Raw genomic sequence first — 62194 nt, 5'->3', positions numbered from 1 at the left:
CTAAGTATTATGGGGTGGGTTTTCAAATTGTTCTTGGTTTGGGGCAGTGCGTTGCCTTTTCTCCCTCCTCCTCTACCCCCCTTTCATATTTGGGGTGGGCCGGGGAAGAGAGTTCAAGGGGTGCCACCTTGTGGCCAAAGACGGCGAAGGCACGCTCCAGGGTCCGCGGCTGTAGGGATGGACAGCGGATAGTGGGTAGGGGGCTTCGAGATGGAGGGTATACATCTCCTTTTCCTTATCCTTTTCAGGTATGCTACACGTGCTTTCTGAACCCCTTCCTTTTCCTCAGGAATCTTCCTTTCTTCTCCCACGACCGCTTTTCCCTTCTCTCTGTAGCTTTTCTATGCTTTCTCTTCCCTTCCTGCTTCTTGCGGATATAGTCGCTATAAACATTTGATGAAAACTCATTTCCTCCAGGCACCGTCGCCACGACTCCAGCTTGGGATCTGTACAAACACAAGCCATTGTGCAAATGAAGCAGAGAAAAACAAGACCTTTGTGATCTGAATCGTCCAAGTGACCTTGCATACTCTCAGCAGGAATCGCAAGACACCCCTTGGGGTCTGGGTTAAAGCCGCGCGTTCAAACCCGAAGCCGCTGCACCAGGCTCAGGACCTCCAAGCCCTCTACATGGTCTCCATATTTGGGGGATTCTGTGACAACAGTTATTCCTTTCTGCTTGAGAACTTTGACTTTTTATCCCCATCTTTTGTGTAAGACAAAGAAGTAAACAGCTTACAATTGTGCGGGCGGCTCTAGCAGTTTGGTGCTGGCAGGGAAGCCCTGTGTGTGTAACGGGAGCCTCTGAGCCCCAAGTCCAGGTGGGATCCAGCTCTAGCTCCCCATCTCTTCCACTCTGGGAGTCCTCCAGGCCTCCTTTTTCTTAGGACTCTTCCTCCAGATACGTGTGACCCCTGAAGACTGTTAGACCCCAATGCGACCATCCATGGGGCTCCCCCCTCCAGTGTGTATATCATCTTGGAATGCTCTATTAAACATCAATTTGTATTTTCAAATAAGTCTTAAAGATCCACAGTGCAGTGCACTAGCCTGCCTCCAGAATGAACCTGTGTCTTTCACCTCTTGCTAGTCACACCTGTCCCACACTGAACAAAACTGACCTGTAAGTCATTCAAGAGCTGTTGCAGGACTCATGGTGTGTGCCTTTTGAGGCTGAGCCATGGCAATATTGTGGGTTACCCCTTGCTTTCTTGGTCACTCACCCTGGGGGACACTATTGCCATACCATAATAAGACCCAAGCAGCCCTGTGGAGGAGTTTACTCTGCAGGAAACAGCCAACATCAATTGCTAGCAGATCCTCTACCCTGGTCAACCTTTCTGGTGACTACAGACCTTTCTGGTCTTAACTTCAGGAAAGACCCAAACCAGGATCACTCGGCAAGTGATTCCTTATTCCTGACCCATAGACCCACAGAAATGATGGGATGAGGGGAAGCGGCCCGCGGCGGAGGGAGGGGAGGCCGAGTCCTGGAAGCGGAGCTCCGCGCTGGGACTGGTTCCTTCGCAGCCATTTTTTGTCCAACCAAACAGCCGATTGGAGACGGGAGCCAACCAGGGCTGCATTGGAGGTTGAAATCTGATAAAGATTGGACACCCTTTTAGCCAGGTGTTCTGGAGCACCATTGACAACACGGTTCTGCCAGTATTTCACGAGAATGGATGGTGACAGTTCCACAACAGATGCTTCTCAGCTAGGAATTTCTGCAGATTATATTGGAGGAAGTCATTACGTTATACAGCCTCACGATGATACCGAGGATAGCATGAATGATCATGAAGACACAAATGGTTCAAAAGAAAGTTTCAGAGAACAAGATATATATCTTCCAATTGCAAATGTGGCTAGGATAATGAAAAATGCCATACCTCAGACCGGAAAGATTGCAAAAGATGCCAAAGAATGTGTTCAAGAATGTGTGAGCGAGTTCATAAGCTTTATAACGTCAGAGGCGAGTGAAAGATGCCATCAAGAGAAGCAAAAGACAGTCAATGGGGAGGACATTCTCTTCGCCATGTCTACCTTGGGCTTCGACAGCTACGTAGAACCTCTGAAGTTATACCTTCAGAAATTCAGAGAGGCTATGAAAGGAGAGAAGGGAATTGGTGGAGCAGTCACAGCTGCAGACGGACTAAGTGAAGAGCTGACCGAGGAGGCGTTCACTAACCAGTTACCAGCTGGCTTAATAACTGCAGATGGTCAACAACAAAATGTTATGGTTTACACAACATCCTATCAACAGATTTCTGGTGTCCAACAAATTCAGTTTTCATGATGTGAAGAAATGATGGAATGGGAGCATGGAGAAGCAAGAGTGTATGACTCGGGAACAGAGACATCTGAAAGAAGCTTGGTGAAAAGATGTCTCTCTGTATATTAAGTAGCTGTCATGTAGCTTCCGGATGCTTGACTAATTGAGGTGTTAATTCTGACTTGAGAATCTTTTTCATGAATGATTTTAAAGAAAAATTTGGATTTTAAAGGTATTAAAATATTTTTGTTTTGTACAAGAGTTTGTTGCTCTGTATGACGCCTGTATGCATTGTATATTGCAATTTATTACTGTCAGAGATTTGTAGACAGTTTCTTATTTTCATATTGAATCATGTTACTTTTATAATTCAAGTAAGCAGCTGGGTTAATTCATGATGTTTGCCCTTTTAATAAAATATAAGGGTAGAGGTTCATTTTGAATGCAAGTTGCCTTTATTATAGATTTGAGTTTGTCTTGGCTTATATAATACCTTGCATGATAACCTAGCTAGATTTTTTAGCATTTGCTGTATTTATTGAATTTTTTTTTAAAAAACATCCATAGCTTAAGCAGCACCATTTAAAAAAAATGTAATTGAATAATTGTGAATGCAGAAGCAAATATTGTCTACCCTGTTAAACTCGGTGCCCATTAACAGTGTTTACACTGTTCACTGTGCCTGTTAACATAGTTTTAGTTACTGGAGCTTTGTTTACACTAGATTTGTTTCGATTTACATTATTACGAGTATTGTAAATTCATTTCAGTTCAACCTAGTTCTAGCACTACTGAAATGGTGCCCCTTTTGTTTGGTATTTGATTTATTCAAAGCATATCTTCAAGTATTACAGTATCCTCTTCCAGAAGAGTTTTATAGTTTGATGGTAAATATCCTTGTTTTACCTTTTTAATTGAAATGTCAGGTTTCCTATTATGCTTTGGGAACTAAGAAACATTGGCCATCATTGTGTGAATAGACCTTTTGCACGAATGAGTGAGCAGAAATGGAGAAGAGAGTGCGAGTGCGTGCTCTGACCGCCGTGAAGTAGAAGCCACCACCTTCTAGTGTGCCGTCTTGATCTTTGCAATAAACTGCACTTAGATAATGTAACTTTGTATAATTTAGTAGTATGTACTTGGGTTCTTCTTTTTTAAAGTCAGGATTTGTATTTTTTCATCTGTTCTTTTTGGTGATTATTAACCTGAGGGATTTTTAAATTTTAGTAGCAAAAATGGCTGTTGTACAGTATGCCTAGAAGAAAGCTTGAGTGGGTGTCATATCTGCAGGTCACTCAGATGTATGGGGTAAAAGCAGCTTCCCAGATACAGCCTGAGCAGAAACATTCATTTAGCCAGAAGGAGCCTTTGGAATTACAGGTGGGCACCTGAGGTTAGTAAGTCCCTCACCTCCTACCCCTGTTTAAAAAATAATCCTTATTATAGAAAATTCAAATAGGAAAAAAAGGGAGAGGAGGAGTAAAGCAGAACCAACAATCATCTTACTGTGTTGAAATAACCAATGTTAATATTTTGATAAATATAATTTGTCCTTTTACTTTGCTAAATATGTATATTTTTATAAAAATGGGCTCATATTGTGCATACTGTTTTGTAAACCTGCTTTTTTCACTTAACAATATATTGTGAACATGTTTCCCAGGTTAAAAAAAAAAAAGAAATGATGGGATGATTTGTTTTAAGCCCCTACTTTTGACGGCAATTTGTTACTAAATAATAGTTAACTAATAGTTAATAAATGCCTATTATACTAAAGCCTCAAGAATTTCTGTAGGAAAAAAAACAAAAGCACTTTCCTAATGTCTTGACTATGCAACTACTCTTTTCAGATAACACCTATTGATGTCTCTATTTTGATAGTCACTGCACTCAGGAAAAAAAAGATTGGGGAGATAAAAAAAAATGCTCCAATAGCCAGGTGTAGTAGCTCATGCATATAATCCCAGTACTTGGGAGGCTGAGAGAGGCAGATCGCAGGTTCCTGGCCAGCCTCAACAATTTAGTGAGGCCCTGTTTCAAAATAAAATGTAAAATAGGGCTGGGGTATAGTTCAGAGATAAAATGCCCCTGGATTCAATCCCTGGTACTGAAAAACAAACAAACAAACAAAAAAACCCTCCAACCTGTCTAAGTCTTCTCTCTCTATAATATTCCTCTCAAAAGATGGAAACTCCACTGCAACCAGATGATGAGAAAGAAGGAAGGACCATCTTTAAAAATCAACTGGGCTAATAAAGAATGGAGGACCAAGGGGGGACTGGTCAGGAAAGAAAAGGAATATGAAATAGTACACTGGGGTGGAAAGAATGTTTGTGAGCTAGGTGTGGTGGCACAAACTTGTAAGCCCAGCATTTGGGAGGCTGAGACAGGAGGATCCAGGTTTTTAGCCAGCCTCAGCTACTTAGTGAGGCCCTCTGCAACTCAGTGAGGCCCTGTTTCAAAATATCGAATAAAACATAGGGCTGGGGCATAGCTTGAAAGTAGAATGTCCCTGGGTTCCATCCCCAGTATTACAAGAAGGAAAGAAGAAAGAAAGAAAGAAAAAAAGAAAGAAAGAAAGAAAGAAAGAAAGAAAGAGAAAAGGAAAGACAGAAAAGAAAGAAAATTTATGGAATTGGCAGGGAATAGGAAACAGCTTGAATGTGAGAGGCAGGAGGCATTGGGAAGGCATTAAGCATGTCCTCTCTCCTCCTCGTTCCTCCAGGGCCCTCTTAAGTTAAGGTCTGAGTGATAGAGGAACATCTTGAGAGTTTCATAAGAAAAATAACACAAGAATTTAGCCTGGAGCCAGGCGTAGAGTACAGACTTGGAATCCCAGTAACTTGGAAGCTGAGATAGGATAACAGGCTCAGGGACAGTTTCAGCAAGTAGTGATGCTCTCATCAATCTAGAAGACCCTGTTTAAAAATAAAAAATTTGTTAGGGGGTTGGGGTGTAGCTTAGAGGCAGAAGGCCCCTATGTTCAATTCTTAGTGCCACAAAAAAGAAGAAGGAGAAAGAGAATGGGAAGGAGAAGAAGGACAAAAAGATGATGTCATCCTGGGAGGGAAGCAGGAGGTATCCCTGACAAAGCTTTTCAAAGTTAGACACACCATTATCAGGGACAGGGCAGGCACAAATTCCAAAGAGGGAGGATATTCCATATAGAGTGAATTTATAGGGAAGGGAAGAAGCAGTGTCCCAGGAGGACAAGGTATGGTCCTTTAGAGGGCAGAGAGATAGTTGGAGTGATTTGTGTATTTGAGTATATTAGCTGATTCTGTCCTCCAAGAGTCTAGAAAGAAGTCTATTGGTACAGGCTGACCATCTCTAGAACTTAAAATGGCTCTATTATTTTCTCTTTCTACCTCAGAGAAACCCATTCCAGGCTGCCTCTTGTATTTAGAAGAGTTTATGCCAGCCTTGCTCACCATAAGGAAGTGCCCCCAGATATTCCCATGAAGTGAATTTGATGCTGAGTTCCAGAAATATAGTTATTCTCTGGAAAGACTGAAATAGACAAAATGCCCATAGTCTTTAACAATGATAAATGGAAACCCTCGTTTGATCCCCCACACAGCAGCCCAGTAGAGAAGGTAACATTATCAGGTCTCCCACACTGGCAACAACTTTTTGCCTTTGGTCATTGGGATGTGACAGCCTCAAACTGTCCATACACATGTATGGAAATGGAAGAGGTGAGTTTGTTGGAAAAGTCTCTAGTGGGCTCCCGGTAGCATTTCCCAGGTTAATTTCAGAGTTCAGAGACATCCACATATCAAGAGTCCTTGTCCAAATATGACCTCCTCTTAAGATCAGTGCTCAATATTCTGATAGCACTGGGAGTATCACTGGTTCCCAATTCCTTCCAAAAATCCCAGCATGCTGAAAGAGATTGGTAGGCCTTCCCAAGGTCTAGAGAAGTGGATCTGTGCAGTTTGGAAGGCATTCCTATGCCCTTCAAATGAAGTTAGTGGAAGAACAATGTACATGGTAATGTCTAGGCTCTGGACAGATACTTCTGGGGTTGAAGAAGTACAGGAGAAAAATCAATATGCATGGGAAAGCAAAGGAAGAAAGAATTTCACGGGGAAAGAAGTGGTCAACAGTGCCAGGTGCTGAGGAAGTCAGGAGGCTAAGCCTGGAGGAAACCCCATTGAAAGATATGAGTGTCACTTAGACACAGAATAGCACTACGGGGGAGAAGTGTGAGCGATGCTGGGCTGCACTGGGTTGTTAGCAAGGGGAAAACTCTTTCAAGGAGAAAGGGGGGTGAAAGGGTAACCGGTGAATGTTCAATGCTTTCATTGCCAGAATCCCAAGATACTAAGGATGTCAGCAATGTCATGTCCTTGCCTTTGGAAAGACTGCAGAGCTTGTCTTGCTAGACTGATCACGCCAAAGATTTAGTCCATCTAAGTGCCATTTGTCTGGATTCTTGGTGAAGGTTCTGGAAAAGACTCCATAGTAAAAAAACTATCTCAGTAAGTGTGAGAAGTTTTTTTCTTGGACATAATTGCCACAATATGAGCAATTCTGATACTGTCCATTAAATTTTGTGTCAATCAAGAAGGTTCACTGTTTGTAGGTTCTGGGAGGTTTCACTAGTCCCAGGGACCACCATCTGTAAAAAGTCAAAGGATATTCCCAGAAACAGTTTATTATCTGGAATGACAAAGTTTCTAAAGAATCTCAGTCAGCTGAGTGATGACTTTTGGTGATAGAAAAAAACCTCAAAACAAAAAAACAAAGATACTAATAATATAGTTAAGCCCAGATGCATAACCACAGTCCAGGGAAAGATGCCTTGGTGATATCCCAGGCCAGTCCATCCATAGCTTCAGCCCAGAGAAGCCAAAGTCTTGTTGAACACAGTGTACCATTAATACTCCACCCAAAGCTCAGCCAATTCTAATTTAAGAAAAATTCAGTCCCTTATATCCCTAGATTCAGTTAAGGGCAATCAAAAGCCCCAGCCCCAAAGCCCTGTTGACAATCATTCCAATGCAGAGATAAAACCCATTCAATATGGGCCCTGACCCAACTCTGACTAATCCAGAGCCCTAAAAAAATGAGCTAATTTCATATATCAGTCAATACCAGCCCAGAGACAGAGCCTGTTTAATTTGGTTCATAACCCATCTCAGCTAAGGCCACACACCATCCCAGGGCACCCTAATCCACAGCCAAGCCTTCTGAAGAATACATTCTTTTGAGGACCAGTCAAGAGAATAATCCATGATTTATATAGCACATCCTAAAAAGTCCATTTCAGATCCTTAAAGGGACCCACGGTTTTGCAGTTCATTTCGTCTAGAGCAGAGACAAGGCTGATCCAACTCAAAACTCAGGTAAAGATTGAAATGGACCATAAAATCCAGGGTCCTGACAAGCCCAGAGATGATAAAAGACCAGGGGAAGGCTTTATTTGACAAGTCAAAGCCAGCACAAAGCTAAACCCAAGACCATTCAGCCTAGTTCTGCCAGGTCTGCTAATGCTGGCATATTTAAGAGTAGGGTCTTACTAAGAGACTCTAGATCAATTTACAACCAGATAATACCAGGAAAAAAAAACCTGTCCAGACTCCTCAAGTCCATGACCTCTTTGATCCTTTTTCTCATGGTCGCCATCCAAGTCACAAGCCTGAGGGACTAGTGGTCCTCAGAGCGTGTGAGCACAGGTGCGTGGCGGGGGTACTGGGAGGGTGGAGCAAAGAGGCTTACTCACTGTGGAATGATTGATGGAGACTTTTTAAGGTACAATTATCTGTAGACTATTTGAAACGGTTGCATAGGTTTAAGAGACACAGATGAAGTCTTACAGCAGCCAAGATCTTTTCCCTTCCTTGCCTCTGACCTTTTTCTTCTATAATGAGATCCACCTGAATATATAGAATTAATGGTAGTTCATATGATTATTTGAGCACTAGGCAGGACAGCACATTAATTAATTGAATAATCTCACATTAGGCTATTTTGGGCAAAGCACAGTTCTGCCAGTACTAGTTGGCTGACTGTGAACATGACTTGATCTGTCTACATCACAGCTTCTCATCTGCAACACAGAGGTTAAGAATATCCCCAACTCATTGTATTGCTGGGCAGTTTAATGAGATAATATAGGTCAAGTTGTGTGGCCAGTTTTTATTGCTATTGGGAGAGTCTGGGAAACTGTCCTTAAATTTATCCTAGGGGTAAGGACAAATTTAGAAGAACCACTTGTAGTGCCTTTGATTGTTCTACTACCAGTGAACCCAAACTGTTTCTGTAAATGAATATTCATATTATCAACTTTGAAAACAAGAGAAGGATGAAGTTTCGGCTCATTTAGGAACTACTGGGAGTTGGTGGTTTCCTAGGATGCAGGCACAAAACAAATAGAAAACACCAGCTGAGACTGTCAATCATCAATTGGCAGCAATGCTGTTTCTATTAGCCAAGAATGCTAGATAGATAAACTATAATGAAATGTCTGAGTACATTGTAATGGTCAGTGATGTTTCTTTCTGTGATTGTTTTTGGTGTGGTACTGGGAATTAAACCCAGGGGCATTCTACCATTAAGCTTTATGCCCAACCCTTTTAGCTTATACATTTACATCTATTTGCAGCCAGTATCTTGCAAAATTCCCCAGGCTTGCCTTGAAGTTGTAATTCTCCTGTCTCAGCTTCCCAAGTACCCCACAAGTTTACGTGTGTGCACCACTGTGCCTGGATCTGCAATTGCTTTTTAAGAAATATGAATCCACAGGGAATAGCATACCATTTCTCCTCAGTATCTCATCAATTTATTAAAAATAATCTTCAGATATCTACTATATGGCAGTCCCTGTACTTACACTGAAAACACACAAATGAATATAACTTGGACCTTAGCAGAGGTTAGTTGGGAGTTGGAAATGCATAATCAGATCAGATATTGGTACAAACTATGGTTAGCCTACCTTTGAGAGGACATACAACATGTCCCTTTTGCCCCACTATGGCAATTTCAAGAGAAGTAGGTCTGACACAATAGAATCCTCGGTGGTACCTTGGTGGACCATAGATAACCAGCATGATTTGTCCTAGGAGGAAAATGAATTAAGACATGACACATGTCTCTTCCTACTAGTAATAAAACACCCCTTCACTAAGAAGATCCAAGAGCAGTCATGAAGGAGCCTAGGACAATGAGACCAAGACCTGTATTGCTTGAACAGCCTCCAGCCTGGGCATAAGGGATTCCCAGGACCCAAGTTCATGCTTCTAACCCATTGGGACACATCAGGGCACAGAAAGGATTGGGGGAAGAGCTGGAGCTAGTGACAAGATGTGCATTTATCTGGCAAGTGTACTTCTGAGCAATGACTCCTTCAGTAGCTGCCGGGGAACAGTCAGAACAGGGGCATATTTTCAGGCTGAGCTAAGCGTGTGCTTAAGATGGTTGTCTACATAGGCTCATCCTGGAACATCACATATAAAAGCATTTGTCCTTCCTGTGGCAAAAATATCAGTGAGGAAATGAGATATCACTAATGTAAAAGGGTTTGTCATCTCAGGTTAAAAGGGAGGGAATACCTATGGAATTATTACAGATCTAAGAGCCAAGAAAGAAGAACTAAGGACCCATACTCAGACAGCTTTCCTCTAGAGACCACATTTGCTCAGAGGCAGAGGGAAAGCCTTGGGTGGCAGATAAAGAGGTTCTATAATGTGTTCTCTAGACAGAAAACAATAAAACAGAAATATGGAGAACATTTATTACAAATTTCCAAAGTAATGGAATCTGCTTAAAACATGGTTCTTAAGGATTCGCTTATTTCAGGAACTGTGGGAAAGAGAAAAATAAGGCAAGAAAAGCATCTAAATCCAGCAAATAGCAATGCTCTATATGTATAGAGTATTCTATACATACAATAGGAAGTTTTTAGAATGTTTTTTCACATGTTGATAGTTCCACATAAATTATGTTCTTCCAACACAGAATCAAGACATGCCCTAGTCTTTATTGCTGCTAGAATTAAAGATATAAACCCTAGTACTATTAGGGGTGATAGATCCACTCCTCAACCCAGGAACTCAATCAGGATCGGCAGGGTCCTTGGCTAATGTGACAGAAATGTATTCCAACCATGCCAGTCAGACACATATAGACTTATTTAGGAAAGTAGGAAATACACATTTGAGAGAGAATGTGGGTCATCTTAAGAGTGATAGAGAGGTTTGGGGAGTGCAGGGCTCTCTTCTTACAGGGCACTTCTTTGAGGGTTGGGCTAGAAGAGGTGAGGATGCTCTCAGTCTGGTAGTCCCAAGGCAGTTTCTGGTGATCTGGTCATGTGTAGGGCCTCCAGGTTGATTGAGGTCTTTATTATCTGATTAACAGATAAGCTGGAGAGTGTCCTAGATTATATATTTTTCAAGATATTGTATTTGTCTTGGTAACAACATACAGGGCAATTATAGTTTCTTCTTAGTTAACTGTAGAATCTATAGATTTCCCAGGAATTTCCTAAAGACAAGCTTGGGAAAGAAAACTGGTTTTGGGAGCAAAGGTTGAGGCACTTTAGCACTAGATTCTTATATTAAAATTATATTTTGCTTTTCCTTTCTGTTTTTGTCTGTCTCCTTTCTATCTATGTATTTTTTGTATGCTACATTAGTACTCTATGAATCTTTAGTTGGGTGACTTTCTCCCACTCTGTGATGACTTTTTATATTTTTTCTTTAAAATTTCTATCATTTTATCTCTTACTCTTAATTGATGTTTCTGATTTATATTTAATTGAAAAATCATAATCAGAGGACACATATGAATGTTATATTCAGAAACAATACCTAGGCTGAAGAGCTTTGGAGGTCATGATCATATGAGATGAATCTATGGACATGTGTCTAAATAGCACCTTGGGCTAAAGGAAGACAGGGATAAGAAATGAGGGCCCAGACTGTAGCTCAGCATTTGACAGAGGAAGAGGAACCAAAAGGGAAAATAAGCTGGGCACATGGTGGTACCCTGTCATTCCAGATGCTTGAGGTACTGGTGTGTGCCAGCCTAGGCAACCTAACAAGACCATGTCTCAAAGTAAAGAGGGGGAGGGAGAGTGAAAGAGAGGCAGATATAAAGCATTTAGAGAAGGAATAGTCACAGATACTAATTTGGGTAGAGAGATGAATAAGAACTAAAAGCTGTTCATTAGATTTAGCAGCTAGGAGTTCTTTGGTGATCTTCATGAAAGGAGCTTGGTGGAAATGTGGGAGGAGAATCCATACTGTGGTGGGCAGGAAAGGTGTAGGCAGCCTCAGGTAAGAATGGTAGATAGAACCTATCTAATAGAACCTCCCAGAGTCTCACTAAAGCCAAAGTATGGAAAGTAGAAATAAAACCCTGGATAACAGGAAAGGGAGGAAAAGAGAACAACCTCTAAAAATCTAAAAGCTGGAAAGCTGCATCTGGGCAGGTAGTGGGAAAAGCCATGATACACACATCCTAATCTGTGCTGCAGACTCTCTGGCATGAAGGGTTAGCATGGGGCTAGCGTGAGAAAGGAGATCGGAGAGCTGCTTAAAAGCAATGAGATTTCCGCTAATATGCCCAAACTAGGGAATCCAGAGGATATCAGTGGTACTCCAGATAATGGAGGGGAAATACCAGCAAAGCTTGAATGGAAAGATAGAGGAGGAGGAAGGCTGAACTTGATTAATGAGGGTCCACATCTGAATATATGTAAAATTATGAATATGGCATGGTTACCCGGGACAATCATTGTTTTATTGCTGGGAGGAGGGAAGGGAAAACAGGGGCGGGAAGGGCGGGAGGGGGGAGAGGGCATTAAGTATAGTTTAAATGTATACCATTTATGTTCAATAAAAAATTAAAAAAAACTACCTGCCCGAAAAACAAACAAACAAACAAAAAGGAATGAGATTTGACTTGCATTTCCCTGATTACCAATGACCTTGGACATTTTTTCATAGATTTGTTTGCCATCTGTACTTCTTCTTTTCAGTTCAATAGCCCATATTTTGATTGAGTTATTTTTAAGTATTAAGTATTTTGAGTTCTTTATGTATCCTAGATACTAGTCCTTTATAGGAGGAGTAGCTAGCAAGGATTTTCTTCCATTCTGTAGGCTATCTCTTTAGCCTCTAGATTGTCTTCTTTGCTGTGCAGCATTTTAATTTTCCATTACATTTTTTGATTCATGCTTTTATTTCATGAGTTTTGGGGGGCTGTTATTGAGGAAGTCTTCACCAGTATCTATATGTCAGAGAGTTGGTCCTATGTTTTTTTCTTGTAATTGCAAAGTTTCTCATCTAATTTCTAGGTCTTTAATACATCTTAAGTTGTCTTTTCTGTGGAGTGAAAAATAGGGGTATAATTTCATTCTTCAGCCAGTTTTCCCAACAACATTTGTTGAAAAGTCTGTTCCTCAGCATATATATTTTGGCAACTTTGTAAAAAATTGACTGGCTGTAAGTGTGAGGATTTATCTCTGCATCTTCTTATTCTGCTCCATTGGCTTAGGTGTCCATCTAAGAGCTACAGTTAGAGTGACAACCATCAAGAATACAAACAATAATAAATCCTGTCAAGAATGTGGAAAAATGCTTGCAGCACCAGGCACCAGAGAGGAGGGGGATTCAGAACGGAGCTCAGAGCCACAGAGGAGATACGCCGGTCTCACGGCTGAGGACGCAGCAGCAGTGCCTTACTGCCGGCGGCAGCGGTGATCTCACCGGACAGCACCAGACCAACGCACTCAACAGCCCACCAGGCTCCAGAGAGGAGCGGTGGACAGCGAGCCGAGGGGAACCGCTGCGGATCAGCCGGGAGGAATTCAGCAGATTTTTCGGCACAGGGAGCATCTAAAGCTCCCAGAGGCTGGGCTCAGCACACGCTGCAGGGACTCAGAGCGGAGCTCAAAACCAGAGAAGAAATATGCCAGCCTCACAGCCGAGGGCATGGCAGCAGCACCATATTGCCACCAGCGGCAGCAGCAGCGAATTCACGGAGTCCACTACAGCTCCATCTGCATACTCAACAACAGTGAGTCAAATTGCAGGCCCTGGAGGAGAAATCCCAGTACTGTACTCCCAGGGACTTGACCCAGTGGGGGACGGGCGGTGGCAGAGATATCACACCATAGGAGAACGCCCAACCTGGCACCGCCCATGGTCTAAAGCATCCTCGATTGACTCCCTGGGTCTGAAACTCTATGATACAACCCAGTAAAGGAGTAGTGGGGACTGAGATACCACAGACTCGAGATTCAGAGCACCTTAAGTGAAGTTGTAGTGACCCAAGGGAAGAACCCAGAGAAGGCACAAACTTCTGAAATCATGGGAAAGAGGAATAACAATGGAGCAATGAATGCCCACAAACCCACAACATTAGAACCTGATAAAACAGAAATTCAGAGATTTCTAGAAGATCAAATCAGGAAAATAACTGTAGAAATAATAGAGGTGTTTCGAAAAGAATTCAGAGAGAGTAAAAAAGAGATAAAGGATGCAATTAATAAAGTAAAGGCCTCAATTCAAAGTACAAACAACCGACTAGACCACATGGAGAATAGAATCTTGATCTTAGAAGAAGATCATTCAAAAAATGAACGCATAGTTTCTAATTTAGAAAAAAAAATCCAACAGCAGGAATCTGACATTGAAGAAATATGGGCCCATTTTAAGAGAGCTAACCTAAGAATAATTGGAATAACAGAGGGAAAAGAAGGTGAAACCAAAGGGATCAACAATCTCTTCAAAGAAATAATAGCAGAAAATTTTCCAAACATAGAGAAAGAGGTCGATACACAGGTCCAGGAAACTTATAGAACTCCATTTAGACAGGATCGGAGAAGAGGTTCCCCACGCCACCTAATTGTCAAATTGACCAATGTGGAAGCCAAGCAGAGAATCTTAAAGGCAATTAAAAAAAAGGGCCAAGTGACATTCAGAGGCAAACCAATTAGAATCACTCCAGACTTCCCAAACCAAGTCATGAGAGCCAGAAGGGCTTGAAGTAACATATTCCAAACTCTGAAAGAAAACAACTTCCAGCCAAAAATTTCCTACTCAGCAAAACTTTCTATCAAATTAGATGGGGAAATAAGAAACTTCCACGACAAACAGAAACTGAAGGAATTTATGTCTTCAAAACCAGTACTAGAGAAAATACTCAAAGAGATTAACTACAAAGAAGAAATAGGTAACACACACCAGAACCAGAGAAACAAGATTTTCCATCCAACAGACAACTAAGATTGGTTATCTGTGGAGATTCATTATTTATGTTAGTCTTTTACCTATCTCTAAATTGTATTGTTTGCTTTTATTGTTGCTAATTTTTAGGATTTCTAGTTGGAATACTAATATACCTTCAGATATAGCATTTGGAAATATTTTATCCCATTCTATCAGTAACTTTTAACTCTGTTTACATTTTCTTTGGATATACAATATGTTTTTATTTTTTAGGGAGTTTGTTTACCCTTTTGTTGCCTGTGCCATTGAAATCATATCCAAGAAATCACTGCCAATTTCAATGTTGTGAGGTTTTATGACCCAGATTTTCTTCTAAAAGTTTATAGTCTTAAGATTTATATTTAGGTCTTTTATATATTTTGAGTTAATATTTGTATATGGTGTTAGGTAAGGGTCCAATTTTATTCTTTTTCATGTAATTATTATTTTTCAACAATATTAAGTTAAAAGATAATTATTTCCTCCACCAAATGTTCGTGGAAACCTTGTCAAAAATAACTTGACCATATATGGAAGAATTTATTTCTAGGCTTTTTATTTTACTCCACTAATTTATATGTCTGCCTTTATAGCAGTACTACACTGTTTCAATTATTGTAGCTTTATATGGTTTGAAATCAGAAAATATACATCTTCTAGCTTTGTTCTTTTTCGAGATCGTTTTGGGTATCTAGAGTCCATATTCCATATTCGGATAGATTTTTTTTGTGAATAATAAATAAAAAATAAATATATGATAGTTTCACCTTAAAAAAGAAAAAGAAATATTCTCTGGTAAGAAAGAAAGCAAAAAGAAATATTGAAATGTTATCTTTAAGTCATCAAAAGCTTGGTATCAGACAAATGAAACTGTTATGTGAGATTATCAACGTTAATATTGGATAAATTGCTATAATACTAGATGTCAACCACTAAGCCAAGCATGGGAAGGAGGGATGGGGAGGGAAAGGGGTGGGGATCGGATAGGGGCTAACTGGGCAATGTGTGCATGTATGTCTACAAAAGTATTATTTTTATCCCATTATGATGTATGAATACAGTGCACCAATAAAAAAATTTAAAAAATGTGGAAAAATAGGAACTCCTAACCACTGTGGGTGGGATTATAAATTAGTACAACCACTTTGGAGATCAGTATGGAGGTTCCTCAAAAGACTAGGAATGGAACCACTACATGACCCGTGTATCTTACTCCTCAGTACTTTCCCAAAAGAACTAAATTCACAATACTATAATGATACAGGTGTACTCATGCTTATAGCAACAGAATTCATTATAGCCACGTTATGGAACCAACCTGGTGTCCACCAACAGATAAATGGATAAAGAAAATATGACATATACACACAATGGAATTTTTAAAACTTTTTTTTTTTGCAGTAATGAGTATTAAACCCAGGGCCATTCTAACTCAGAGCTACACCCCCAGCCCCAATTTTTTATTCTGTATTTTGAAATAGGGTCTCACTAAGTTGCAGAGGGCCTCACTAAGTAGCTGAAGCTGGCTAAAAACCTGTGATCCTCCTGTCTCACCCTCCCAAGTACTGGGATTACAAGCGTGCCACCACCACGCCTGGCCACACACGGGAATTTTACTCAGCCATTAAGAAGAACAAAATCGTGTAATTTGCAGGAAAGGGGATGGAAGTAGAGACCATTATGCTAAGTGAGATCAGCCGGTCTCAGAAAGTCAAATGTCATACATGGGAACTAGAGGGAAAATAGGAAACAAAAGGGACTTTACATAAATGAGGAGAGAGACCAGTAGAAGAGTGGAAGGAGGTGTGGGGAGGGAGGGGCATGGGGATGGGATTCTGTTAAGGATTGAGGAAGGAAACAGTTTAAATAATGTTATGGCCATATATGAAGGTATCACTACTAATCTCAGTATTATGTACAGGGAGGGAGGAGAAATATACGGAGTGATGTGTGCATGTGTGAATACATCACTCTGAACCATACTATGATGTAGAGATATAGGGCACCAGTAAAAATGTTTCTAAAAAACAGAGTCCTAGATGCCCTCTGGAGAGTCATTCTTCCTCTACCTTAACAGAAGGTTGGAATATTACTCTCTGAAGAGCATAAAAAGGAGGTTTCCTGGACTGGGCGTACCAGGCATAGCTGAGACTGCCAGTATCTTACTGAAAATAAGGGGGCTATGGGCCTGGAGGAAGGGATGTTGCTCAGACTTTGGGCTCTTGTTTTCTTACTGAGCTCCCAGAGTGCTGGAAATCAGGTCTTTACCATCCAGCTGGAAAGGAGACTAAAATGTTTTTTTATTGGGAATTTGCTAACCTAAGAAGAAAATCCTGAAGATAATGACGTCAACTTCTCTTAAAAACTTACAACCCAATCGCTCTGCAGTGAAGTGTAAAGAAGACAAGATCAGTCTCAAGCTCAGAGTCTCCGATCAAGTTTTCAGTCTCTCTAAAACATAGGTAGATAAACAGAATTGCCATACATTCACAGGGATGCTGTGTTACAAAAGATGGAGACAAAAGCACATATACAGATAAAAACATTTGGGAAAACCTCCCAAAACATTGAAAAAGTTTTTATATCTGCAACACATAGGCACAGATAAAAACTTTCTCAACAAGACCCCAAAGGCACAAGAAACTAAAAGACAGAGCAGTGTGTGGGATTGCATTAAACTGAAGAGCTTCTGTACAGCAAAGGAAACAATCAAGAACCTCAACCAAGAGCCAAAATAATGGGAGAAGATTTTTGCCAACGATTCCTCTGATAGAGGACTAATATCTAGAATATACAGAGAACTCAAGAAACTCAGCACTAAGAAAACAAATAATCCAATCAACAATGGACAAGTGAACTAAATAGACACTTCACGAAAGAAGAAATTCAAATGGCCAATAAATACATGAAAAAATGCTCAACATCATTGGCAATCAGAGAGATGCAAATCAAAACTACCCTGAGATTTCACCTAACTCCAACTAGAATGGCAATCATTCAAAATGCAAACAACAACAAATGCTGGAGAGGATGTGGAGAAGTGGGAACTCTAATACATTGTTGGTGGAATTGTAAATTAGTTCAACCACTTTGGAAAACAGTATAGAGGATCCTCAGAAGAATGGGAATGATCCAGCAATACCACTTCTGGGTATCTACCCAAAAGAAAGGAAACCAAACTACCAAACTAATGCATGCATATCTATGTTCCTAGCTGCACAACTCACCATTGACAAACTGTGAAACCAGCCAAGATGTTCATCAACAAATGAATGGATTACAAAACTGTGGGATATGTACACAATGGAATTTTACTCAGCTGTAAAGAAAAACACAATTACTTCATTTACTGGGAAATGGATGGAACTGGAGGACATTATGCTAAGTGATATTAGTCATAAAAAATAAGAAATCAAATGCTTTCCATAATATGTGAAAGCTAGGGAGAAAATGGGTCATAGGAAGAACTCTAGACAAATAAAGAGATACTATAGATAAGCAAATAAGGCAACCTAACTGAGAGGATGGGAGGGGGAAGAGGGAAATTCTCTAATGTTCATGATGTACATTAACAAACATATCAAAGTCAATCACTAAGCCAAACATGAGAAGGAGGGAGGGAGAGGAAATGGGGTGGGAATTGGGTAAGGGCCAATTGGGTGATGTGTGCATGTATGTCTCCACAATCTTGTACCCCATTAAGATGTATGACTACAATGCACTAATAAAAAATTAAAAAAGAGTCTACAAAAACCCCTCTCAAAACATTGAAAAAATGTACAGAATAAAGAGTAATCCATAAACATTGAAGACAACACCAAAATCATATATAAGAATCTTTGAAGTAAAACCATATATACGTATATGATACTTGCCTTTAATATTTATAAACTATCCTGAATTTATTTTACACATACATATGCATGCACACAAAACCTGATAGTTATAATTAAAATGTAAAATAATGCTCAACATTAGGAGAATGATTTTAAAAGTTTTGAGTCATGAACAAAATGGCATATTATGCATCCATTATAAATCAAGTATCTGAAGACTGAAGCATGATGAAGTATTCATGATATATTATTACACAGAGAAGACATGCAGGTTATGAAGGCAACTATGAAATATGTGCTTGTAGATAAGGGCCAAAAAGTAAAATTTACAACTCAAAATTGTGTTCAAAAACAAAAACAAAAAGAGCAGGTAGAAGGGGAGACAATGAATGCAGTTAGAAAGTTCTGTGAAGATGTACAGTGAGCGGGAGCCAGGTAGAGTTGGAAGTGGGGGAAAAGACACAAGGTTAAAGGAGGCTTTCAGTTTTCCTTGTTTATGTGACTTTTTTCAAGGTGGGAGATGTTTATATAGGTATCCATGATTGAGAAAGAAACCAAGGAAATACAGAGGCTGACAATGAGAGGGAGAGAGATTGAAATGGTGCAGAGTGAGACAGGCAGAGCAGACAGGAGTCCGCCGGACTCAGAGCTCAAAGCAGAGGTGTTCAGTTTAGTTTTCAGGTAGCTAGCCACAGATGGGTAGAGAGTGCTTATTTTTGAATGCTGCTGAGATTTCATGGTCGTTTGCAAGAGTTGCCTAATATCATGGGTAACATTAGCTTCATTTACCCACACCCTGAGGTTCTGAGCAGTTCATTGTCAAGGGACCAGATTTTGAATCCGGCTCTGTTTAATAACCTCCCCCAGCCCCAAAGCTCAGCAGGTGTAGCTGAGCTTCTATACTGCTCCGACGTGTGCAGGTCTAGGGGGCACTTGTTTTAGGGACGTAAGTGGGAAGGCCCCTTTTCTGTATTTCCCTCCTCAGAAGTTCTTAGAGATTGCTAAGAATTTTGAGCTTGGCGTGTGTGGATTGGAAGGGAGGTCACTGTGATGAATTTCACTGTTTCCTGAGCAATTCCCACGGAAAAGATGAAAAACTGAGAAGGGAGGGCCAATTTACTTTCCTCAAGCATGAAAGACAACATTGTTGAGTTAATGGCCGTGTATGGTCAACTAAAGACCTCAAAGGCCCGATTTGGGCGTTGGTCTTCGTGTGTGCGCATGCGCTCACTCCCTGAAGCCCTGACATTTGATACAATGAACAGAGAACTTCGCCTTCATCTAAGGCTTAGCTTTCGATATTGATGCAGATTAAATTTCTGTCTTCCATAACCCATCTTGCTCTTCCTATGAGTGATATTATCTGAATAAACATGGGAGAAGAAACCGTGGCCTCATAAAAAGCCAAACAAAGCTCGTTCCTGGCCCTTCAGCATTCACTAGCTACAACGTTCTGAGCGAATCCCTCTGCCTTGCCAAGGCTCAGGTTCCAAATGGCACCAATTTGGGAGGCTTGATGGAGAAGCACACACCATCACCCAGCAGGTGGTGGATAATCAAATGCATGTGTTTCTGAAATCTAGAGAGATGGTTTTTAATTTTCTGACTTTTGTCATTGCAATCACATTAATAATATAAATATTCTCATGAAATGAGTTAGAGAATACTCCTGGTTGTTTCTTTTCCCTGTACATTTGAATAGCTTGTGTGAAATTAGAAAATAAGGGTATCTTTAATTTTGTTAAACCTCCTGTAAAAATCATGATGGAGCTGGGCGTGGTGGTGCACCCTTATAATCTCAGCATCGAACGATTTTTGTGAACACCGATAAGCTCACATCAACTACTCAGAACAGTCACTAACACAGAGTAAGGTCTCAAGTGAAATTTATCCAACATTATTATCATTGCTTTTTTTTTTTTTTTTTTGGTGGTACTGAGGTTCCTGGAAGCCCTTCTACCTCCAAGTTACACTCCCATACCTATTTTATACTTTTTATTTTTGGAAACAGGGTCTTAGCCAGAGTGGCTGACTTCAAACCTGCGCCATCCTCCTGTCTCCGCCTCCCAAGCACGGGGATTACAAATAGTGCGCCACCACGCCCGGCATTATCACTGCTTTTTATAAATAACATACGTTCAACTTCATAAATTATTAGAGAATTAGAAATTCAAATAACTTTATTTTTGTGGCACTGAAAATGAACCCAGAGGCCTTCTACCTACAGGGTACGCTCCCAGATCTATTTCATATTTTATTTGGAAACGGGGTCTCACTAAGTTGCCGAGAGCCTCACTAAGTAGCTGAGGCTGGCTTCGAATTTGCACAGTACTCTTGTCTCAGCCTCCCGAGTACTGGGATTACAAGTTTGCACTACCACGCACCACCTCAAATAGCATTATGAAATTAAAGCAAAGTAAAACTAAGATATCAGAAAAGTCTCCAATTATTTGAAATTCTTCTAAATAATCCATGGGTTATATCCCAGGGAAATTAGAAAATATTTTTAGTCGAATGGAAGTAAAAGTATAACATAAAATTTGTACAATCCAGCTTAAGCAGTGTTTAAAGAAAAAATAGCATTCATTGAATACTTATTTTGGGGAAAGAGGGCCTTTAATAAATGATCTCAGCATCTACCTTAAGAAAGTTGAAAAAATTAAGTCCAAATCAAGCACAACAAAGAAATAACAACAGGCAGAAACCAATGGAATCGAAAATAGAAATATAAGAATAAACTAATGAAACACACCAATGATTTATTTAAATTATCAGTCAAATTGATCAATCTCTATCCAAACTGTTTTAGAAAATAAAAGAGAGAAAAATAAATTGTTTATATCAGCAATAAAAGGACATCACTACTCACCTGACACCCATTAAAAAGATAATAAGGAAATACTACATATTTACATCTACAAATTTAAAAACCAAGATGAAATGGCCAAACTTTTCCTGAAAATATTAAAAAGAACTTGAATAAATAGTCTTAAGAAAGGAGAGAGAAGAGAACCATATATATATATATATATATATATATATATATATATATGTATATATATGTATATATATATGTATGTATATATGTATATATATGTATATATATACATATATACATACATATATATATATATATATATATATATATATATATATATATAATTTAGGGCCAGAGAAAGCGCCAGGCGTGGTGGCACATGCTTGTAATCCCTGCGCTTGGGAGGCAGAGACAGGAGGATCATGCAGGTTTGAAGCCAGCCTCGCTGGCTTAAGAGACCCTGTTTCCAAATAAAAATATAAAACAGGTCTGGGAGTGTAGCCCGGAGGTAGAAGGGTTTCTAGGAACCCCAGGACCACCAAAAAATTTAAAAAAATTAAAAAAAAAGCCAGAGAAAGCAAAAAAGAAAGAAGAAACACAGAAATGAAAACAGTTTAGTGAACAGAAAAGTTATAGAAACGGTAGATAATGAATTCAATTAGATCAATACCCACTTTGAGTATGAATATAGTAAATACACCAAGACTAGCAAAGAGATGGTCAGAGTGAATTAAAAAAGAAACACTCCTCACCCATATGTTGTCCATAATAAACTCATTTTAATTATAAAGACATAGGCTACAAGTGGAGGGGGAACATGGAGAGATAGCACCACTCGGTGCTAATCAAAAGGTATATAAAGCATCTGTATTAATTTCAGATGAAGCTGACTTCAGATTAAGCAAAATTATCAGCTGTTAGCATAATTTGCCTGATTGTAAAAGAAACAATTCTCCCAGAAGGTATATAAATTCTTAAGATTTATGTACTTAACAACAGAGTGTCACAATATGTGAGACAAAAACTAGTAGAATTAGAATATTTCTATACCTCCCAACCAATTTGCTTGTGAATCTAAAAATGCTCTAAAAATCAATCTGTTTTTTTTAAAAAAATTGATGGAATTACAAAGAGAAATAGACATGCCCACCCTTGTACCTAGAGACTTCAATATTTCTCTGGCAGTCATTGATCATTGATTAAGTAGGCAGAAGAAAAACAGATCTACCAAGCTTTGGTCTTCAGTGTACTGTATCTATTAGGTATATTTGATAGCCGTGTCTTGAAAGCAAATAGACTTCAGGCCAAGTCACTTTCATTCCTGCTCTAACAGGCTGATTTTCTGTAATTTCTATTTGGATAGCATTTTATTTTATTTTATTTTATTTTATTTTATTTTATTTTTTTGGAAGTAATTTTTCTTTTAATATACATTTTTAAACAGTTTCTTCTCTTACCATCTTGCTTTCTTTTAAATTGCATTTTTACATAAAACATACAGGCTTCATGTCTGAATTTAAACTAGCATTACATAAAAGGTAAAGATAAGCAATATTATAAAGAGCAAGAAGAATTAATTATAATTTTGGAGAATAAGGAAAAAAGTCACATTGATCAAGAAAAGAAGAATAAAAATCATCATAGAGTTATGATTTATGGGTAGAATTCTGTTCTTGGAGAGTGGGGTATATTTTCCAAAACAATCTCTGATAATGGATGTGAAAAGCAGAAGTATTGAAAATTAATGGAGTCAATGCTAGTATGCTCCTAATACCTATTCAGTTGTAATTTGGAAAAATAGTTTTAAAAAGGTATATTTGAGTCTTTGTTCAATGTGGCCTGCTTTATGTCCAGGACTATACCATCCGCTTAAGCTCCCTGTATTTTCTTTTTCTTTTTCTTTTTTAACAATTTTTTTATTGAACATAAATAGTATACATTTACACTATATTTGGTGCCCTCTCCCCCCCGCCCCCGTTTTCCCTTCCCCCCTCCCACCAATGGTTGTCCAGGTTAACCATGTCTTATTCATAATTTTACACATGTTCAGGTGTAGACCCTCATTAATCAAGATCAGCCTTCCTCCTCTCCTATCTTACCATCCAAACTTAGCTAGCATTTCCCCTTCAATATCTGGAGTCCCACTGGTATCCTTTGTGTTTCCTAGTTTGGGCATATTAGAGGAAACATATGTATCTTCTCCTTCTGTGCTTGGCTAATCTCACTTAACATAATGTTCTCCAGGGCTTTCCATCTTCTTGCAAATGATATAATTTTGTTCTTCTTTATGGCTGAATAGAATTCCATTGTGTGTATTTCCCACAGTTTTGCTATCCATTCATCTGTTGATGGAGATCTGGGTTGGTTCCATATTTTGGCTATTACAAATTGTGCTGCTATGAACATAGGTATGTATATGTTCCTGTAGTTCTCTGAATTCAACCCCTTTGGAAAGATACCCAGGAGTGGTATAGCTGGATCATATGGTGGATCTATTCCCACCTTTTTTAGGAATCTCCACACAGATCTCCATAGTGGTTGAACTAGTTTGCATTCCCACCAACAGTGTAAAAGAGTTCCTCTTTCCCCACATCCTCGCCAGCATTTGTTGTTGTTTGATTTCTTTATGCTTGCTACTCTGACTGGGGTTAGATGGAATCTCAGTGTAGTTTTGATTTGCATCTCCCTGATGGCTAGTGATGAAGAACATCTTTTCATGTATCTATTAGCCCTTTGTATCTCTTCTTTTGTGAATCCCAGAAAAACAAGGCTGGTTCAACATATTCAAATCAATACATGTTATTCACCACATAAATAGAACCAAGAACAAAAACCACATCATCATAGCAATAGATGCTGAAAAAGCATTCGACAAAATCCAACACCCATTTATGTTAAAAACACTGCAAAAAATTGGGATAGAAGGAAAGTACTTCAACATCATCAAGGCAATATACTGCAAACCCAAAGCCAACATTATATTGAATGGGGAAAAACTACAAGAATTTCCGCTACAGTCAGGAACAAGACAAGGATGCCCACTATCACCACTCCTTTTCAATATAGTCCTTGAGACTCTTGCTGCAGCAATAAGACAAGAGAAGGAAATCAAAGGAATTCACATAGGAAGAGAGGAATTAAAATTATCCGTATTCGCAGATGACATGATCCTTTATCTGGAAGACCCAAAGAACTCAACCAAAAGACTTCTGGAGCTGATTGACAAATTCAGCAAAGTCGCAGGTTACAAAATCAACCTAAAGAAATCAGTGGCCTTTCTTTATGCCAACAACGAATCCACAATGAAAGAAACAAAAACAACAATTCCATTCACTATAACCTCAAAATCAATAAAATACCTAGGAATAAACCTAACCCAAGATGTAAAAGACCTCTACAACAAAAACTATAAAACATTAAAGAAAGAAATTGAAGAAGACCTTGGAAGATGGAAAGATCTCCCGTGCTCATGGATAGGCAGAATAAATATCATCAAAATGGCCATTCTGCCAAAACTGATCTATAGGTTCAATGCAATTCCCATTAAAATACCAGTGACATTCTTCAGAGACCTAGAAAAATCAATCATGAACTTCATATGGAGAAAGAAAAGACCTAGAATAGCCAAAGCAATTCTCAATAACAAGAAACACGCAGGAGGCATTACAACCCCAGACTTCAAACTATACTATAGAGCAATAGTAGTAAAAACAGCATGGTACTGGCACAATAACAGATATACTGACCAGTGGATTAGAATAGGAAATACATAAACAAACCCACACATCTTTAGTCAATTAATCTTTGACAAAGGGGCCAAACACATACGCTGGAGAAAAGACAGCCTTTTCAACAAGTGGTGCTGGGAGAACTGGCTAACCATTTGTAAAAAGATGAATCTAAACCCCTATATCTCACCAAACACAGGAATCAACTCAAGATGGATCAAAGACTTAGAAATTAGACCTGAGACTGTGAAGTTAGTAGAGGAGAGCATAGGTTCAACACTACAACATATTGGCACAGGCAGTAACTTTCTCAACAAAACCTCCAAAGCTTAGGAAATTAAAGCAAGAATAAACAAGTGGGATAACATCAAACTAAAAAGTTTCTTCTCATCAAAGGAAACTATCAATAACCTAAAGAGGAAGCCTACAGAATGGGAAAGGATCTTTACCAGCCACCATTCTGATAGGGGGCTAATATCCAGAGTATACAAAGAGTTCAAAAGACTCTACACTAGCAAAACAAACAACCCAATCAAGAAATGGGCAAATGAACTAAATAGACACTTGGATGGCATTTTAAACCGTGAGTCAGTCAAGCTCGGTATGCCAGCCCTCCTCAACTCTGGCTCCTCAGCCATCCTCTCCTGCCCTGCACAATTGCTCTCCATAGTTTAAATTCTACCTTTTAAAAGGAACTTAAAAAAACACTGTAAAGGCTTTTTATTTAAACTGGTCATAAAAATAATGCACAGGAAATTGTATAAAACATGGAAATTCTTAAAGAACAATTGACACCATGCAGAACTACCCGCTTAACTTTTTAGCTTATATTTTTAAATTTTTTTTAAGATTTCTTTGATTCATTTGTTATTTAGATGTGAGTTGTTTAGCCTCCAAATATCTTTGGCTCTTTTAGTTACCTTTCAGTTATTGATTTTTTTTTTTTGTGGTACTGGGGTTCCTGGAAGCCTTTCTACCTCTGGGCTACACTCCCAGACCTATTTTATACTTTATGTTTGGAAACAGGGTCTCCTAAGCCAGCGCGCGCGGCTGGCTTCGAACCTGCGCGATCCTCCTGTCTCTGCCTCCCAAGCGCGGGGATTACAAGCGTGCGCCACCACGCCCGGCTTCAGTTATTGATTTTTAATTTAATTCCATTGTGGCCTGAGAGTATATTTTGTATGATTTCTTTTTTTTTAATTTTCTTTTTTTCTTTTCTTTTTTTTTTTTTTTTTGCTGGTCTGGGGGTGGCACCCAGGGGCATTCGACCTCCGAGCTACACCCCCTGCCCTATTTTTTATTCTTTATTTTGAAACTGGGTATCACTGAGGTGCAGAGGGCCTCACTAAGTAGCTGAGACTGTCCGCGAAGCGTGATCCTCCAGTCTCTCAGCCTCCCGAATGCTGGGATTACAAGCGTGTGCCACCACGCCTGGCTTTTTAAAAATGTCTAAGGTACATTTTATGGCCCAGACTATGGTCTACCTTGCTGAATGTTTCATAAAAACTTGAGAAAATGTGGAAACCATTTTCATAGAAACCATGTTGAATGAAGTATTTTACAAATGTCAATTATCCTCAATTTATTGATGGTGCTGTTCAGATTAATTATATCCTTGCTAATTTTCTGCCTACTTAATCAATGATCAATGACTGCCAGAGAAATACTGAAGTCTCTAGGTACAAGGGTGAAGAGAGGGTGGCTGAGGAGTCAGAGTTGAGGAGGCTGGCATACCGAGCTTGACTGACTCATGGTTTAAAATGCCATTCAAACAGAAATTACAGAAAAATCAGCCTGTTAGAGCAGGAATGAAAATGGCTTGGCCTGAAGTCTATTTGCTTTCGAGACACGGCTATCAAATACACCTAATAGATACAGTACACTGAAGACCAAAGCCTGGTAGATCTGTTTATCCATGATGTAGTTCATAATAGAGGAGGCCGCACAGGAAAGATGCAAGATGTCTAAAGAGAGGATAGAGGCTCGGATCCAGTGCCACTGCCGAAGGGACGGAAGAAAGAAAAGGGACAAGAGGCTGATGGGAGGGTAGAGGGGCAGCTGAAGCTAAAGTTTGACAAAGGCACATCACAGATATTAAGGCAGGAGATTTTTTTTTCAGTCCTGAGGGTGGAACCCAGGGGCATTCTACCTCCAAGCTACACCCTAAACCCTAGCCTTATTTTTTATTCTTTATTTTGAAACAGGGTTTCACTAAGTTGTGGAGCGCCTCACTAAGTCGCTGGGGCTGGCTTTGAACCTGTGATCCTTCTGTCTCAGCCTCCCAAGTACTGGGATTGCAAGTATGCGCTACCACGCCTGGCAGGAGAGAATTCTTCTAAATAACAGAAGACAGAATGAAAGAGCAGAGTGAAGTGAGATGAGCAGAGATGGACCAGCGCGTCAGGGATCCAGGGCTGGGCTCCTGCCCTGCTCACTCTCCGTGAGCCCCACCTTTCAAGTTTCCCTTCAGTTATCCTGAAGCCAAAGCACCGTGAGCTGAGCTCGGGTGGTGGGTGAGGAAGTGGAATCGGGAAAGGTATGGTTCTTTTTAAGAGATGTAAAGACAAAGTGAAGTAGAAAGTCTCCCCTATGGAGGAATGTAGAATTAAGGGAAGGATTTTATGTTTGTGTCTGCTTTGTTTTGTTAGTACTGTGGATATTTGACCACACACACCAAAAGGAAGGAACAAATCAACAGGAAGAGACTGAAGTTTGACAGGGTGGATGGCTATTGGATGGAGGAAGGTATAAATCTGAGATGAAGATGTTGGTCTTAGAAACAGTTTATTAAGAACATTCCTGAGCCTGGCATGGTGGCACATGCTTACAACCCCAGTACTTGGGAGGTTGAGGCAGGAGGACAGCGGGTTGAAAACAGCCTCAGATACTTTGTGAGATCCTCTGCAACTTAGTGAGACCCTGTTTCAAAATAAAGAATAAAAACAGACCTAGGGGTGTAGCTTGGAGGTAGAGTGTCCCTAGGTTAAATTCCCAGTACCACACACACACAAAAAAAAAGAAAGAAAGAAAGAAAGAAAGAAAGAAAGAAAGAAAGAAAGAAAGAAAGAAAGAAAGAAGAATGTTCTTTAAGATTGGGACAGCTTCAGATTGGGGTGAGACAGGAATTGTAGGATGGAGGGAGGGCAGTTCCGACCCCTGTGACCTACTGTTTTCTTGATGTAATGGTCACGTAGGTTAAGGGGAAGAATATGACAGAGGATTGGATAGATTAGCAAAGTTTTGAGCCGTCACTGAAAGAAAGAGGGACGAAGACGTGGTAAGGAAGCTAAATTTACTAGTACCACTACAGGTCCATGAGGAAATAATTTTGTGTTTAAGTTCTTTTCTGTTTTAACTCCCACTCAAGTAGAGAGAAGGGGCTTTCTGGGAAATGGTCTGGCCTCTCCTAGATTGGAGAAAAGCAGCAAACATTAAAGAACCTATTTTGTATATGATTTTCCCTAATCAAGTGGCAGGAAATATGTGAGATATGAGGGGTCTAAGTCGTACGACAAGAAACTCTCAGCCGAATAGAGACCCAGGAGGGCATTGCATCATCTGTTATACACGCTTGATCTATTTTAAGGTGAGTCGTGAAATTCCCAACCAAAAAGGATATTTACATTCCTAAAACAGATGCTTGTTTCTATGCCTCCCTTTTTGTGGACCCCATCTTCCTTTATGAAGAACTATGGAGAATTTGAAGTCATGTCGATTATAGAAAAGTTAAAGCAAGATTGCTTTTTTAGAGAAACACCCACGGCTACAAACTAAAATATTAATTTACTGGGAGGAGTTCCAGGATAATAGAGCAGATGGGTGTGGACAAGGGAAAGCAGCCCTGAGCCAGCAGGGAAATGCTGGGTCAAAGAGGAAGGGCAGGTGCAGGTGGCTACCAGAGAAGATTAAACCCCTCTACTCTCTCCAGCTTAGTGTGCAGCAAACTGTGGGTTCTTGATAAGTTAAATAAATCTAAATCCCAGTTAGCTTCCTCTCTCTCTCTCTCTCTCTCTCTCTCTCTCTCTCTCTCTCTCTCTCTCTCTCTCTCTCTCTCTCTCTCTGTCTTTGTGACTGTCATATTGTATGACCATAAACTTGAATCTAAGCATGTTAGTGATATCATCTATAAGGACGTGTCCCTGTAGCCGCCAAACCTCCAGATCCCACCATTTGTCTCTGGCACTTCTGTTAGGTTGGAGTGTCCATCCCTTGCTCCCTAGGTGGCCTTGTCAGTCTGTCTCGTAGAGCTCAGCCAATGGCCATGTGCTTACAAAGCCTCTGGAGCTCACATCCTTGGGCCTCTGCTTCCATGGTTCATCTTGAAAGGCCACAAAGCATAAAGGAAAGAGCACAGGCTCGTGCTTACGTGAATTCATCATTCCGCTCTCAGCTGCCACCTGACCCTGGGCAGTTACCGAGCCTCTCCAAACCATGCCCTCTCCTTTGCTCATTTTAGTCTCATGCAACATGTCTGTGCCCTCCCATCGGGGCCCCTTGTATACTTTTTGAAGCCCAGTGAAAAATGGGAAAGTGAAACCCCTTGTCCAAAGAGCAGGAAAAAAATAAAAACTTTTTTCTTTCATCCATTTGCCCTCTCTTTCTCTCAACCTGTGATGAGGTTTTTGACTTGTTGATTAATGCCGTGCTTCCTTGCTCATGAAAAAACTGTAGTGAGTGCACATCCCCAGAGGCCTCGTCGGTGGCTCTCCAGCCTCCAACTTAGCACGTGGATGTGTTTTTCTAGCCTTGAACCTTCCTGCACCACAACATGGGCGAACTGCTCACTTGACCATAAAGCCAACAATATGACATATAAAGTCTTGACCATACAGCCTTTTATATGATATATGTGTAGTCTGTGTGTGTGTGTGTGTGTGTGTGTGTGTGTGTGTGTGATTTACTGGAAATTGAATTCAGGGGCATTCAACCTTCAGGCTATGCCCTCAGCGCTTTTTATTTATTTATATTATTTGTTTTGTTTTTAATACAGGGTCTCACATATCCCATACAACTTGTGCTTAAATGGGGTGAAACATTAACTATAGTGTGATAAATTGCTGGTGGGGGATACTGGCAGCTCTATTCATTTTTTCATGTAAAACAAGGTCTTGTTAGGTTGCTGAGAGTCTCCCTACATTGCTGAGGCTGGTCTCAAACATGCGAACCTCCTATATCAGCATCCCAAGTACTAGGATTACAGGTGTGTGCTACAATGCCCAGCTGATGAGTTGTTATTAATTAATTGATTTTAATATGAGAAAATGAGTACAGGGTTGGAGGCCCAGTGACCCTAAGGAAATGTTTCCTGGCCTAGAGTTTTCTTCATGAAAAGAATTTATTTTTTCTTTTGGTTTTTGTTTTCAAATATAGTAAAACCTCTGAAGGGAAAATAGATTCCAGAACCACTCCCAATGGATATGTTTTATTAAGCATTTCCAGGAACTGAAGAATGGGAGTGTTGTAGAAAGAAAGCAGAGCTAAATAATGCCCCAAGCTAGGATTCCCTTGGGGCACCTCTGGGATCCGACGTCTTCCCCCGAGGATGTGTTCTTCCAGAAGGGAAAAGACTACTCACATGTGCATACGTTTTATTTGAGATGTAGAAAAGAAAAACGATTCTGGTCAGAAAACTTAATGATTCACAAAACCATCTTTCAGTGGACTTAAGGCAAGTCCTTTCTGGCTCCTTCTGCAGCGATAGCCGCGGAGGGCAGTGCAGTGTGGGCTGCGGAACCTCCGGGATCTGTTCTAGCCCTTTGATTCTAACCACTTGGGATGGATTCTCATCTTTCAGTGAGCAGGTCAGCACTTTCCAGGCATGACTGGGAGATTGAGTGAATACACTTTAATTCTAAGTGCTTTTACACCCTTGTCAATAAACTACTGAGAAGGAAATAGTGATATTATCCCTGCATGAGCCCTGAGGTCATTATAAAAAAGCAACATTTTTATTATCACTTTATGATTTCAATTCCTATTCCTTTCAATATAGGCATATTTTCTCCAAATTCTTTTCAGAACAGAAGTTCTTAACCAATATTTGATTAAGGAATGAATCCACAGATGTAGATTCACCTCCATCCCCTTTAATTTTTTATTTTGAAACAGGATCTTGCTATTACTAAGTTGATGAGGATGGCCCAAAGCTTGCCACCCTCTTGGGATTACTGCGATCCTGTTGGGATTACAGGTGTGCACCAGCACACTCAGCTCAAAACGAAGGCATTGATCAACATTCTCTTCATAAATACTTTCATATACTTTACAAAAATGATGAAATGACTCAGGAGACCTTCCTTTGGCAAGATTTTTCCAAAGCCCGCTCACAACACTCTAACGTTCAAGGTAACAACTAATCTGAAGCCTAATATGTCATTGCTTTTCTCTGAGGGGATCCCAAGGACTTGGCAAGTGTAACTGGACAGACTTACACAAGCAGCAATAGAAAGGCACAGTTATATATATTCTGGAAGGGAATAGTCCCAGAGGAAACAGCAAAAATAAAATTCTCAGTGACGCCATAAGAAAGAACTCCCTCAACTTGGCTGTAGTTGGAAAAGAATTTCTCTCCTATACAAAAAAAACTATGTAATAAGTTTGGATTTTCTGGAATGAGAAGCTTCTAGAAATAATTATTAAAATGCTATTTTATGTGTGTTTATTACTGACTTCTAGATATGTCATATGGAGGATTTGGCACAAGTAAGGATACCATTCCCACAAATGCTGGGGCTGTGGTCACTGGAGCTATTAGTGGAGTCCTAGATATCAGCAGGTAAACCAAGACAGAAGGGGCAGAAGTTTGCCCGGAGGAGATATGTGTTCTGACTTCACGGCGGACCACCTGACCTGGATCAGCATAAGAACCATCAAAAATATGCACAGGTTGAAGGCAAAAAGACCAAAATGGAAGCTCAACACAAAGGGCTTTACACACTCAAACAAATAAATTACAGTGTAAGGACTAATGGGCTAAAGCCATATCAGAAAAAACATGATTGGTAAGGGTTTCATAGGTGTTAACCAGTGCTCTCTCAGTCCCGAAGCAGGTCTATACTGCAGAGAACCTAGAGTAAGAATAATTAAGGATGGCAATGTCTTGCAGGTGATCATTCCCTTCCACTCAGAGAGAAAAAAAAAGAATGAAATGCAAAAAAATAAAAAAAAAATCTAAGCCGGGCATGGTGGTGCAGGCTTGTAATCCCAGTGCTTGGGAGTCTGGGGCAGGAGGATCATGCAGTTTCAAAACCAGCCTCAGCTACTTAGTGAGTCTCTCAGCAACTTAGTGAGATCCTGTTTCCAAATAAAATTTAAAATAGCTCTGGGAGTAGAGCGCAGTAGAAGGCCCCTGGGTTCCATCCCCAGTACCCCCCCCCACACACACACAAAGTCTGATTTCCATGGGCAAACTAAACCTCCCTCCTGGCCCATGGTATGAGCATATTGTACATGGAATTCATCACATTTGCTCCAAAAGGAGTTTTCACTCAGCTCCACATACAGGGTGTGGAATAAAATAAATCCTTGGGTGTGTGTGCACTATGAGATAGAGTTATGATGGGGTTTGTTGGGGCATGGCCCGGCACTAACCTCTGCAGTGAGCCAGACACTATTTACCTCTTGACTGGCTTGCACAGTCTAACCCTGGGGCCCTGGGGCTGTGCTGTGACCCAAGACAGACTCCATGTGCCACCACCACTAATGCAAGCGCAGCACCAAACCCCAGAGAGGGATAAATAGAAATGTATATACTTTGCATTCTCTAGCTTGATCACCATCTTTATGCCATTCAAAAATTGTAAAGAGAACTGGTAAGCATCATATTTGTATCAGAAAGCCAGGCGCGGTGGCGCACACTTGTAATCTCAACATTTGGGAGGCTGAGACAGGAGCATTGCAGGTTTGCAGCCAGCCTCAGTTACTTAGTGAGACACTCCACAACTTACTGAGACTGTTTCAAAAACAAAGAAAAAATAGGGGTAGGAGTGTAGTTTGGAGGTAAAGTACCCTGGACTCTATCCCCAGTACCCCCCCCCCCACACACACAGTTTGTATCATCATATTCCAGGTCCTATGGAGGTGACAAAACAAAACAAAACAAAAACAACAACAACAACAACAAAACACACACACACACAAGCAGTGACAGATCCTGTCTTTCTCCCAAGAGGGGAAATCATTCATAGAAAACATAGTTCTCTGGGGAAAAAGGAGAAAGAAATGCTCATGCTTTATTAAGACTTTTGATTTTTAGATGACCCAAGATTGAGGTAAAGTTTGACCCCACTCCCCAGCTCCCTCACCCACATGCCAAAGTCAAAGGAAGATGTTCTTCTGATATTTGGGGCTAATAAAATTACCATATTGTATAAAGGAGGAATGTCTTCTTTTTCCCATAAAAAATCTAAAGCCTGAAGGGGAAAAAAAACTCACTGAAGGAAGACTGACTCCAGGGATTCTGGCTTTTAGTTCCAAATAGAACTTTCCTGATAGATTTTTCAAATTCAAGGTACATCCTCAGAGGTAGAAATACTGTTTTCTACAGAAGTTGCCTTGGGTGATATTAAAAGGTGTTAATAAAAGAAAAAAAGAAAGAAAAGAAAAGAACACAACCAAATTCTGTAGTCAAGTTTAGGAAAATCTGGATGTAACAGCATGCATAGATTCCTCCTCTACATATTTCTTAGCACATTTTATATATGAATGTGAATTGCTCATTTCTAACACAGAAACCCTTAACTAACCCTATCTATATCTATCTATCTATTATCTATCTATCTATCTATCTTATCTATCTATCTATCATCGATCTCTATCTACCATCTCTATCTATCTATCATCTATCTATCTCTCATCTGTTATGGAGCATCTAGCACACCAGCATCCCACAGATCCAATATAAAATATGTCAACCTGGAGCCCTTGGATTGACATGTAAACTGTGTGCTAGGCCCTTCCCAGGTGTACCCACATGACCACCGAAGGCTGCGTCTAAAGGCAGAGCCAATGAGATTCACTCTGATCTTTCAGTGACATGACAGTTACTAAAATACATGAAGACCTCCTCACACGTGTCTGCCCCTACCCCAATTTATTAATCTTTTACAGCTAAAGGTGAGTTTGAAGGGATTAGGGAGTACATCCCAAACACAAGCATATCTTTACTGTAGTTGTCCTCATCTACTGCTAGCAACATTTTGGAAGGTGTTGACAGTGAGCCTAGCCTTAGAGCCATGCAACCCCTTCTCATCATTCTAATCCATGCACAGGGCAGACAGCTGTGGGCACAAGAAGGTTTCCAAAGGGGAAGTTTGTAGGTCAGTAATTGATGAGATACAGTTTTCTTCTTCAGCAGATTTGATTCATCAGCTTTAGGTTGTAAGAGAAAGCAGAGGAAATTAAACTTCAATCCACCTCCAAGACTGTTTGGAGCATTTACTTTGCTGCCCACATGACAGTTTCTACTCCTTCTTTCTGATGAAAACATTTTTTATTATTTTAATGTAATTCCCAACATTTAAGTAGTTTAGAGCCAAATAAAGAGACATAGGGTGTTTGTATGGTCTTTATTTTTAACCTCAAGAGAGAAAAAAAAAAGAAATTTTTCATCTGGGAAATGGGGAAAAAGTGATAGAGTTAATGATATTTGAACATTTGAAAAATGAACAGAGCCAGGTGTGGTGACACACACTTGTAAGCCCAGAACTTGGGAGCCTGAGACAGGAGCATTGCAGGTTTGTGGCCAGCCTCAGCTACTTAGTGAGGCCCTCTGCAACCTAATGAGACCCTGTTTCAAAATAAAGAATAAAAAGCAGGATTGGAAGCCAGCTGTAGTGGTGCATACTTGTAATCCCAGCATTTGGGAGGCTGAGACAGGAGGGTCATGGTTCAAGGACAGCCTCAGCTACTGAGTGAGGTGCTTTGCAACTCAGTGAGATCCTATTTCAAAATAAATAATAAGAAAAAGGCAGAGGGTATAGCTTAGAGATAAAATGGGTTCACCCCCAGTACTAAAAAAAAAAAAAGATGAACAGAAATATGACAGATAGAGAAAGGCCGAGGTGGTGGTACTGTGGGATAAGAAGAGCACTTACAAAAGCACTGAGACAGGAAACATCTTGAATAGTTCAGGAATGTGGGAGATCTGGCATAAAGGGCATGGTATAAAGGGCAGAAATAGCAGGGGAACCTGGAAACCTATATAAAGGATCCTGGTTGCCATCACAACTAGTTTGAACTTTATGTTGAGGGCTACAGATGAACATTTCTAAGCATGGTAGAGTCATGCTTATTTGTACAATGAAAAGACAGTCTTAAAGGAAGTGGGGCAAATTATTTGAAATATAAGAGACCCTTGAGTAGAGTAGACATTTACACATATGGAGTGAGCATCCAGTGAGGGCAGCCATGTTCGAGACGGAGCTGAGAGGCACTTCTGAGATGTAACCACAAGGTTCAGCAACTAACTAGATGTGAAGGGTGGGAAGAAAGTACTGCCAACAGCTCCTGAGTTATATATGGTACCAGAGATATGATCCCATCACTGAGAGATCTCAGCAATGCAGAAACAGGATGAATCCAGAAAAATAGCTCAGAAAATATGTTTAGCCTAAGAAAATACATTATAATGGGGTCAGGTAAGGCAAGGAGGAGAAATTATTTCCATGTTCCTATAGAAGCTGCTATCTGAAAGACCAGGTATAGGCATAGGTTTTCATCCGTGGGCTTATTTGGTTTTAGAGATTATTCCTGAATTTGAGCAATCTCTGTGTTTACAACCCACGCCCATGGCCCTGATTGGAAATAGGGCAGAAATTATCATAAAATATATTGGGCAGGATGATGGATGAGTCACTTCATGTCAAAGTGCCTTTCCAATCAGCAGCTACATAGAGAAGCTTCCTGGTACCCGAGGTCATGGTGTAGATACAGGAAAGGAAGAGAGATAAGTCTCTGGCTCCACCCAGCACACCTATTTTGAGTAGAGCCCATCAAGTACAAATAGGGGAAACCTGCTCTTCCCAGTCCAGGCCTGACTGCTCCATTGCCTCGCACTGGTGAAGACATGAAGCCCACTGTAAGTGAAGTTTTGTCCTTTTGAACTTATTTCCATATAATTGCCTGTTGATAATCTGAACTAAAAGAGTCTGCTTCTCCTGGAAATAAGAACAGCAATAAGTTTCTATGATGAAAAACTTTGGGGAAAAAGGTTTTCTTTCCTTTTCATGGACTCATGGCATTTATAAGTATTTCTGTAGAGAAGGATAATTATATATAATTAGACAGATATCTAGGCATGTTATACCAAGATATCCTTAATAAAATTAGTTTCCAAGTCACCTGATTCAGGTTTCTAGCCAGGGCTGGCAGTTCCTAAGCCCTGAAAGTGCCTGATTCTTCCTTTTCTTGAATTCTTCCTCTTACCAAAATTCCTGAGCATGTTCAGGCCAGATAAAAGCTTATTCTCAAAGAAATAGGTAGACTTAAGTGTCCCATTATTTGCCATGAAATTAATCTCTATATAAGAAAGCTGTACCTTGGGTCTTCTGTCAATGGCTGTTTCTTTGGGAAAACATTTGAAGCATGAAACTGCTGCTACATCTCACCTGTAGCTGCAGACAAAAGCCTGAGAGTGTAGAGGTGAATCTCAAATTTCTGCTAAAGAGATTTTTGGTTCTGAGTTGCTTTGAGATGAAAGGGTCTAGAATTGTATGAATATTTTCAACAGACTCTGCTTAATAATGGAGTTTCTAATGGTAAATAATTGTCTAGATATACTTTTCAGTGCAGTAGGACTTCGAATAGAGGGAGGATCCCATTTCTGGGTCAAAAAGTCTGATTTCTGGAGGGGGGAAGAAGGAAGTTCTCTAAAGCACATGATGTACTTAAATAAACATATAGATGTAAACAAATAACCAAGCATAAAAAGAAAGAATGGGGAGGGAATGGAGTGGGGATTGGGTAGGGGCTAACTGGGCAATGGGTGTATGTATATCTACATGTTTTTTTTATCCCATTATGATGTATGAATACAATGAACCAATAAAAAAATAAATATCAACATTGTAAGTGGTAAAAAAAAATCTGACTTCTCGCCTAGTTCTACCATAAACACCACTTATGACTTTATCCAAGTCCTTCAGCTTGGTTTTCTCTTCTGTAAAAGATTACATTGTACTATGTATTCTCTAAAATTTCTCCTACTTCTGACTTTTTAGAAGACTAATTTTAACTCTTTAATAACAAGAAAAATGATAGAAACTTCTGTAACTAACATGAAAAAGAACAAAAGAGTAGTTTATCTTTCTCAGGTTAAATAGGCAAATTAATTCGTATCTTATTGAGGTGTGATATTTTTTCAGAAATCGTAACCAATTTCATACCATTATGCTGTTTATTTTAAATTTTAGTATTCATCTACTTTACACAAGGTCTATGCCAAAAATTTAAAACTATGCATCATATTATTTCATTACCTACAATTTTATATTATTACTAAAACTTTCTGTGGCTAAACAAAAGGTAAAAAATAGAGCTCACAAAGCTGGGTGTAGTGGTGCACACTTGTAATCCCAGCATTTGGGAGACTGAGACCAGAGGATCATGAATAGTGGACAGCCTCAGCTACTTAGTGAGGCCCTTTGCAACTAAGTAAGGCCCTGTTTCAAATTAAACAATAAAAAATAGGACAGGGGGTGTAGCTTGGAGGTCGAATGCCCCTGGGTTCCATCCCCAGACCCGAAAAAAAAAATTGAGCCCACGAAGTTCATTGGTAAGATTAGTAGGTATCTTTTATGAGCTTGGATAGAAGGAAAGAGAACAGAGCATCATTTTGCCAGGTCACAGAGGTCTTTTTTATTTGTGATTTCAGATAATCTTCATTGGGCTTCTTGGACTCTTTGTAGCTTCTGGTTTTGCTGACTATGTAAGTCTCATTTCTTAAAAAATGTGTTATCAAAATGCATTTGTAAAGACATATGGTATTCAATCATTCTTAATTTTTTATAAACTTAAGAACATCAACGTCAATGATTCTTGCAACACAGCTGGCAGTGGGCAGCAGAGAGTGAGTGTCAACAATGCCCATAACGTGGCCAATGTGGACAACAACAATGGCTGGAACTCCTGGAATTCCATCTGGGATTATGGAAATGTAGGTAACCAGCATGCAGTTCCCATTCCTCAAAACTATTATGTATTTTTTGGCAATAACAGCAATAATGATGATGATGATGATGATGATGATGATGATGATGATGATTATATGTCAGCTAACCATAAAGAAATTAAAAATAAACTTTAACTAGAAGCAAAATATGTTATAATAGTTATAAGTAAAGGTGCCTGTTTTGTTCACCCACTTTTACTCTCTCAATATAACTATTAATAATAAGTGTTGCATAATCAGCTAAGATTCAAGCCAATAAGCAGTTATTGGGAATATGTTCAAAGAATTGCAGGTATATGACAAATATAATCATCCTCTGGTCTGACCTGCAGATGCCCTCAATAATGACAAAAGACCAGTATGATATCACCACTGGTAAAACATGGCCTATCTTCTTCTGTCTTCAGTTTCCTTCTAAAAAGACATAAATTGACATTTTACCTGTAACTCAAAAGGAACAAAGGAATGTAAATGACAATATTAATTGATAAGAGATGGGGGGAAGCACTTGGCACTAGTTAGGAGACCTGACCCTCCAATTACCAGCTCTGTATTTACAAACTACTTTTAAAAGGCAAACTCTAGCCAGGCTTTGTGGCACAAGCTTATAATCCCAATACTTGGGAGGCTGAGACAGGAGGATCACAGGTTCAAGGACAGCCTCAGCAACTTAGTGAGACTCTCATATCAAAAATACAAAAAACAAAAAACAAAAAACTGGGCTGGACGTATAGGTTGGAGGTAGAATGCCCCTGCATTTAATTCTCAGTATAAAACCAACCAACCAACCAACCAACCAACCAACCAACCAACCAACCAAACAATAAAAGAGCCTGTGTTAGCAATGATGTTAAGAGATAGGTAACTCCAGACCCAGGCCTCTAGCCCCAGCTCATTGCAACCTTGGGGTTCCATTTCCATCTGCTGGTGGAACTGACTTCTGATGAGAAAGCTCCTTGGAGAACACGCACCACACTACCCACTATCGACCTCTTTAACAGGGCTTCGCTGCAACCAGACTCTTTGTCAAGAAGTCATGCATCGTGCACAAAATGAACAAGGATGTCATGCCCTCCATTCAAGCCCTTGATGCACTGGTCAAGGAGAAGAAGGTAAGATAAAAGACTTCTTGTTTTTGGTAGGACTAGGTCTTATTAACACTAGTAAATAAAGCGAGTCACAGCCACTCCCTGCTGACCGCCGTATGTAGTAGTGTAGAGCACAAAGGGGGGAGAATAATTGGTCATTGAGAGAAGGCAACTTGCACCACATCAAATACTGTGGCTCACACTTACCTCTGCAGGGCTGAGAAGAGCATCTGGTAACTTTGTTAGAGAAGGAAAGCTCTGGTCACATCAATGCAAACCCTCAGGTCTTCTCTTAGGACATTTTCCTACAAGACTTTGATAGGGTATTCAGTTTTAGCAAATAAAAATAAAACATACCTAGTTAAGTAAATTTCAGATAATGGATAATTTTTAGTATATCTTATATAATATTTGGGATACATATACTAAAAATTGGAATTCTTACTTATCTTAAATTTAATAGTAACCAGGTATCCTATGCTTAATCTGGAAACCAATGTTGAGGTAGATAGAAAGGGGGAATCTGTGGGTCTTTCTTTTTAAATGTTTGCCTGCATTTATATTTCTACACCTGATAAATAGATACCCTCATTGACAAGGTAGAGAAAACAAATGTACTACATTCTCAGAAGTTGAATATCACATAGCCCAATCCAAGAATCTAAGATGACCAAATAAGTCCAAGTTTCAGAACAAGTTGAGCCTCAGAATTCTGTTTTTGTGACAAACTGAGATTTCAACCCAGCTAACTCCCCTGGACATGTAGACATGCTGAGACCTGCAACGCTAGACCTGGCTCTTCCTCATCTTGGTTATGAAAATACTGCAGCCAAACAATACCTTGTCATCTCAGAAAACCACTGGCTTTGGCACTTATTCTTTCTCTTTCTCCGCATTCAGCTTCAGGGCAAAGGACCGGGGGGACCACCTCCCAAGGGCCTGATGTATTCAGTTAACCCTGAACAAGTTGATGACCTGAGCCAGTTTGGAAAAAACATTGCTGGCATGTGCCAGGGGATGCCGACATACCTGGCTGATGAGGTTCAAGGTGAGTATCTGCCCCACTGTACACTTCAAGCTGGTCCCGGCATCACCATCAGTCTCTCGCAAGCATGTCCACAGAGGCACCGGTCACATGGGGAATAGTCATGGAGACTCTTCTGGTGCTTCCTTTGCACCAGACACTGCGCTCTGTGCTTTAATGTGCTAAGTCATTTGCTCCTCACCGTGATCGCGTATCACGGGTTCAATTGTTAGGCCCGCTTTATGGATGAAGAATCTAAGGTGTAGAGGGCATGCAAAGCCCTTGCTTGGTTCAGTCGTAAGCATTTTGGCTCTAGATTCTGTGCTCTTAAAACTTTAGAGAGTACTGCCTTTTAGGGGTAAGTCTAGGAAAACCTCCAATCATATTCAAAAGAATATATGAATGGCTAAATGAAAGGGGAATGCCAATAGAATCTATTGACTCTCTAGAGCTCAAACAATAACTTCTGAACATTAAAAAGATACCAGGGAACCTAGCCCAACAACAACTCTCCAGATCTCTGAACTGAGTGGCTTTATCTTGATAGATAGGCAGGTAGGTAGATAGATGCAAACAGATAGATTAGATAGATCTTAAAATTAGAACATAGCTTGGTAATTGTGTGACACTCCCCACCATAGAGTCTGTGACTAGTAATTGATGTAAACTTCTTTTTAGCAGGAGAAAACCTTCCCCTTTCCTTAGAAAAGTGCCACAGTGCTAATATTCTCGGGATTCTGAAAATTTCCTTGTGTGGAAGTAGAGTGGAGAACTGAAAAAAATTAAAGCCACTATGGAGTTTGTCATCAGAATATGCTATGTAGAAAAATTGGGTTCTTTGTGCAGATATATGAATGTATCACTTTGGATATTTACTATAAGGTATAATTATACTGCACCAATAAAATTCTCAAGAAAGAAAGAAGAATATGGTTTTGAATGATTTGTATCATGTCCTTCTGAAAATGTTTCTGCTGGTAATGTTTGGTTTCTTTAAGGCTCACTATTTAGTGCTGAATTCAGTTTCTACTAACATTCTTTGGTTTCTATGTAGAATACACCAGATTATGAGTGCAGTGTGGGGGCGGAAAGTTGTTGGAGAGCATTAGACCCAACTGTAAGCCGACATTCAAGACCTGGCCCCTATAAAGAACCCCTTTAGAGACTTCATATACTGCTAACCGCAGCCCTGGGAATGGCTCCAAGACCATCCTGCTGCTCTGAAGGCTGTTGTATTGGTGGTGTGCAAAGTAATGTTTCAGATCAGCAAGGACAGAAATCCAGTCAAAGTAGCCCACCCCAGAAAGAGAGGCTTAATTAAAGGAATTTAGGAGGATCTAAAGTAATCCAAGGTCAAGATAAAGAGGAGCTGCATATCAAAAACATTGAAAGCTGGGAACTCTTTTGACTCCAAGACCTAGGACTACAGTAACATAGGCATACTCATGTTCATAGCAGCACAGTTCAAAATAGCCAAAATATGGAACCATCCTCGGTGTTCATCAGTAGATGAATGAATTGCAAAATTATGGGAAATACACACAGTAGAATTCTAATCATCAATGAAGAACAAAATCATGTCATTCACAAGAAGATGGAAAGACCTGGGGAACATTATGTTAAGTGAGATTAGCCAAGCACAGAAAGAGAAGAGACATTTTTTCTGCTATGTGCAAAATAGGAAGTAATTGGGATGCCAGAGAGACTCCAGATAATGGAGGAAAAACCTCATTGGAGCCAGGGAGGAGGTCTAAAGCCTGGAGAGGAGGAAGACTGAGGTTTATTAATGGAAGTACTGCCATCAACTATGTGTATACATGTGAATATACCAATGTCAATCTGGGTACTCTTCATTGGGAGGGAGGAAAGTGAAGAGGTGGGGGAGTACCATGTGCTGTGTGCACGCATGTCATTGTCTACATGACTTACATTATGATGTGAGGCTATAATGCACTAATAAAAGCACAAACAACTGTGAAAAAATTTAACTCATTGGCATCATAAAAGATACATTTTTCGGACCTCAATTTAATTCATATAGAGTAAATATTCCAACCAAAACAAAATAAATTCATTAGTGTTGAAATTAGGTAATAGGGATAAAATTGAGAGACATTGTACCTCCGAGCTACACTCCTAATCCTATTTTTTTAGTCTTTTTTATTTTTGAAACAGGATCTCACTTAGTTGCGAAGGGCCTCACTAAGTAGCTGAGGCTGTCTGCGAACCGCGATCCTCCTGTCTCAGCCTTCTGAATGCTGGGATTACAAGGGTGTGCCACCACACCTGGCAGTAACATACTTTTATTAAGCAACATAAGAACATAAGAGATAAAGAAAAATCCTGATTAAAAGTAGAATACATTTATAATTGTGAAATAATGAAGGCACTGCATATAATATAAAACCTTATATGTAGCATCTATACCAATGTGTAGTGGACATCAACACCTCACTAGCCAGGCGTGGTGGCGTACGCTTGTAATCCCTGTGCTTGGTAGGCAGAGACAGGAGGATCGCACAGTTTCAAAGCCAGCCGCGCTGGCTTAAGAGACCCTGTTTCCAAAAATAAAAAAGTATAAAATAGGTCTGGGAATGTAGCCCAGAGGTAGAAGGGCTTCCAGGAACCCCAGTACCACCAAAAATAAACAAATAAATGAATAAATAAATAAATAAATAAACCCCTCACTAAGTTGCTGAGAGCCTCACTAAGTAGCTGATGCTGGCTTTGAACCTGTGTGATCTTCCTGCCTCAGCCTCCCAAGCACGGAGATTCGAAGCGTGCACCACCACGCCAGGTGACCTTCAGCTTTTTAAATGAGGAGAAAATATATCCTAAACAAGCAAAAAAAAGGATATTTTATTAAAAATATAAGAAAAAATTAAATGGAAAACAAATGTACAATGGTAAGGTTCAACAAAGTCAAAATCTGTTTATTTGAAAAAGCATAAAGTTGACAAATCTTATGTCAACTAACTAAAAATAAAGTGAGCAATAATAAGAATAATAAAGTAGACTAAGCTACATGTGGATGCCATATACAGTAAGATATTAATAAGATGACAACTTTATTTCAATATATGTGAAAGAGTAGGTCAACTCAATTTATTTTTTATTTTATTTTTTATTGATGCACTATAGTCTCACATCATAATGTGGATCATGTTGACTTGGTGCCCTCCCCCCTCCCTGCTTCCCCTTTTCCCTCCCTCCCCATACTGAGTGTCCAGGTTAACAATGTTATATTCACATGTATACGCATATTTGAATGTAGCTTTTCCATTAATAAGCCTCGGCCTTCTTCCTCCCCTACCCTTCCCTCTGGCTTCACTGAGGTTTCCCCTCCATTATCTGGAGTCCCTCTGGTATCCTCAATACTCCTTAGCTTGAGCATATTAGAGAAAACATATGTCCCTTCTCTTTCTGTGCTTGGCTAATGTCACTTAACATAATGTTCTCCAGGTCTTTCCATCTTCTTGTGAATGACATGATTTTATTATTTATTGCTGAGTAGAACTCCATTATATGTATTTCCCATAATTTAGCAATCCATTCATCTGTTGATGAACACTTAGTTTGGTCCCATATTTTGGCTATTGCGAATTGTGCTGCTTTGAACATGAGTATGCATATATTACTGTAGTTCTCTGGTTTAAACCCCTTTGGAAAGATACCTAGGAGTGGTATAGCTGGATCCTATAGTGGGTCCATTCCCAGTTTTCTAAGGACTCTCCACACTGATCTCCATAGCAGGTGTACTAGTTCGCAATCCCAACAACAGTGTAGAAGAGTTCTTATTTCCCCACATCCTTGCCAAGGTTTATTGTTATTTGACTTATAATTGCCATCCTGATTGGGGTTAGATGGAATCTCAGTGTAGTTTTGCTTTGCATCTCCCTGATTGCTAACGATGTTGAACATTTTGACAGGTATCTGTTGGCCATTTATATCTCTTCTTTTGCAAAGTGTCTATTCAATTCAGCTTCCCATTTCTTGATTGAGTTATTTGTTTGTTTATTGTAAAGTTTTTAAAGTTCTTTGTATATTCTAGATATTAGATCTCTATCACAGGAAACAGGGTTTCTTAAGCCAGTGAGGCTAGCTTTGAACCTGTGCGATCCTCCTGTCTCTGCCTCCCAAGCACGGGGATTACAAGCGTGCGCCACCACGCCCGGCTTCCTGCATGATTCCTATTGCTGAGAATTGCTTTGACTCTTTTGGGTCTTTTGTTTTTCCACATAAAATTTATGACTGATTTTCCTAGGTCTATGATAAATGACACTGGTATTTTGAGAGAGGTTTGCATTGATCGGTTTTGGTAGAATGGCCATTTTGATGGTATTTATTCTACCTATCCAAGAGCAAGGGAGATCTTTCCATCTTCCAAGGTCTTTATCAATTTCTTTCTTTAGTGTTTTATTACTAAGTTAAGATCTTTTAAGAATTGGTTTATACCTCACATGTGAGCTGTATAATTGTCCTCTACATGTGTAAAAAGAATTTGTATCCTATAGCATTCTGTGTATGTACATTAAAATAAGCTTATTAATTATGCTTAATTTTTTATATTCTTTTTTTAAATTAATTTATTTTTTAAATTGGTGCATTGTAGTCATATATCAATCACATTGGAGTATAAGACTTGAGAGGATATACAAGCACACATCATCCAATTAGCCCTCCTCCAGCCCCCATCCCATTCCCTCCCCCTCCCTCCATCCCACACTTCTTTGGTGATTTACTTTGATACATTTGTTTATGTACCTCCTGCGTTTTATTTTATTTTATTTTATTTTTATTTTTATTTTTTTGGTGGTACTGGGGTTCCTGGAAGCCCTTCTACCTCTGGGCTACACTCCAAGACCTATTTTTACATTTTTTTATTTGGAAACAGGGTCTCCTAAGCCAGCGCGCGTGGCTGGCTTCGAACCTGCGCGATCCTCCTGTCTCTGCCTCCCAAGCGCGGGGATTACAAGCGTGCGCCACCACGCCCGGCTTACCTCCTGCGTTTTAAAGAGGCTCCGTCCTCCAGTATTACATACCCTCTGATTGGTCACATTAGTTGCTTCACTATAGGGCCCTTTCTATAGCTCAACCTCTTCCTGTTGCCCTTTTCCTCCTAGTTATTGCTGATTAAGAGAAGCGTCTGATTTATATTTTCTGCGATATTTCTCTGTGCATGCTGCGTTGCAAGTACCAATCCCACTCTTGATGGTCCCAGTAGTGGTCTGGCTACTCAGTGGACTGATCCAGACCTCGCTGGCTCAAGCAGCGGCCTTGCCTCAAGGGAGGCCCCAGTTCTGGTCTCGCTGGCCCCTGAACCAGTCTAACCCCTAAGCTGGCTTTGGTCCCGGCCTTGGAGGCCGCAGGAGTGAACTTGCTTCATGCCAGGCTCTGATGCTGGCCATTGGCCCCGGCACCGGTCTAACCCCTTGGCAGGATTCCAATCCCGGCCTCGCTGGCTCCAGCACCGGCCTAACCCCTCGGCAGGCTCCAATGCCGGCCTCGTTGGCCCCAGCACCAGCCTAACCCCTCGGCAGGCTCCAATCCCGGCCTCGGAGGCCCCAGCACCGGCCTAACCCCTCGGCAGGCTCTTATCCTGGCCTCGAGGCCCCAGTACCGGCCTTGCCTCACGGCAGGCTCCTATGCTGGCCTCACTGGCCCCAGCAGCGGCCTAACCCCTCGGCAGGCTCCGATCCCGGCCTCGGAGGCCCCAGCACTGGTCATGCCTCACGGCAGGCTCCGATGCCGTCCTCGCTGGCCCCAGCACCGGCCTAACCCCTCGGCAGGCTCTTATCCTGGCCTCAGAGGCCCCAGTACCGGCCTTGCCTCAAGGCAGGCTCCGATGCTGGCCTCGCTGGCCCCAGCACCGGCCTAACCCCTTGGCAGGCTCCGATCCCGGATTTGGAGGCCCCAGCACTGGTCATGCATCAAGGCAGGCTCCGATGCCAGCCTCGCTGGCCCCAGCACCGGCCTAACCCCTCGGCAGACTCTTATCCTGGCCTCGGAGACCCCAGCACTGGTCATGCCTCACGGCAGGCTCCGATGCCGGCCTCGCTGGCCCCAGCACCAGCCTAACCCCTCGGCAGGCTCTTATCCTGGCCTCGAGGCCCCAGTACCGGCCTTGCCTCAACGCAGGCTCTGATGCCGGCCTCACTGGCCCCAGCAGCAGCCTAACCCCTCGGCAGGCTCCGATCCCGGCCTCGGAGGCCCCAGCACTGGTCATGCCTCACGGCAGGCTCCGATGCCATCCTCGCTGGCCCCAGCACCAGCCTAACCCCTCGGCAGGCTCTTATCCTGGCCTCGGAGGCCCCAGTACCGGCCTTGCCTCACCGCAGGCTCTGATGCCGGCCTTGCTGGCCCCAGCACCGGCCTAACCCCTCGGCAGGCTCTTATCCTGGCCTAGGAGGCCCCAGTACCGGCCTTGCCTCACGGCAGGCTCCGATGCCGGCCTCACTGGCCCCAGCTCCGGCTTAACCCCTCGGCAAGCTCTTATCCTGGCCTCGAGGCCCCAGTACCGGCCTTGCCTCAAGGCAGGCTCCGATGCCGGCCTCACTGGCCCCAGCACCAGCCTAACCCCTCGGCAGGCTCCAATCCCGGCCTCGGAGGCCCCAGCACTGGTCATGCCTCACGGCAGGCTCTGATGCCGGCCTCACTGGCTCCAGCACCGCCCTAACCCCTCGGCAGGCTCTTATCCTGGCCTCGGAGGCCCCAGTACCAGCCTTGCCTCAAAGCAGGCTCCAATGCCGGCCTCACTGGCCCCAGCACCGGCCTAACCCCTTGGCAGGCTCCGATCCCGTTCTCGGAGGCCCCAGCACTGGTCATGCCTCAAGGCAGGCTCCGATGCCGGCCTCACCGGCCCCAGCACTGGCCTAACCCCTCGGCAGGCTCTTATCCTGACCTCGAGGCCCCAGTACCGGCCTTGCCTCATGGCAGGCTCTGATGCCAGCCTCGCTGCCCCCAGCACTGGCCTAACCCCTCAGCAGGCTCCAGTCCCGTCCTCGGGGGTCCCAACACTGGCCTTGCCTCACGGCAGGCTCCGATGCCGGCCTCGCTGATCCCAGCATCGGCCTAACCCCTCAGCAAGTTCCGGACCCGACCTCGGAGGCCCTAGCACAAGCCTTGCCTCATGGCAGGCTCCAATGCCGGCCTCGCTGGCCCCAGCATCGGTCTAACCCCTCTGCAGGTTCCAATCCCGGCCACGGAGGCCTCAGTAGTTGGCCTTGCCTCACAGCAAGCTCTGATGTCGGCCACTGGCCCCGGCGCCCGCCTAACCCCTCAGCAGGTTCCGATCACTGTCTCTGTGGTTATTATTTCAAAGGTTCCAGTTGTAATATATCAGATCTCTGCCTCCCCCGAATATTGGCCACTGGCATTGCCACTGCCTCCACTGTTTCAAATCCTTCCCAGGCTCTTTTTCCACTCTGAATGTTGTCCAGTGTTCCTAAGCATGCGTGATGGTAGCATTCGACATTTGGTGTAATTTCTCCAAAAAAATAAAGTTGGTAAGATCCGGTTTCTGCTTCGCCTGAATACAAGTCTCCACCACCATCACGGAGAACTCTTTCAACACCGCATTTCTCTTTGGTCTCTGCTAAACTCTCTCCTTATATGTGATGTCTGAGATTCTTAACAATATAGAGAAATAGCAGTCCTCTTTCACGGCGAATTTTTCCATAAGTTCCAGTGCATTTAGATAAGTTTTGTCTGCATCTCCAGTGTCCTGGCATCCATAATGGCTTTCTTACCTCCTCTCCGATATTTTTCTTTATCTTTTTCTGTTCTGGGCCCGGTTTCTCCAGGGGTCTGGCGTGCTATGTGCAGTTCGGCCTAGGGCCCAGAGTCCCGCGACCCGGGCCCCATCTGGCGTGCCCGCCCGCGACCCCCGCCCAGAACCCAGCGTCTTACTGGGCCCGGTTTCTCCAGGGGTCTGGCGTGCTACGCGCAGTTCAGCCAGGAGCCCAGGGTCCCGCGACCCGGGCCCCGGCTTTTGTGCGCCCGTGCGACCCCCGCCCAGAACCCAGCGTCTTACTGGGCCCGGTTTCTCCAGGGGCCTGGCGTGCTACTCGCAGTTCGGCCTGGGGCCCAGAGTCCCGCGACCCGGGCCCCATCTGCCGTGCCCCCCCCCCCGCGACCCCCGCCCAGAACCCAGCGTCTTACTGGGCCTGGTTTCTCCAGGGGTCTCTAATTTTTTATATTCTTAACTGCTTCCTATATAAGTTATAGAAGGATATATGTTAAAATCTCAACTTAAATTGTGAAGGTAATTTTCCTTGCAATTCTTATATTGTTCCTTCATATATTTTGTTAGGTGTATAAAATCTAGAATTTTTATATTTTCTCTATGAATTTAATTTTTATCCTGAAATAATTACTAATTTTTACATAAAACATGGGATTCACTAGTTCCAAAAAGTTGGGTACATAACATTATACACAGTTTATGAATCACAGTTCTATTTCTTTTTCACGTATGGCAAGGGAAATTATAAGTCTATGACCCTTGAAAGATTTATATTTCATGGCTTCAGAAAATTTTAGAAACACCACTAACCTGGGTGAGTACGTTTCATGTGAATAGAAATTAAACTACATCAGGATGAAGAAAATTATAACTTCACATTAAGAACCAATAAATACTGGTATTTTTCCCAACCACTGGGAATCAACTTTTTAGTTTTGTTTGCTGGGGTTATACAGGGATAACTTACCTACAGACAGGGGAATGGATTTCTCTTAAGGCATCAAGGGTTTAAAAATGTATGTTTGGAACAACTTTTAAAAATGAACTATGCTTTCACAACGTTTGGAATCTTGTATTCTCTGAGGCCTTTCTCCCCTGCTGGAGACCCATGTACTGTGTAGGAACCATGTGAATTCACGCTCCATACCATCAGTGAATGAAGGGCATGGGCCTTTGAGCCAAACAGAGGCAAGAAAAAATAGAATTGGGATTCAACATTAGGCATTATCCCTTGAACTAGAAAGAGATGAGAACATGGAGGATGCAGCTGAGACTTTGATTTAGCTGTCCTCTACTGTGAGCAAGAAACAGAAATCTGCAAGATGGCAAAAAGAAGGAAGTAGAATTTAGAAACACAGGACGAGAGAGAGAGAGAGAGAGAGAGAGAGAGAGAGAGAGAGAGAGAGAGAGAGAGAGAGAGAGAGAGAGAGAGAAAGAAATAGTCCTGGGTCAAAAAAGTTCTCAGTTTCAATGTTTTTGATATCCAGCCCCTTACCTTGACTTTGAAATCTTGTATTCTCTGAGATCTTTCTTCCCTGCTGAAGACTTTAGATACTTCTATATCCTTTAATTAAACCTCTCTTTCTGGGGTGGGCTACTTTGACTGGATTTCTGTCCTTGCTGATCTGAAACATTACTTTGCACACCATCAATACAGCAGCCTTCAGAGCAGCAGGATGGTCCTGGAGCCATTCCCAGGGCTGCGGTTAGCAGTATATGAAGCCTCTAAAGGGGTTCTTTATAGGGGCCAGGTCTTGAATGTTGGCTTACAGTTGGGTCTAATGCTCTTCAACAACTTTCCACCCCCACACTGCACTCATAATCTGGTGTATTCTACATAGAAACCAAAGAATGTTAGTAGAAACTGAATTCAGCACTAAATAGTGAGCCTTAAGGAAACCAAACATTACCAGCAGAACCATTTTCAGAAGGACATGATAAAAATCATTCGGACTCACATCTTTCTTTTTTCTTTATTTTTTGAGAATTTTATTGGTGCAGTATAATTATACCTTATAGTAAACATTCAAAGCAATACATTCATATATGCACACAAAGAACCCAATTTTTCTACATAGCATACTCTGATGACAAACTCCATAGTGGCTTTAGTTTTTTTCAGTACTCCACTCTACTTCCACAAAAGGAAATGTTCAGAATCCAGAGTATATTAGCACTGTAGCACTTTTCTGAGAAAAGGGGAAGGTTTTCTCCTGATAAAAAGAAAAGTTTACATCAATTACTAGTCACAGACTCTATGGTCGGGGAGTGTCACACAATTGCCAAGCTATGTTCTAATTTTAAGATCTATCTAATCTATCTGTTTGCATCTATCTACCTACCTGCCTATCTATCAAGATAAAGCCACTCAGTTCAGAGATCTGGAGAGCTTGTTGTTGGGCTAGATTCACTGGTATAAGGTTTTTTTTTTTTAATGTTCAGAAGTTATTGTTTGAGCTCTAGAGAGTCAGTAGATTCTATTGGCATTCCCCCTTCATTTAGCCATTCATACATTCTTTTGAATATGATTGGAGGTTTTCCTAGACTTACCCCTAAAAGGCAGTACTCTCTAAAGTTTTAAGAGCACAGAATCTAGAGCCAAAATGCTTGCGACTGAAGCAAGCAAGGGCTTTGCATCCCCTCTACACCTTAGATTCTTCATCCATAAAACGGGCCTAACAATTGAACCCGTGATATGTGATCACGGTGAGGAGCAAACAACCTAGCACATTAAAGCACAGAGCACAGTGTCTAGCACAAAGGAAGCACCAGAAGGGTCTCCATGACTATTCCCCATGTGACCAGTGCCTCTGTGGACATGCTTGCGAGAGACTGATGGTGATGCCGGGACCAGCTTGGAGTGTACAGTGGGGCAGATACTCACCTTGAACCTCATCAGCCAGGTATGTCGGCATCCCCTGGCACATGCCAGCAATGTTTTTTCCAAACTGGCTCAGGTCATCAACTTGTTCAGGGTTAATTGAATACATCAGGCCCTTGGGAGGTGGTCCCCCTGGTCCTTTGCCCTGAAGCTGAATGCGGAGAAAGAGAAAGAATAAGTGCCAAAGCCAGTGGTTTGTCGAAATGTAGGTGCAGAAGGCTGATAGGAATAGAAATGCAGGCAAACAACTAAGAAAAAAGACTCACAGATTCCCCCTTTTCTTCTACCTTAATTATGGTTGCCAGATAAAATGTAGGATCCCTAGTTACTTTTAAATTTCAGATACAGATGGACAGATGGAACTGGAGGACATTATGCTAAGTGAGATTAGTCAGTCATAAAAAATAAGAAATCAAATGCTGTCCCTAATATGTGAAAGCCAAGGAGAAATGGGTCATAGGAGGAACTCTAGATGTAAAGGGAAATCTTATAGAGGAGCAAACAAGACAACCTAAATGAGGGGATGGGAGGGGGGAAGAAGGGAATTTTCTAAAACACACAATGTACTTAAACATATCGAAGTCAACCACTAAGCCAAGCAAGGGGAGGAGGGACAGGGAGGGAATGGGGTAGGAATTGGGTAGGGGTTAAATCAGTGATGTGTACATGTCTGTACACACAAGTTTTTTTTACCTCAATATGATGTATGAATATAATGCACCAATAAAAATTTTTAAAAATTTCAGATACACAAGAAATCAATTTTTGGTACATGTATTTCAAATATTATATAAGACATAGTTATACTGAAAATTATTCATTATATGAAATTTTCTTAACTAGGTAGCTTTTATTTTTATTTGCTAAATCTGAATACCCTAATCAAGTCTTGTAGGAGAATGTCCTGTCCTGAGGGCTTGCATTGATGTGACCAGAGCTTTCCTTCTCTAACAGTTACCAGATGCTCTTCTCAGCCCTGCAGAGGTAAGTGTGAGCCACAGTATTTGATGTGGTGCAAGATGCCTTCTCTCAATGAGCAATTATTCTCCCCCCTTTGTGCTCTACACTACTACATACGGCGGTCAGCAGGGAGTGGCCGTGACCCGCTTTATTTACTAGTGTTAATAAGACCTAGTCCTACCAAAAATAAGAAGACTTTTATCTTACCTTCTTTTCCTTGACCAGTGCATCAAGGGCTTGAATGGAGGGCATGACATCCTTGTTCATTTTGTGCACGATGCATGACTTCTTGACAAAGAGTCTGGTTGCAGCGAAGCCCTGTTAAAGAGGTCGATAGTGGGTAGTGAGGTGCGTGTTCTCCAAGGAGCTTTCTCATCAGAAGTCAGTTCCACCAGCGGATGGAAATGGAACCCCAAGGTTGCAATGAGCTGGGGCTAGAGGCCTGGGTCTGGAGTTACCTATCATTTAACATCTATTGCTAACATTTGTAAGGATGGACCACAGGCTTTTTTATTGTTTGTTTGTTTGGTTGGTTGGTTTTGTACTGAGGATTAAATGCAGGGGCATTCTACCTCCAACCTATACGCCCAGCCCTTTTTTTTTTTAATACGGTGTCTCACTAAGTTGCTGAGGCTGTCCTTGAACCTGTGATCCTCCTGTCTCAGCCTCCCAAGTATTGGGATTATAGGCTTGTGCCACAAAGCCTGGCTAGAGTCTGCCTTTTAAAAGTAGTTTGTAAATACAGAGCTGGTAATTGGAGGGTCAGGTCTCCTAACTAGTGTCAAGTGCCCCCCCATCTTTTATCAATTAATATTGTCATTTACATTCCTTTGTTCCTTTTGAGTTACAGGTAAAATGTCAATTTCTGTCTTTTTAGAAGGAACTGAAGACAAAATATCATACTGGTATTTCATCATTATTGAGGGCATCTGCAGGTCAGACCAACAGATGATTATATTTGTCATATACCTGCAATTTTTTGAACATATTCCCAATAACTGCTTATTGGGTTGAATTTTAACTGATTATGCAACACTTATTAGTAATAGTTATATTGAGAGAGTAAAAGTGGGTGAACAAAACAGGCACCTTGACTTATAACTATTATAACATATTTTGCTTCTAATTAGAATTTATTTTTAACTTCTTATAGCTATCTGACATGTAATCATCATCATCATTATTATTATTGTTTGCTATAATAGACATAATAGTTTTGAGGAATGGGAACTGCATGCTGGTTACCTACATTTTCATAATCCCAGATGGAATTCCAGGAGTCCCAGCCATTGTTGTTGTCCACATTGGCCACCTTATGGGCGTTGTTGACACTCACTGTCTGCTGTCCGCTGCCAGCTGTGTTGCCAGAATCATTGACGTTGATGTTCTTAAGTTTATAAGAAATTAAGAATGATTTAATACCATATGTCTTTGCAAATGCATTTTGATAACACATTTTTAAGAAATGAGACTTACATAGTCAGCAAAACCAGAAGCTACGAAGAGTCCAAGAAGCCCAATGAAGATCATCTGAAATCACAAATAGGCCCCGGTGACATGGCAAAATGATGCTCTGTTCTCTTTCTTTCTATCCAAGCTCATAAAAGATACCTACTAATTTCACCAATGAGTTGAATGAGCTCTATTTTGTTTTTTATTCATTTATTATTTTTTTGGGTACTAGCGATGGAACCCAGGGGCATTAGACCTCCAAGAGACACCCCCAATACTATTTTATTCTTTATTTTGAAACAAGGTCTCACTAAGTTTCCGAGGGCTTTGCTGAGTAGCTGAGGCTGGTTGTGAACCTGCAATCCTCCTGTCTCAGCCTCCCAAGTACTGGGATTACAAGCATGCATCACCATGCCAGGCTCTCTAATCTTTACCTTTTGTTTAGCCACAGAAAGTTTTAATAATAATATAAAATTGTAGGTAATGAAATAGTATAATGCATAGTTTTAGTATTTTGGATGTAGACCTTGTGCAAAAGTAGATGAATACTAAAATTTAAAATAACAGCATAATGGTATGAAACTGGTTATGATTCCTGAAAAAAGATCACACCTGAATAAATACAAGTTAATTTGCCTGTCTGACCTGAGATAGTTGAACTACTCTTTTGTTATTTTTCATGTTAGTTAAAAAAAGTTTTTATCATTTTCTTGTTCAGATTGAGTTAAAAATTAGCCTTCTAAAAAGTCAGAAGTAGGAGAAGTTTTAGGGAATACTTAGTACATTGTCATCTTTTCACAGATGAGAAAACTGAGCTGAAGGACTTGGCTAAAGTCCTACGTTGTGCTCATGGTAGAACTAGGTGAGAAATCAGATCTTTTGACCCAGATCTGGGACCCTCCCTCTATTCTAATCCCTGCTGCACTGAAGAGTATTTATATCTAGACAATTATTTTACACTAGAAATTGCATTATTAAGCAGAGTCTGTTGCACGGTATATTGAAACATGAAAATATTCATCTGATTTTAGCCCCTTGGCATCTCATTCTAAGAAACTCAGGACTGCTAATCTCTTTAGCAGAAATTTGAGATCTGCTTCTACACTCTCAGGCTTTTGTCTGCAGCTACAGGTGAGATCTAGCAGCAGCTTCATGCTTCAAATGTTTTTTCAAAGAAACAGGCATTGTCAGAAGACCCAAGGTACAGCTTTTATATAGAGAGATTAATTTCATGGCAAATAATGGGACACTTAAGTCTAACCCATTTCTTTGAGAATAAGCTTTTATCTGGCCTGAACATGCTCAGAGGAAGAATCCAAGGAAAGGAAGAATCAGGCACTTTCAGGGCTTAGGAACTGCCAGCCCTGGCTAGAAACCTGAATCAGGTGACTTGGAAACTAATTTTATTAAGGATATATTGGTATAACATGCCTAGGTATCTGTCTAATTATATATAATTATCCTCCTCTACAGAAATGCTTATAAATGCCATGAGTCCATGAAAAGGAAAGAAAACCTTTTTTTTCCCAAAGTTTTTCATCATAGAAACTTATTGCTGTTCTTATTTCTAGGAGAAGCAGACTCTTTTAGTTCAGATTATCAACAGGCAATTATTTGGTAATAAGTTCAAAAGGACAAAACTTCACTTACAGTGGACTTCATGTCTTCACCAGTGCGAGGCAATGGAGCAGTCAGGCCTGGACTGGGAAGAGCAGGTTTCCTCTATTTGTACTTGATGGGCTCTACTCAAAATAGGTGTGCTGGGTGGAGCCAGAGACTTATCTCTCTTCCTTTCCTGTATCTGCACCATGACCTCGGGTACCAGGAAGCTTCTCTATGTAGCTGCTGATTGGAAAGGCACTTTGACATGAAGTGACTCATCCATCATCCTGCCCAATATATTTTATGATAATTTCTGGTCCAATCAGGGCCATGGGCGTGGGTTGTAAACACAGAGATTGCTCAAATTCAGGAATAATCGCTAAAACCAAATAAGCCCACAGATGAAAACCTATGCCTATACCTGGTCTTTCAGATAGCAGCTTCTATAGGAATGTGGAAATAATTTCTCCTCCTTGCCTTACCTGACCCCATTATAATGAATTTTCTTGGGCTAAACATATTTTCTGAGCTATTTTTCTGGATTCATCCTGTTTTCTGCATTGCTGAGATCTCTCAATGATGGTACCATATTTTTGGTACCAAAAACTCAGGGGCTGTTGGCAGTACTTTCTTCCCCCTACCCCCCTCGATCCTGTTAGTTGCCGAACCTTGTGGTTACATCTCAGAAGTGCCTCTCAGCTCTGCCTTGGACACACCTGCCCTCCCTGGACTCTCCATCTGTGTAAATGTCTACTCAAGGGTCTCTTTTATTTCAAAGCATTTTCCCTGCTTCCCCTAAGATTTTCTTTCTAAAGCACATTATATAAATAAACATGACTCTACCATGTTTAGAAATGTTCATCGGTAGCCCTCAACTAAAGTTCAAACCAATTGTGATGGCAACTGGGATCCTATAAGGTTTTCAGCTTCCCTCGCCATTTCTGCCCTTTATACCATGCCCTTTAAGTCAAATCTCCCACATTTCTGAACTATTCAAGACATTTCCTGCCTCAGTGCCTTTGCAAGTGCTTTTCTTATCCCAGTGTATCACCACCTTGCCTTTCTCTATCTGGTATATTTCTGTTCATCTTTTTCTTTTTTTGAGGTCCTGTAGATTGAACGCAGGAACATTCTACCTCTGAGCTATACCAAGCAACCTTTTTTGTTTTTTTCAGTGCTAGAGGTGGAACCCAGGTCACTCTACCTCTGAGAAACACCCCCAGATCTATATTTTATTTTTACTTTGAAATAGGGTCTCACTGAGTTGCAGAGGACCTCACTAAGTAGCTGAGGCTGTCCTCCAACCATGTTCCTCCTGTCTCAGCCTCCCAAATACTGGTATAACAAGCGTGCACCACCATGCCCAGCTTCCAAGCCTGTTTTTTCTTCTTTATTTTGAACCAGGGTCTCACTAAGTTGCAGAGGGCCTCACTAAGTAGTTGAGGCCAGCCACAAACCTGCAATGCTCCTGACTCAGCCTCCCAAGTTCTAGGCTGACAAGCATGCACCACCACGCCGGCGCTCTGTTCATCTTTCATATGTTCATATTTCTCTACCTCTATCACTTCTTCCCCATTTCACAGATGAAAACTTTCTTTTCTTTTGACATTATAAACAAAGAACAAACACCTTATGTCTTTTTATTTGCCTCTAGAATATTTAAATGTCAGGAATTACATTAAAATAATAAAAAATGTTTTCATCAGAAAGAGGGAGTAGAAACTGTCACTTGAGATGCTAAGTAAATGCTCAAAACAGTCTTGGAGGTTGATTGAAGTTTAATTTCTTTCTTTCTCTTCCTTCCTCTCTTTCTCTTCTTTCTTTCTTTCTTTCTTTCTTTCTTTCTTTCTTTCTTTCTTTCTTTCTTTCTTTCCAGGTCTGAGATGAAATCCATGGGCATTCGACCTTCGAGCTACACCCCCCTGCCCTATTTTTTATTTTTAATTTTAAAACAGGGTCTCACTGAGTTGCAAAGGGCCTCACTAAATAGCTGAGGCTGTCCGTGAACCATGATCCTCCAGTCTCAGCCTCCTGATTGGTGGGATTACAAGCGTGCACCACCATGCCCGGGTGAAGTTTAATTTCACCTGCTTTCTCTTACAACCTAAAGTTGATGAATCAAATTTGCTGAAGAGGAAGCCTGTATCTCATTAATTACTGACCTACAACCTTCCTGTTTGGAAACCTCCTTGTTCCCATAGTTGTCTGCCCTATGTGTGGATTAGAGCCAGGTGAGGGGTTGCATGGCTCTAAGGCTTGGCTCACTGTCATCACCTTCCAAAATGTTGCTAGCAGTGGATGAGGACAACTATAGTAAAGGTATGCTTGTGTTTTGAATGCACCCACTAATCCCTTTCAAACTCACCGTTAGCTACAAAAGATTAATAAATTGGGGCAGGGGCAGACACGTGTGAAGAGGTCTTCATGTATTTTAGTAACTGTCATATCACTGAAAGATCAGAGTGAATCTTATTGGCTCTCCTTTAGACCCAGCCTTTGGTGGTCCTATGGATATAACTGGGAAGGACCTAGCACACAGTTTACATGTCAATCCAAGGGCTCCAGGTTGACATATTCTATATTGGATCTGTGGGATGCTGGTGTGCTAGATGCTCTGTAACAGATAAGAGATAGATAGATGATAGATAGATAGATAGATAGATAGATAGATATTGATAGGGTTAGTTCAGGGTTTCTTTGTTAGAAACGAGCAATTCACATTCACATATAAAATGTTCTACGAAATATGTTGTGGAGAAATCTATGCATGTTGTTACATCCAGATTTTCCTAAACTTGACTACAGAATTTGATTGTGTTCTTTTTTTTTTAACTTTTATTAACACCTTTTAATATCCCCCAAGGCAACTTCTTCAGGGAACAGTATTTCTGCTGCCTCTGAGGATGCACCTTGAATTTGAAAATCTATCTGGAAAGTTCTGTTTGGAACTAGAAGCCAGGAGCCCTGGAGTTAGTCCTCTTCCTTCTTTCAGTGAGTTATTTTTTCCTCCCTACAGCCTTTAGATTTCTTATGAGAAAAAAAGAAGACATTCCTCCTTTATATAATATGGTTATTTTATTAGCCCCAAATATCAAAAGTACCTCTGTCTTTCCGTGTGTGTGTGTGTGTGTGTGTGTGTGTGTGCATGTGTGTGTGTGTGTGGTTGGCTGGTGGGTGGGGTGGAGTCAACCTTTACCTCAGTCTTGGGTCATCTAAAGTCAAAAGTCCTAATGAAGCACGAGCATCTCTTGTTCCTTTTCCCCTGAGAACTATGTTTTCTATGATTCAAGTCCCCCCTTGGGAGGAAGACTGAAGCTGTCACTGTTTTCTTTTGTTGTTGTTGTTGTTGTTGTTGTTGTTGTTGTTGTTGTTGTTGTTGTTTTTGTCAACTCCCTAGGACCTGTAATATGCTGATAAAAACTCTGTGTGTGTGTGTGTGTGTGTGTGTGTGTGTGTGTGTGTGTGTGGTACTGGGGTAGAGTCCAGGGTACTTTACCTCCAAACTACACTCCTACCCCTATTTTTTCTTTGTTTTTGAAACAGTCTCAGTAAGTTGTGGAGTGCCTCACTAAGTAACTGAGGCTGGCTGCAAACCTGCAATGCTCCTGTCTCAGCCTCCCAAATGTTGAGATTACAAGTGTGCGCCACCGCACCTGGCTTTCTGATACAAATATGATGCTTACCAGTTCTTTTTACGATTTTTGAACGGCATAAAGATGGTGATCAAGCTAGAGAATGCAAAGTATATACATTTCTATTTATCCCTCTCTGGGGTTTGGTGCTGCGCTTGCATTAGTGGTGGTGGCACATGGAGTCTGTCTTGGGTCACAGCACAGCCCCAGGGCCCCAGGGTTAGACTGGGCAAGCCAGTCAAGAGGTAAATAGTGTCTGGCTCACTGCAGAGGTTAGTGCCGGGCCATGCCCCAACAAACCCCATCATAACTCTATCTCATAGTGCACACACACCCAAGGATTTATTTTATTCCACACCCTGTGTGTAGAGGTGAGTGAAAACTCCTTTTGGAGCAAATGTGATGAATTCCATGTACAATATGCTCATACCATGGGCCAGGAGGGAGTTTTAGTTTGCCCATGGAAATCAGACTTTGTGTGTGTGGGGGGGAGTACTGGGGATGGAACCCAGGGGCCTTCTACTGCGCTCTACTCCCAGAGCTATTTTAAATTTTATTTGGAAACAGGATCTCACTAAGTTGCTGAGAGACTCACTAAGTAGCTGAGGCTGGTTTTGAAACTGCATGATCCTCCTGCCCCAGACTCCCAAGCACTGCGATTACAAGCCTGCACCACCATGCCCGGCTTAGATTTTTTTTTTATTTTTTTGCATTTCATTCTTTTTTTTTTTTTTTCTCTCTGAGTGGAAGGGAACGATCACCTGCAAGACATTGCCATCCTTAATTATTCTTACTCTAGGTTCTCTGCAGTATAGACCTGCTTCGGGACTGAGAGAGCACTGGTTAACACCTATGAAACCCTTACCAATCATGTCTTCCTCTGAATGTTTATCCCATTTTTTGATATGGCTTTAGCCCATTAATCCTTACACTGTAATTTATTTGTTTGAGTGTGTAAAGCCCTTTGTGTTGAGCTTCCATTTTGGTCTTTTTGCCTTCAACCTGTGCATACTTTTGATGGTTCTTATGCTGATCCAGGTCAGGTGGTCCGCCGTGAAGTCAGAACACATATCTCCTCTGGGCAAACTTCTGCCCCTTCTGTCTTGGTTTACCTGCTGATATCTAGGACTCCACTAATAGCTCCAGTGACCACAGCCCCAGCATTTGTGGGAATGGTATCCTTACTTGTACCAAATCCTCCATATGACATATCTAGAAGTCAGTAATAAACACACATAAAATAGCATTTTAATAATTATTTCTAGAAGCTTCTCATTCCAGAAAATCCAAACTTATTACATAGTTTTTTTTGTATAGGAGAGTAAATCTTTTCCAACTACAGCCATGTTGAGGGAGCTCTATTTTATGGCATTACTGAGATTTTTTTTCTCTTTCTTCTGGGACTATTCCCTTCCAAAATATATATAACTGTGCCTTTCTATTGCTGCTTGTGTAAGTCTGTCCAGTTACACTTGCCAAGTCCTTTGGATCCCCTCAGAGAAAAGCAATGACATATTAAGCTTCAGAGTAGTTGTTACCTTGAATGTTAGAATGTTGTGAGCAGGCTTTGGAAAAATCTTGCCAAGGAAGGTCTCCTGAGTCATTTCATCATTTTTATAAAGTATATGAAAGTATTTATGAAGAGAATGTTGATCAATGCCTTCGTTTTGAGCTGAGTGTGCTGGTGCACACCTGTAATCCCAACAGGATCACAGTAATCCCAAGAGGGTGGCAAGCTTTGGGCCATCCTCATCAACTTAGTAATAGCAAGATCCTGTTTCAAAGTAAAAAATTAAAGGGGATGGAGGTGAATCTACATCTGTGGATTCATTCCTTAATCAAAACTTGGTTAAGAACTTCTGTTCTGAAAAGAATTTGGAGAAAATATGCCTATATTGAAAGGAATAGGAATTGAAATCATAAAGTGATACTAAAAATGTTGCTTTATTATAATGACCTCAGGGCTCATGCAGGGATAATATCACTATTTCCTTCTCAGTAGTTTATTGACAAGGGTGTAAAAGCACTTAGAATTAAAGTGTATTCACTCAATCTCCCAGTCAGGCCTGGAAAGTGCTGACCTGCTCACTGAAAGATGAGAATCCATCCCAAGTGGTTAGAATCAAAGGGCTAGAACAGATCCCGGAGGTCCCGCAGCCCACACTGCACTGCCCTCCGCGGCTATCGCTGCAGAAGGAGCCAGAAAGGACTTGCCTTAAGTCCACTGAAAGATGGTTTTGTGAATCATTAAGTTTTCTGACCAGAATCATTTTTCTTTACTACATCTCAAATAAAACGTATGCACATGTGAGTAGTCTTTTCCCTTCTGGAAGAACACATCCTCGGGGGAAGACGTTGGATCCCAGAGGTGCCCCAAGGGAATCCTAGCTTGGGGCATTATTTAGCTCTGCTTTCTTTCTACAACACTCCCATTCTTCAGTTCCTGGAAATGCTCAATAAAACATATCCATTGGGAGTGGTTCTGGAATATATTTTCCCTTCAGAGGTTTTACTATATTTGAAAACAAAAAACCAAAAGAAAAAATAAATTCCTTTCATGAAGAAAACTCTAGGCCAGGAAACATTTCCTTAGGGTCACTGGGCCTCCAACCCTGTACTCATTTTCTCATATTAAAATCAATTAATTAATAACAATTCATCAGCTGGGCATTGTAGCACACACCTGTAATCCTAGTACTTGGGATGCTGATATAAGAGGTTCGCATGTTTGAGACCAGCCTCAGCAATGTAGGGACACTCTCAGCAACCTAACAAGACCTTGTTTTACATGAAAAAATGAATAGAGCTGCCAGTATCCCCCACCAGCAATTTATCACACTATAGTTAATGTTTCACCCCATTTAAGCACAAGTTGTATGGGATATGTGAGACCCTGTATTAAAAACAAAATAATATAAATAAATAAAAAGCGCTGAGGGCATAGCCTGAAGGTTGAATGCCCCTAAATTCAATTCCCAGTAAATCACACACACACACACACACACACACACACACACACACACACACACACAGACTACACATATATCATATAAAAGGCTGTATGGTCAAGACTTTATATGTCATATTGTTGGCTTTATGGTCAAGTGAGCAGTGTGCCCATGTTGTGGTGCAGGAAGGTTCAAGGCTAGAAAAACACATCCACGTGCTAAGTTGGAGGTTGGAGAGCCACCGACGAGGCCTCTGGGGATGTGCACTCACTACAGTTTTTTCATGAGCAAGGAAGCACGGCATTAATCAACAAGTCAAAAACCTCATCACAGGTTGAGAGAAAGAGAGGGCAAATGGATGAAAGAAAAAAGTTTTTATTTTTTTCCTGCTCTTTGGACAAGGGGTTTCACTTTCCCATTTTTCACTGGGCTTCAAAAAGTATATAAGGGGCCCCGATGGGAGGGCACAGACATGTTGCATGAGACTAAAATGAGCAAAGGAGAGGGCATGGTTTGGAGAGGCTCGGTAACTGCCCAGGGTCAGGTGGCAGCTGAGAGCGGAATGATGAATTCACGTAAGCACGAGCCTGTGCTCTTTCCTTTATGCTTTGTGGCCTTTCAAGATGAACCATGGAAGCAGAGGCCCAAGGATGTGAGCTCCAGAGGCTTTGTAAGCACATGGCCATTGGCTGAGCTCTACGAGACAGACTGACAAGGCCACCTAGGGAGCAAGGGATGGACACTCCAACCTAACAGAAGTGCCAGAGACAAATGGTGGGAACTGGAGGTTTGGCGGCTACAGGGACACGTCCTTATAGAT

At 41.1% G+C, this 62194-nt stretch overlaps 3 protein-coding genes across 3 annotated transcripts; 2 read left to right on the top strand and 1 right to left on the bottom strand.

Annotated features, from left to right (window-relative positions):
* Positions 1 to 1678: 1678 nt before the first annotated feature.
* Positions 1679 to 2424, top strand: LOC308273755 (nuclear transcription factor Y subunit beta-like; the record flags this gene model as incomplete). The annotated part of the gene is made up of 1 exon (XM_080711077.1): positions 1679 to 2424. The coding sequence occupies one exon, from the start codon at positions 1679 to 1681 to the stop codon at positions 2294 to 2296; it is 618 nt and encodes a 205-aa protein (XP_080567203.1). The 3' UTR covers positions 2297 to 2424.
* Positions 2322 to 40931, top strand: LOC308273999 (gastrokine-1-like; the record flags this gene model as incomplete). The annotated part of the gene is made up of 8 exons (XM_080711385.1): positions 2322 to 2374; positions 3523 to 3652; positions 33984 to 33989; positions 37747 to 37800; positions 37891 to 38028; positions 39045 to 39155; positions 40032 to 40179; positions 40834 to 40931. 8 exons carry the CDS (start codon positions 2322 to 2324, stop codon positions 40929 to 40931), a joined length of 738 nt encoding a protein of 245 aa, XP_080567511.1.
* Positions 40932 to 49179: 8248 nt separating this feature from the next.
* Positions 49180 to 54854, bottom strand: LOC308273998 (gastrokine-1-like; the record flags this gene model as incomplete). The annotated part of the gene is made up of 6 exons (XM_080711384.1): positions 49180 to 49214; positions 50784 to 50931; positions 51948 to 52058; positions 52990 to 53127; positions 53217 to 53270; positions 54843 to 54854. The coding sequence occupies 6 exons, from the start codon at positions 54852 to 54854 to the stop codon at positions 49180 to 49182; spliced, it is 498 nt and encodes a 165-aa protein (XP_080567510.1).
* Between the last annotated feature and the right edge of the window lie 7340 nt (positions 54855 to 62194).

This window comes from Muscardinus avellanarius, assembly GCF_963383645.1.
Source record: "Muscardinus avellanarius genome assembly, chromosome: 15".
NCBI lineage: Eukaryota > Metazoa > Chordata > Mammalia > Rodentia > Gliridae > Muscardinus > Muscardinus avellanarius.
Note: the sequence above shows the minus strand (reverse complement) of the source record. Positions and strands in the feature narration are given on the sequence as shown.